Genomic DNA, 72,060 nt, shown 5'->3' with positions numbered 1-72,060 from the left:
CGTTATTAAATGATTGCGGCTATGGGTATGTTTGGCGTAATCAATGTGTACCAAACAATCCAGATTCATTTTTAGTATCTTTACGCCAAAGACTTAAGGATATTTACTTGCAAAAATGGGCATCGCATGTTTTAAGTTCAGAAAAATGCAATTATTACAAGCTTTTCAAGACAACAATTTCCCCAGAATACTATTTGTTTGACATCAACTTTAAAAGGTTTAGAATAAGTTTAGCACAATTTAGATGCAGCTCTCATAGACTTAGGATCGAAGTAGGCAGGCATAGAAACATAGACAGAGAATTGAGAATATGTGAGCAATGTGATTTAAATGTGATTGAAGATGAGTTTCATTTTCTGTTAGTTTGTCCAAAATACGACCACCTTAGAAGAAAATATATTGATCTGCCTGGTTATGTACATACCACTATACAAAGATTTACAACGATCATGTCAACAACTGATAAAGATACTCTAAAAAATCTATCAATGTTCATTTATCATGCTATGTTAATTAGAATATGACCTGTTAAACGGATCTGTAACCACTCCCGAAAACAGAATTGTACTATGGGCCTGAGGCCTTTCAGTATGGAATAAAACCTCATCCTATCCTAGTGGTGGAAATCTGATGGTGCCAAATCTTGTGAATACGGAGGACGTTCAATGAGTTCAAAGCCACAGTCGTGTGCACAGGTGCATTGTCCTGGAGGAATAACTAACCTTTAGTGAGTTTCCACGACGTTTTGTCTTGATACTCTCACGCAGTGGCCCAAGCAGATAAGCACAATCTTGCCATTAGTGGTCTGACTTATTGGGTAATAATCTACCAGTAGGATTCCTTTGGAACCCCAGAAAATCAAAGCCATCACCTTGCCTGCTGATGGAACAGACTTCTCATGAGGAGACGTCTCTGGCTGATCTAGTGAACACGAGATTCATCCATGGTTAGAAATCCCTCAACAAAATCAGCTGGGTCTGCTTCAAAACGGCGTAAATTGTCACGAGAATAATGAACCTGGCACGTTTCTGTGTCGGTAGTCGGAATACAGCGTGCTGAAACCTTTGTCGTGCCCTGTTCGATCTTAAGAATGTTCTCAAATATCTCATGAGAGATGCCTACTGAATTGGCTAGTTTCGTGACGTTTGGTGAGTCGAAATTTCAAGATACTAAGTTGAAATTTCAAGATACAGGAGTTGAAATTTCAAGATACAGAAGTTGAAATTTCAAGATATTAAGTTGAAATTTCAGGATAATAAGTCGAAATTTCATGATACTAAGTAGAAATTTCAAGAAAGTATCGAAAAAAATTTAAAAATCAAATGGCCCTAAAAGGCTTCCGTAAACATGAAACATGGAGAATAGATTATAAATAGGCCGGATCTGCGAAGATCCCGGGAAGGTCTTCGGCAACCCATGCTTGTAAAAGGCGACTATGCTTGATGGAGGCGACAAACGGGATCGGGTTCTCAGGCTCACTGACTTGTCATCGTATCCCAAGTGCGTAGATCGATGCTCATGATGTCAATCACTGGATTGTCTGGTCCAGACTCGATTATTTACAGACCGCCGTCATATAGCTGGAATATTGCTGAGTGCGGCGTTAAACAACAAACAAACAAACAAACAAACAAACATTTGTAATCCAGGATGTTTGGGATCCGTGAAGATCCGGTTAAGAATTAGTCTTCAGCAACCCATCCTTGTCGTTAGATCGACTAATGGTATATCTGTTTGTCCAAAAACTGTAAATATATGGAAGATTAATACATGTGATTCTTATATGTGAACGATATTCCGCTATAAGAAGAAAGTATCTCTCGCCATATTATATCTCATATAAAATTCACACAGCTGATGAAAACAGATGATAATCTTGTCCTTCATAATATGGGTTATGTTTAGCAAAAACTTAAAATTAAGACATACCTAATACCTTTTTTGTCATAAATGAAATTGTCATATATAAGTATTTTACTCTAGCATACGTGATGTATCATTATGTATCATTATGTATTATTATGTGCCGGTGGCCTGTCACTGAAATAAATTGTCTGTCTGTCTGTCTGTCTAATGGGATCGGGTATCTCAGTTGCGTAGATCCATGTTCATGTCTTGCCCAACAAAAAAAAAAGAAAAAAAAAAAAGGAGGACAGACAGACAGACAGACACAATATTTGGGCGAGATATTGACTTTTATGTCTCTCTCGCTTGTGTTTCTGGTAATGTTTGAACTAATTGCTAAATCACACTGCGTGTTTACTTATTTGAACATAAGTAACAATGTACAGACGCTGAATACTTCAATGCAGCTAGGCACAACAATATAAACTCATCTGGGCCGACGCTCATTGTGGGGTGTCCGTCAGATCGTCCGTTCTTCCGGCGTTTGTGAGTGAGTGAGTGAGTGAGAGAGATGGGTCATGTCGGTCTTTGAACCATACTCTAGTTTCATCACGGCGAGTCAGATGGGCGTGGGTAAAAAGCCCGAAGTAATGCAGGTCTTCAAAGTTTACCACTTGCTTAAATCCACTAGTATTGGTGCTGACAAACCTAGAAACATAATCAGGGTGAACCTGGATTCGAACCCATGATCCTAGGTTTCTGGTTCACAGAGATAGCCAAGATCTTGTTTCACTGGAATCGCTACGTTAAATGTATACAGCTGCATGTGACTTATTCAATAAAGTGCGCTCGAGATAAATACAAATATTTTTGAAATTATGTTTTTTAATGTCGCATCGTCAGTATTGCTTTTATTCGTAGCAGTTCACTGAAAGTGCAAACTTTAATGTAAGGCAAATGATGCTTCTATTTGAATACATGAAACTGTTTATGGACAATCATCTTCAAGAGAAGTTAACTGACCATAAAGGTCCAGTTTTCACCCTTGCCGAACTAGGCTGGAATTATGGAGTTACATTTTGGCTTGACTGACGAGTTTATGCATAGTCCAATTAAAATCACATGACGAACTAGACATCCGGTTCGTAAACAACATGGATTTCAACGTGCAGATTTCGGTCAACTACAGGATTTGCAAAGCATGTGTACCGCCAACTGGGTGTCGACATATATTTTCTATATCTTTTCATGTTTTTAATGAAGCCGCTAAAGTGATTTGGTACCATTCGCGGGGTGAGACACTTTTTATTACAATATAGATCTTGATTATCAATCAGATCGTCTTGGTTGGGTGCCGCCATTTTGTTTTATTTCAAAAATACACAACAAAATCAAACCTCACAAAGCATGGAAAGTCGCTAAGCATTGGCCCTTACTAAAAGACTCCTGCAAATTTGTTGTGGATATGTGCGCACTCTGGCGGCCAGGCAAAGTACATGGTCACTGCGAACGTTGTGACAAAGGTTATAGTGAGTGAGTGAGTTTTGTTTAACGCCGCTTTTAACAGTATTCCAGTTATATCACGGCGTGTCAGCTTAATGTGGGAGGAAAGCCCGAAGTGATGCAGGTCTCAGACGTTTACCACTTCGGTGAAACCCACGAGAACGGGTATGGTGCTGACAAACCTAGAAACATAATCGGGGCGAACCTGGATTCGAACCCACAATCATAGGTTTCTGGCGTGCCCAAGGGACGCAACTCTGCACAGCGAATCGCGTCGCCTTAGACGACTGGGCCACCCGTGCCCCCTGACAAAGGTTATAATGATCTTCTGGTCCATATGATATGCCACTGCAGAGCATCAGAATTCATCAGGGATCGTATGTGGTGTGAAATTGTTAACTGTTGTCCAGTAGAATTGAGTGTTACCTTACACTCCATGTGTGACGTTGACCTAGTGTGCAGTCTGTTGTCATGCACACCTCCTGTACAAGCGAGTGAAGAAGACAATGAGCTGTTTGCAAGAACTGTGATCCAGAACATACACCAACTGTGTTTGACAGTATATCCTGACCCTTAACCTAATCTTGTTATTTCTCTTGTTAATATCTTTATAACCGTAATGAATTGCATGTAACTCTCCTATGGAGGCATAAAGATGATAATTGCCTCGGGAAGATGATTATTTCTTTATACTCTCCAAACTAAATGCCGATCACTGATCTGCTTCTATTTGTAGCGACAAATATTCTACTCAGGAGAAGTTAAGGAACACCCGATTCTGTCAGATTAATATAGTTCCTCTGTCATGTAGCATTTAAAGTTCACTGCTAAATGTAACCGCAGTCACCTGCCTGACGAAGCTTTCCTCGGATTGTTACCACGTGATCAAAAGTGAATGAGTGAGTGAGTATGGTTTTACGCCGCTTTTAGCAATATTCCAGCAATATCACGGCGGGGGACACCAGAAATGGACTTCACACATTGTACCCATGTCGGGATACAACCCGGGTCTTCGGCGTGACGAGCGAACGCTTTAACCACTAGGCTACCCGACCGCCCCTCAAAAGTGAATGATGATGTTTATCGCACGCAAAATGGACATTTCTTGAAAAGCTCACTTTCCCGGTTTTGTCATTAAGTAATATTCTGTATTGACGGACTGGCTTGTTATCAGGTTATAAGTACACACAAGTATCTTTGTTAATCAATCATCGCGATATTTCATTCTATTTGAAATGGCGAAGACTATAAGTGAAGCCTGGTGCATAATGACTCAGAAGCGTCACTGACTAACATGATGTACATCAACGCTCGTGCAACTGGTCGTGTGTAACCTGACAAGACTGCTGAAGATGGGACAGTGTTCCACTGGCACGACGTTTTGCTTCATAAATCTGTAAAAACCTACATAGTGAAACTGTCTGTCAAGGGGGATTAAAGTTCGTTAAAGCACGGACCTATATATAGGTCCGTGGTTAAAGGCAACGATTGTTTTTCATCTTTAAGCTTTTAAACCTCCATAGTAGAGCTGTCTGTCAAAGTGGATTAAAGTACGTCACAGCCAACAGCTGTCAATCAAGGCAGCTGGTATTACATCACCACGAACCCGTGAAGATCCGGGTCAGTAGAGGTCTTGGTTGATGACGATAGCAGCATCTGTACCGAAACATGCCGTTTATAACCACCACCATCATCATCATTCAAAAAATAAAAGAATAAGCTGACATCCATATGTCTATCCTGTTTCAATAACAGTAAATTAACTGATTAGTATGTGACGGCAGGTCATTCAATACAGGGGGCCCAGTTGTCTAAGGCGCCGCGATTCGCTGTGCAGAGTGGCCTCCCTTGGGCACGCCGGAAACCTATGATTGTAGGTTCGAATCCCGGTTCGCCCCAATTATGCTTCTGGGTTTGTCAGCACCATACCCGTGGTCGTGGGTTTCACCGGAGTGGTAAACGTCTGTGACCTGCATCACTACTGGCTTTCCTCCCACATTAAGCTGACACGCCGCGATATAACTTGAATACTGTTAAAAGCGGCGTTAAACCCAACTCACTCACTCACTCATTAAGTACACCTTATCAGTGAATGCGTTTGGTAGCAGTGCGGGTACAACGTTTTTGTTGAGGATGCATTTTGTTAGGTGAGTTTACATAGAGATGGAAGAAGGCAAATCCGCGAAGCATTTTTTTGGGTACCCGGGTGCACGGCCGTGTTATTTTTGTTGAAATCATTTAAAAAAAGTGGTTAGTTGTGGCCTTGTAATACGTTAATTCCTTCATACGTAAATTGTCGGGCAAAAGAAAGCCTACACTTGAAAAGTGGATTTGGCAAACGATTTACCAGTGTTTTAAAAAACTTACTAGGCTCCGAAACATATCATCCAAAACACAACTATGATACCCGTATCAAATGCATCACTACGAATAACCATTTCCTGTTTGTTTCATTTTGGCCACCATAAAACTTTGATGTGTGCTTTCTTTTGCAGTTGAGTATACCCGGACACCTGTAACACTATCATATAAAAATGTCAAGCATACTTAAGGACACACACACCCACACGTTCATACGTACACGCACACACACACACACACACACACACACACACACACACACACGTTCATACGTACACACATACAGACACACACACACACACACGTTCATACGTACACACATACAGACACAAACACACACACACATACAGACACACACACACACGTTCATACGTACACACATACAGACACAAACACACACACAAACACACACACACATACAGACACACCCACACGTTCATACGCACACACATACAGACACAAACACACACACACATACAGACACACACACACACCCACACGTTCATACGTACACACATACAGACACAAACACACACACACACATACAGACACCCCCCCCCCCCCCCCACACACACACACACACACACCCACCCACACGTTCATACGCACACACATACATACACACACACACACACACACACATGTTCATACGTACACACATACAGACACACACACACACACACACACACACGTTCATACGTACACACATACAGACACAAACACACACACACACATACAGACACACACACACACACGTTCATACGCACACACATACAGACACAAACAAACACACACACATACACATGCAGACACACACACACACACACACACATACGTTCATACGCACACACATACAGACACAAACAAAAACACACACACACACACACACACACACACACACACACACACACACACACACGTTCATACGCACACACATACAGACACAAACACTCTCTGGCTATATGCCTGAGCTGTATGACGACGGTCTGTAAATAATCGATTGACATGATGAACATGATGAACATCGCACTACGCAATGGGGATACGACATACATCAACCAAGTAAGCGAGCCTAATAATAATATATGCATTTGTATAGCGCAGCATTCACTGTGCATAAGTGCTGTGTGCGCTTGTGAAGAAAAGTGAACGAGATTAAAAACAGCCGAATCCAATATGTTTCTACTAACCTAATATGACACTGTATGGGGCAACTAAAAACACCATAACGAATGTATTATGTCGAAAAGTTTACATTATCCGTTATCTTTATCGCATATGTCATATCAAAATGAAAACTTGACGCTTACAACCAGTATAAATGACAGGACCAGTATATGTGTTTACGATACAACGCTTTAAGTAACCACAAACGTTAACAATAGCATATATAATGCACAAAATGTGAACGTTTAAACAAGTATTATATCTAATATGGATAGAATTATCAGAAATATGCGGCCTACTGTAACTTGATATCAGCCCGCTTTTCCCTAACGACGGGCTGATATCTGTTATATTTTTATGTGACGTTATTGGCGTCACGTTTCTTGTTTGTGACGTCATCCTATATTATGTTCTATGACGTTAATATATTTGCTGTTTGTAAATCGGTGACCTTACTTTGAGGCAACATAAATAGAGGATCGTGTATCGGGTGAAATATAGATGATATTTCGAGTGTCGAGTGAAATATCATGTTTCTCTCATCGAGTGAATCTCTCCTTTTTCCCCGTCACGAGATGAGAGAAACACGATATTTCACGAGACACGTGGAATATCCTATTTATTATATACTCTTTGTGTAGTTAAAATTATTTTATTACAAATGTAAAACCTTGAAACGTACATTCCCCTACCTTAGACACTCACGATAAAGGGAGACAATTTGAGGGAAGGTGGCTCTTGTATGACAATAGTTCCGTTAAAGTGTTATGTTCACTGCAATGAACTTTTCCCAACTTTGTAGATGATTTTGTAGATAATAATATCCAAATGTATGATAAATAGATGATATTTCACGAGGCACATGCAATATACTATTTACTTGCATCAATCAAGTCAGCGACCTCGACCACCCGATCCCGTGAGTCACCTCTTAGGACAAGCAGAGTCGCCTTTTAAGACCTATTCTATCCCGGATCTTCACGGGTCCTATTTGCTCCCAAACCTAATTACAGGCTAATGGAGGCCATCCTATTGCGCTGTGTGATTGTCGAACAAAACGTATGACCTCCAGTTATGTCGGAAGCCTTCTCCCTGAGGACATATGTTCTCCACAGAACGAGTGAATATAGCTTTACGCCGTTTTGCAAAAAAAACAACCCGCATCAACATAACGTCAGGAAACACCGGAAATATATTTCATTAATATATTTGAAGTGAATCCGTGGTATTTGATTGCCCCATATACTGCTTCCATATACTGCAAAGAAACTACGCCACGTCTGCTAAAAGAATGTTTCCTCATTGGCTGATAATAGAATGGGCGGGGCTTGTGTTGGATTATTGCGCTAAACGATGTCACTGATTTCGTATTGTTGTCTACAGTAATTTGTGTGTTAGTCGTTTAACAAGCAGTCTCTGCAGTCGGCTTTGTTAACTTATTTTATAAGAATTTACTTCAATGTGTTTCTGTTTATGGAGTTATGAACGTAAAAATCGGTATGCACACATTGCGCAAAATTTGTTCTGGCCTGACCCCGACCTTTGGCGGCACAAGCGTCTGCTTGTACAACTCGGCTACCCTAATGTTGCATCACTTTTAGAAGCACAACTGACCTACATCTATATGAACTCACGTCACGTCAACACATTAATCATTTGAATTTAGACGTGTGCACTGGTTCATGTCAAATCTAGGATTAAAGTGCCTTTCAAACGAACAGACGGCTTTTAGGAAACTTAAAAGTGGGTGTCCAGGGTTCAACGTTGTTCGACTGAACTTACTTTGTAACCATTCATACATTCATCTAACAGATAATACTTTGTTAAACTGAAAGATATATCACCTTGATAGCATATTTTGTATATTCCGACATGTTTGGTCTACATATTCAGTTTGGAAATGTAATTTAAGACCGCAAAATATTTATTCTAAGAAGATATCCATCCAACCACAATTTAACGTGTACATGTATTTCCTCAAACTGTTCATAGGGGCGGTCGGGTAGCCTAGTGGTTAAAGCGTTCGCTCGTCACGCCGAAGACCCGGGTTCGATTCACGACATTGGTACTTATGATTTTCAGTCGATAGCTGCCTGGAGAACTTGACTCTGTGTTAGGTAAGTGAATAAGATACTAGTTTATACAGAATATACAAAAAACAGCGATTACTCAAAATTAGCTCTTCTGGAGCGTGAACAAATAAACCTATTGCCAGATCATTCTGATATTTCAACCTGTCTTCACTTAATGGTAGCATCTCTTCAAAACCTGCTTTACCCTTAAACGATGCTAAGACTATCGTGAGTAAGCGTCACCTGGTTTTTCAACATATAAAATCTAAATGGTGTGGAGAAAGGGAATTCCTTTGTGACGTATCAAATCACGAGTTACTTTAGATCTTCAACTCTTTGGACATCATTCGATGGCTGCCTTCAGTGATCAGTTTTGTCATAACTGAAAACTCGTGTCACTCGGCCAGGCTACGGAATAGGACGAGTGCTGACGTCTGTGCAGTGGAATGAGGTGCGCCTATCGTAAAACAGTGAGCTGTACATATAGCGCCCTGTTCGCCCTGACAGGGGACATGCTAGCAGCTACACGTCAGTGCTAACAACGCTTGTAGGAAATGCGGTACACTGCCACCACGGGGATGTGGCTAGACATGGCGGCAGCTAGTGTCATGCATGACGGAATGTCCCACCATACATCGGGTGCATTTGTCACCACTCGCATCTTTCCGTAACCTACAAGTCTCCATTCGGCTTTCCCCCGAATGGCACGAGTTGGTCACGAATGTATCGGGTGTTCTCTAGCTAATATACTTCAGGTCAGGCCCTATAATATTTAAATTTAGGTTGTTGTTCTTTTATTAAAAAAAACAATACGCTTGAACAGTGTTATGTTGCAACATGGTTGCATTAAGAACAGTGCGCATGTGCAGACAGTGTTTTAAAAAGACCTTTTCGTCGCCCGTCTGGTAATCTTCGGAAATGAAATAAACAAATCTCAAAAACGTGTGCAATCTCATTAAAATCAGATCTTAGTTCTGGCTATCGCTAAACAAACATTTGAGGATATCCAATTACGGGTCACGTCAGAAGGAACTTTCATCCGACCAATCAAAGCGTCGCTTACCAGATCATGAAAGTGACAGTCGAATGTGTTTTCTAATCATGCAACCTCTAAAATGTTAACACGGGGTATTCCGAACGACAGTAGTCTGTCTTACAGACCCTGATACAAATATATATCAAATACAGCCCATGCAAGTCTATAATGTTTGGCAAGTCTAGATCACTGCAGTATAAAATGAAGAGAGTCACTGGGCTCCTTTTTATTATATTTTATTAAGATAACTGAACAACTGTTTTTTTATGTACGATATGTTCATTTCAGAGACTAGAGGTTAGTCTACGAACGACAGTTACGGCCCGTACGACTGTTTCCGTCTATCTCTCGCTTCCGTGGGATAAACATTTAAACGGAGGAGGCGTTGCACAGTACGTGGGAAGCATTGCCAGGCAATCTCATCCATACATTAGACATTCCGGAATGTTCGTTTGTTCAATTTCCAAAATTTTAATCGAGAACTGTGTCAACATATCTTTTAAGAGTAGTCTGAAATGGAAGTCGCCAGGTTGAAACGAGTGTCGTAAAGCTCGAGAAAGCTGCTTCTAATTGGCTGATGTCGTGTTCTTCTTAGTCATTTCAGCGGTCGGTCAAAGTTCGCGAAAGGTCGTTCTGACGTGACCCGTAATGGGATGTCTTGTTTAGCGGCAGCGAGAAATTAGATCTGATTTTAATGAGATTGCAAACGTGTGCAAAAAATGTAGATTTAGTGTTCTTCGACATACGGATTGTTGATATGAATGTGATCAATGTTGTTATAGTATGTATGTTTTCTTGAGAATGTTCTGTTTGTTTCTGACCATTGTTCTCAGTGTGTATTTGAAAGAAGACATCTTTTGTAATTGACGGACATGACGGACGAGAACAGTAGCTTGAACTCATCGCCTGGTGGAAAAGAGTTGATATACGATATAATATTAACTTGCCGGGCAAATAATTCACACTTCACTCTGCTCATTACTGTGTACTGTGAAATTATGTTCCCACGTCCTTTGAGACGTCATATGCACGTCATCTGTTGTGAGATATTCATTGATATGAGTGAGTGAGTGAAATTTAACGTCACATCGGCAATACTCATTGACATTATGCGTGTTATATCACCTAAGATACCCGTTTCAAAATTCCTGGAACTTTCCATGAAGATTTTAGATTTCAAGAAATATCCCAGAGGGGAATACCAGAAATATTCTTTGTACTCATGATGGAATCCAAACCGTGCATTTGACGTGACAAACGAACGCTTCTTGAACCTTTAGGCTCGGGATTCGTTGGCTCTACTTCCGGTGTCAACAGATTCTCATTACATAACCCACTATCAGCGCAATAAGCCTACATGCTCCATTGTCCCTTTGAACATACTGTCTTCCCGGTGTAAAACCTGATAATGAGGTATATGTACAAGGCGGCACGACGCCATAATGGCTTACGCAACTGACGTTACGAACACAACACGAGTCACGTGACACAGACATACACCACATTGCAAGTGACAAATGACCTGTTTTTCTACAGCGAGTCTTCGCCTAATACTAACCGACTCTGGGACTGCTCCATACAGATATCCTAGGGTTATGACTACCTATAGTTACCTATGTTAGAATATGAGTGGGGTGAGGCGAAATGTTTAACGTCGCATTCAAAATTATTGCACTTGTATAGCGACGCTCAATGTCTTTGTGTTCGACAAAGCTATCTTAGCGTCTTGATAGCCTCATTCTATTGAGGGGTATGGGAGAGGTGAGGTGAAATGGGGTTTAACGTTTCGGTCAAGGTTATTGCACATATATAGCAACGTTAATGCGTGTGTGCGTGCGTGCGTTCGTGTGTGTGACTGTTTGTACTAGTCCGGACTAATGCCACAGTTTTAACATGGATACCCCACTTAGACACAGTAAACTGACTGAGCCGACCATTCCTAGTTTAATCCTCTAATGCCGAGTGTCAGGCAAGATAACAACAAGTACCATCTTTCAACTTGTTTAGTATGAAGCGACCTTCCGCTCACCTGGGTGACTTTCTACCCGCCTGACCACGGAGTCGGTCCAAAATATAGAAGTTAGGATAGTCGTAGTGTTAAGATCGCTTCAACAAGACCTCACGTCGTGTACGTTATGTTCTGCGAGGACATATAATAATTGTTTAATTACTAGTACTCGATTTATCTGTGATTAAATTTCAGTAACAATTCATATGGTCTAAAAATTATTTTTGTGTTTCTGCTTTGTCTATACATTTGTATCCTGCATGAAATACATCACCAAACTGTGAACATAGTGTTTAAATAAGACTGGTTATGTTCTGCTATTTGTTTAGTGATTATTGAAAACTTGAAAACGGAACAACAGAAAATTCTGGAATGTTTTATAGCTGACTGAGATTCTATGGCAGTACTTTCGACTGGCTATGAAAAGTCTCTTCCGTTTCAAATCTTTACCTCATTAAAGCGAGAGATAAACGATGGTTTTGACGGAATCAGTCGTATAGACCTAACTTTCGAGATCTGATTTTAACGAGATTGAGTAGTAGTGTGCGGTCGCTTTTGAACCGACGATACTGCAGAAGCATGGAATTCATTTTTGTAGTCGTATGTTTGTTTTAACAGATATTTATTTTTTAACAAAACACTACAATAAACGCGATGTATCAATAGCAGAATATATACGTGGTAAACAGTGTCAATACAAACAGACTTGAAGCTAGGTTGTCGAAGAATATTCACAATAGTATAACAAAAACACAAATGTGGAATTAAAGTCGAAGGAAACACATGGAGAGAAGATCACAAAGAGGTAAATAAATTACAGAATCCCAGATGAATTGCTGCAATGGAAGCCATTTTATCAGACGTGTTTTTGAGCTATTGTGACATTCAGACTGCAATTGATTGTCGAGACTAAGAGGATCCCATATAACGGAACATCTTTACATTGTTTCATCGAGATCAGTCAACCGGGGATGACGAGGACACCATTATGGAACATGATCCCAGCTCAACACTTCCTATCCTCAGTTCAGAGATGGGACTCTACAACATCCACAACCAAAAGGTCGAACACCTGCTGCAACGTTTCACGTTTCTGATATAGTTATTCTACATAAGAACCTGGGAACGACCACTTTAGTCACCCGTTGCGTAGTGTTTGATCTCAAGGTCAAGGGCAAGGTCATCAATGTATCAAGGGGAGAGAACCCGCACCGCCGTCAGTAGTCCTTGTTTGTGTTCTAGTCTAGTGCTTGCATCCATGTTCTTGTTTTGGGTGGCTTCGTCGGCGTCTCTTCTTCAGTTCCCCAAGAGCCCCAAAGTCTAACCCCCCGAAGCCACCAGGGGAATGGGAGTACCGCGATGGTGAAGGGCTGTTGCGGTTGAAATAGAAGTTGTAGAAGTAAGGTTTCTGAACGCGCACAGGTTTTGGGGCTGAGTTGAGGAACACTGTTGGAGGAGGCCGTTGAATCGGTATTGGGTAGCGGTAGTGGAATGATGATGGCGGGCGTTGGTAGACGACCCGAGAGTTTGAAGGTCGATGCATTGGCCTCACGTATCCGCGATTACGCGGAGTCCAGCGGTTCCGAGTCGGGGGCCGGGTTGTGGTGGGGAACAACCATACCACTCCTGGAACTGGCCCGTTGTACTTGGAGCCTACAGACTGGTTAGGGTTGTACGGAGGCTTCTGGAGAGCTCCTGACGTCATGATGGTTCTGTTTACCGCCTGGACATACGGTGTTCTCGCCCCCACTCCTTGTCTGAAAGGGCCGGATCCGGACTGTAGCATACTCTCCCCGGGGAGTAGAGGAGGAAGGAACTTCCCACTGACGAGGGTTACAAAAGGTGCCGCAGGTCTAGTTGTTGTCATCTGTACCGGGGTATTACCCACAAGCCCGATGATTCCGGCCGACGGAAGTTTAACGTCTGTGTTCTGCTCGCTCAGTGTCTGCTGAGTTTGCCGAGCTGCTCCTTTGGCGTCGACGTTTTGAGATGAGCTTGGGAATCTGGAATTGGCTTCTGAGATGACAACTGGTTGTTTCTGGGCATTCTGCACCTCTGCCAAAATGGTGCCTTGGTTCTTAATGATTTCAGCCAAGGTCGGACCACCCGAACCAATAGGCCTGGCGATACCTGTCATGCCTGTCGTCCCCGGCGTCTTGGCACCAGCCTGACTCTGACCCCCCTGGACGATCCCACTTGTCCCCAGCTGACTTGCCAGAGGGGAAGGGGACGGATTTGGGGAGCGCAGACTCTGTTGTGCGGACGTGCCTGGGAAGCTCTTGTAAATCCGTCTTCTATTGAGCGCCTGAAGAGGCCTAAAGTTGTCTGCCATCTTTTTCGGGGCTTTCATCGCCAACCCGTGACCGCTGATAGGGGAGTGGCTTTCGTGGTCATGTTCGTATAGTGAGCGCAGAGCATCAAGCTGCAACAGACAAACACAGAGTTTATATATTTGTCATGCAAAGTGAGTGAGTGAGTGAGTTGGGCTGAGCGAAATAAAATCGGGACGAACTGGGATTTTAACCCACAATCGTAGGTTCCAAACGTGCCCAAGGGACGTAACGGCAGCGTAACAACAAGTACTATCTTTTAACGTATTTTTGTATGAAGCAGCCTGGATTCGAAACCCCGAATTTCCGTTCACAGGGCAGACGCTCTATCCATTAAACCACGGAGGTGGTCTCTCACGGTGGGGATACGAGGAAAAAACCACCTACATTTGACCCATAGATACTTGTTGGCGCGACAAGAAAACGTTTTAACCAGATTTCCTCATGCCTATCAATTTACAGTTACTTTCGGTTCGCAGAGTTGCGTCCCTTGGGCACACCAGGAACCTTCGATTGTAAACATAAACTTCCGGTTCTCCCCGATTATGTTTCTAGGTTTGTCAGCACCATAACTGTGCTCGTGGGTTTCACCGAGGTGGTATACGTCTGAGACCTGTATCACTTCGGGCCTTCCTTCCAAATCAAGATGAAACTCCGTGATATAACTGGAATGCACGTCAGAGGGGAGTTAAACCCAGTCCACTCTCTAACTACTTTACTTAACAATTAACATGACAAACTGCAGGGAATATCAGAAGAGCGGCTGTTACACCAGTTTGACCTGCTTGATAATGGCAATTGTAAGAATGCATCACACACACTGTATGAAGAAGGCGTGCGTGCTCGACTGAACAGTCACGTGGGCGATACCGAGACATGACGTCACATAGGGGCCATTGATGTGGCAGGTGATCTACATCAGCCCGGCCTTCTGTGGGTCACCCGACACTCGCGGTTGATGATCCCAGGTCACGTGACACAACACTCACGTGACCAGGCACACCAGGGAAAGTCCCATATCTTACGTGAACTGGAACGTTATTTGATCTGAAGTGAGTTATACAAGTCTATTTCAGGCGATGAGCCTTGAAGGATTGTGTTTTCCATCGTTTGAGGCAGGTTGTGTGAGTGCGTGTGTGCTTGCAAGCGTGTGCGTTTGTGCGTGGGTACGTGCGTGCGTTAGGTGTGTATATTTTATCAAGATGGGAGGATTGGGTGGGGATGACTGTGACGGGTTGGGTGAGTGAGTGAGATTGGTTTTACGCCGCTTTTAGCAATATTCCAGCAATATCACGGCGGGGGACACCAGAAATGGGCTTCACGCATTGTACCCATGTCGGGATTCGAACCCGGGTCTTCGGCGTGACGAGCGAACGCCTTAACCACTGGGCTACCCGACCGCCCCGTGACGGGTTGGGAGTGATAGTAGTGTTTGTAATGGGTGGGGATGGATGGGTGGGGATGGATGGTGGTGTCTGTCATGGATGGGGAGGGACGGTCGTGTCCAAGGTGGGCCTGGGGGGGGGGGGGGGGGGGGGGGGGTAACACCTCAGCTGTGTCTCCTACCTGTCTCTCGGACACATCCTGGACCTCCGTGAACACTGTCCACAGCACGCTCTCGTAGCAGGGTGGAGTTGTCAAGCTGCCCTCATAGCGGTAATAGGAGCTCAGGTCATTAGGTAGCAAGGCCCGAACTGAGCAGTTGTTGATCACCTCGTAGCTACCTACAAAACGGTACGAAATATGAGACGTATATAAGGCTTGCCATTCAAAATCACTCGTGTCATTCCGGGAAAATACGGAAGTGTGCGAATAGTGACGGGAGGTGACAATGTGATAAATAATCTATCCGTGCACATTATTGTTTTGTCATTCAGGGAAAGATAGTTTGATGACCTTTCACGATCTCTCGTGTTTATTTGTTTATTTGTTGATTAACGTAGCACTCAGGCAATGTTCCAGCTATATGACGGCGGTCTGTAAATAATCGACCTGTGAAGATCCGGGTTCGAATAGGTCTAGGGCAAACTATGCTTCTCGAGTGGCGACTCGATTATTTATAGACCGCCGTCATGTAGCTGGAACATTGTTGAGTGCGGCGTTAACAAAAAAACAAACAAACTGTAAATAATCGAGTCTGGACCAGACAATCCAGTGGTTGACATGAGCATCACTCCACGCAATTGGGATACGATGACATGCATCAACCAAGTCAGCGAGCCTGACCACCCGATCCCGTTAGTCGCCTCTTACGACAAGCATCGTCACCTTTTACGGCAAGCATGGTTTCCCGAAGACCTATTCTTCCCCGGATCTTCACGGGTCTCTCGTGTCATTCGTGGACAAGGGGAATAACTACTTCGGGTTCTATGAGTAAGTGAGTTTAAGTGGCGTCGTGAACGTTATTTCAGTTATATCACGAGCGTCGACTGCATATGGGAAGAAACCAAGATTAACGCGTTCTTGTCTGAGTTCACCAGTATGGGATTCGAACCCATAATTTGAACCTGGTACAGCAAAATGAGGAGCTTGAACCAACTTGGCCACCTTCTAACATCTTAGATGAAGTACAAGAAGAACCGTTGTTATGGTAACGGGCATACATATGTAGTCACAATCACTGTTGCCATACCGTAGTGGACGATGTTTCGCAGTGCAGACATAATCGGCTGTAGACTAGGATTATCCTTTTCCGAGACCTACAAGTAAAACGACTGTATGTCATATACGTAGATATATTTGTAGCTCAAACTCGAAACTTAACGTTTGGGGATATATACCATCTATTTTACACTACCTGGTCCTATTCCACGAAGCGATCTTAGCACTAAGACGGTCGTAGCTCCCATACTTTAAAACAGACTTGCGACAGTCGTAGCGCTGAGATCGCTTTGTGGCACGGGACCCTGGTATAAACATGTATGTTTATGTCTGTATTTATTTATTATAGTTCTGGTCGTTTTGCGGTGGAACCAGATTACCTTGAAGAAGACCCCAAGCACTGCTAGTCCGTCTGGATGTTTCATGGCCTCGGACAGGTTCCCGTACTTTTCAGCGTAGTTGACGATGTGCATCTGTAACGACACCAACAGCATATTTACATTCATATCATGCACAATACAAGGGCGGATCCAAAACTTTTAAAGAGGGAGGGGTCCAAAATATTCTCTCTCAGACAATTTTACTGCCTACAACATACTACATTTGAGTGGGGTGGGGTGGGATGGGGTGGGTGTAGGGTTTGGGGGTTGGGATGGGGATGGGTTTGGGGGTTGGGATGGCGGTTGGAGTAGGGTACGGCCCCCTGGGCCCCCATCTGCATCCGCCAGTACATTCTTTGAACACATACGCAGATCCCGAGAGTGTATGGTGTGTGTGCGTGTGCGTCTGCGTGTGCGTGTCCTGAAGTATGCTTGACATTTTTATGTGATAGTGTTACAGGTGTTCGGGTATACTAATCTGCAAAAGAAAGTACACATCCATGTTTTGTGTCCTACTGGGGCGGTCGGGTAGCGTAGTGGTTAAGGCGTTCGCTCGTCACGCCGAAGACCCGGGTTCGATTCCCGACATGGGTACAATTTGGGAAGCCCATTTCTGGTGTCCCCCGCCGTGATATTGCTGGAATATTGCTAAAAGCGGCGTAAAACCATACTCACTCACTTACTCACTTGTGTCCTACCACTGGACCACGGAGGCGGTATTAAACCTCAAGGGCTTCTTTGTAGAATTATTTATATTTAATATCATATATATCTATATTCGGGGACTGTAGGCTAATCAATATCTACAAAATCTAATGCACATACTTCTAGGGGATACTTCATCCCGTTCAAGGCGTGTTCCGACCCCCTGAAGTTGTCTCCGCCCCAGTGGAAGTGGAACTCAGCAGTTCGGTAGTGACCAGCCAGGCCGCCGCCATCAACGTAGTAGTCTCCCTTGAGTGCACAACTCGCTGTACCGGAAGTAGAATTAAGGTGAAGGTCATACGTGAACATTTGATAAGAAACGTAAAAGAGATTACTTAAACTGGGCTTATTTGTGTCTACATATTATACAGACATGATAGAAGTGAAAAATTAACGAAACAAGAACAGTCTAAACATTTCCAATTTAAAAGAGTTTGATGAATTTCTACCTGCGTGTCCATTGTTCGTTATGTTCAAGACTGTGTTGCCTGTCAGCTGACTGTACACGTCAAAATTGTAGAGTTGAAACTTTGGTAGATTTGTATTGTACTCTATAATGTTGTCATCAAAGCTGACAGGCGACTGACGGCGACCCCCGCAGATATCGTAATGCAGAGGCCAAAAGTCAGGACCTGCAGAAAAAAACACCATAGTGACAGTTCTATTTACAGATACATAAAAAGTTATGTTTCAGTGAGTGAGTGAGTTGGGAACCCCAGAAGACCAGGCTGATGTAGAACAGCTGCCACCTCAATGATCCGTGTGTGGCATTATTTGTCTGTGTCGTCCACGTGCCTGATCAATCGAGGATGTACGCCCACTGGATAGAGTGTGGCGTGTGTGATTCATTGTTTAAATTGTGATTAATCAAGCAGGTGAAACTGGCAGTGCCGTAGATTATTTGAATCATGAAAATACAAGTTGGGGACAAGTGATACTTGTACAAATAATTGCCCCCGCCCCCTCTTCAATAAAAGTTGATTACGGCCTTGATTGGGGTTATATTTGTACTTCTGATTTTACCTGTAGTTTGTGATTAAGTCTGGTTTAGCGTCTCCTATGATACAATTCAAATACTGTGTTTATAATTTTGGGGGTCAAATCCAAATGTCAAATGGATACATTCTTTTGCCCATCAGTGTATACGGATCGTAAAAAAATGTAGTCTTTTTGTAAAATATGATTCGGTTGTTCCAATCGGTTGTGCATAACAGTATTTGCGTTTGATTTCAAAACCTTGGTTGATGAATGTCAGCATGTGTTAACATGCCGAGCAATGAGAACCTCTCGTTTGCTTGTGTGATAGCAAAACCAATGGCCGTCGTGTTTCTCCTTTAAGCAACCATTTAATTCTATATATAAGGTTGCATTTTTTGCGTTTTATTTCGGGTACTGCCCAAAGTTATTCTCAATTAACACTGGTTTATTCAGGCTGAATCCTAGTTGACAAAAATGTGGTAATCTTGGTCGTTCAGTTTTTAATAATGAAACGCGCGTAGTGTTATCCCAACAACACACTCACCGTCCTCTCCGGTGTACGCCCAGTGGTGTTTCAGAACAGGCTTTGGGCTTGGATCTGAAAAACAAAAAAACAACAACATATACCCAGCGTCATTATTGGGGGATCACACAGACAATATTAAAGAGATAAAATGCCGCAGTTTCAGCTTCCAAGAGTGTAGTTGAGTTACATCTATAATGAACCATTTTATACCCACACTGCCTGTTACTTGTATTTCCCCCGCATTGGCTGAGCCACTGGTTGCGTTCAGGAGCGTGTTGTGTGTTTTGGGTAGTCACCTTCAATCTTGCACTGTTCATGGTTTTTGATAGTCATTGTCCATTTTTCCAGTTTTATAAAAACATCCAATCTGTGTGACATGGGCATAAACAACATGTTCTTCAACTGATAATCGACCCGTGAAGATCCGGGGTAGAATAGGTCTTCAACAACCCATGCTTTGTCGTGAGAGGCGATTAACGGGATCGGGTGGTCAGTCTTGCTGACCTGGTTGATGCATGTCATCGTATCCCAAGTGTGTGGAAGGATGCTCATGATGTCAATCACTGGAATGTCTAGTCCAGACTCGATTATTTACAGACCGCCGTCATATAGCTGATATATTGCTGAGTGCGGCGTTAAACAACAAACAAACAAGCAAACAAACAAACAAACAACTCATAATCACATTGTCAACATACTCAGACCTATTTCCGCTTTTTGGCATATGTTCATGTTTGACGCATTACGTAATTAGGGGTGAGGTGAAATAAGGTTTAAAGTCGGGTTCAAAATTATTGCACTTATATAGCGACGTGCATGCACGTGTGTGTGGCTCGTTATTCTAGCCAGGACTGATGCTGATTTTATAATGCTAGGCCGCTGAGATACCATGCCGCAGTTTAACATGAATACCTCACTCAGACATTGTATACTGACTCCGAGCCGAACAGTCCTTGTTTTTAGCCCCTTAATGCCGAGCGTCAGGCTGGGTAACAAGTACCATCGTTTAACGTCTTTTGTCATGACACGGTCGGGGATCGAACTCCCGACCTTCCGCTCCCCGACCAGACGCTCTATCCATTAAGCCACGGACACCATACATACCTAATGAAGCTGAGTATATTTAAGTTACCCTTGTTTGAAAACTAATGTTATCATTTTTTTTATAATAAAAAAATGACAATAAGAAACCCGACATGCTCCTAAAACACTATGTGTTTCATAAAGTATATTTACTGTATAAATGTAATTCCATATATATATCCTTTCAAAAATATGGATACATGATGAAATTCGCCCAAATATTAACTCTTTTAAATTCCAAAGCGCAACTTCTCTTCAATTTCCATAAATCTTTGGGCGCGTTTCAGTTGTCTGCCATGCGCCGTGACCTGAGGTCACAGATACAGTTAGGGGTCAAGTATTACAGCAACCTTGTATGCTGTAACCACACAACTGTCTACACCAATATAACAAGCGTCCAAACGCCATGGAGGAAACGTAGCACAGGGTTTTCGAAATGAGACAAAAAAAGACATTTTGCCCGACAAAAATAAATCCAAGGTTGGGCTGAACATGTCTCAGTGTCTTAAGACAGATTATATATGAGCGAGCGCAGGATTACTCTTGTCATACACTATAACCCACTTGTGTGGTCCCTACTGCTCACAACAGCTTAAAGGCCTACGTCCCCTATAAATACTGGACCTCTCCCAAATGATGGCAATAACAATCTAGACTCCAAGCCTTTGAAACACTTGGATTGCTTTTTTGAATTTTATTAATAGTTCAAAGGCATATCTATGCTCAATTTTCACTCCATTTAATCCAGGGAGTTCCGAAAGTAAATCGGCCATAAGTTCAGTTTTCAAATAACAATCGTGAAGAGATATTTTGGAAAGAAAGCTGAAATTTCTCAAGAAATTAAGAGCTTCTGACGTTTGACGAGTCCATTTGTGAAGGTCGTAAGGGGATAAGGGTGCAGCCGAGGACTGTAAACACAGTCGGGTGGAGGAAGGGTGTGTAGATGGTTATCTGGGGTCATTACCGCTGTTACCAAAGGTTTTTCGGTATAAGTGAGTGAGTATGGTTTTACGCCGCTTTTAGCAATATTCCAGCAATATCACGGCGGGGGACACCAGAGATGAGCTTCACACATTGTACCAATGTCGGGAATCGAACCCGGGTCTTCGGCGTGACGAGCGAATGCTTTAACCACTAGACTACCCGACCGCCGCTCGGTATAAGCGTATTACCCTAAATGAAAGAAATGTTGGTAAAGAGACAACACGTTTATTCTTACAAAATACTTTAAAACAGTAAGAATATATATACATATATTGCACTTATACAGCAACGTTGTTGCAAGTGTGTGTGTGGCAGCTTGTACTAGTCCGGACTAGTCGGTTTTATACTGCTAGTCTGCTGAGATATCCTGTTACAGTTTAAACATGGATATCCCACTCACACGCAGCCTACTGAGCTAACCAGTCCTTGTTTTATCCCTTAATGCCGAGCACCAGGCAGGGTAACAATAAGTACCATAATTATAGACGATAATATAGACCTACCTAAGGATTTCTAAGTATTGAAATTCTGTAACAGATTCAACGAGAAAATAGTATAAAGAATTGTGTTTTATTTATTTGTTTATTTTGTTTTGATCTTGGGATCCTGTCACCAGTATAGGCCTACGTAACCCTATGGCAACACTATAAGCATATAGCTAAAGTTCCCATATATAGGGCAATAGAGTGACACCTCCTAATTGATGGACTTACTAAACCTTCTTGTGCTATATCGCGGCCTTATGACCAGCTAATGTGACATGTAACGACGGTTCAGGCCGTTAAGAGGACATAGGCAGGACAGGTGATTCCTTAGTGCTGTTGTCTATGTGTATATCCTCGAGGAAACAGTTAGTTGGCTGAGAATAGACCGACTGAAGTGGGTAAAGTTTAACCTCAGAACAAGATGAAAGAAGCAGACTTTCTCGACATGCATACTAATGAAGGCAGTATTAGCCTTGTCTGTTATTCTCATCACATGGATGGAGAAACTTACAAATATGTCTACATGGCGAGGATCGGCCCGATGTGTGCTTAGAATACAGATATATCCTGCAAAACTGGAAATATAGAGCTATTCAAGATATTTATATATCCTACAAAACTAGAAATATTGAAGTCGGCATGTTTAAGAATATATCGCGCAAAACTGGAAATATAGAGCTATGCAAGATCATAAATATATCCTACTAAATTGGAAATATTGAAGTAAGCAAGTTTAAGAATATATCCCGCAAAGCTGGAAATATAGAGCTATGCAAGATCATAAATATATCCTACTAAATTGGAAATATTGAAGTAAGCAAGTTTAAGAATATATCCCGCAAAGCTGGAAATATAGAGCTATGCAAGATCATAAATATATCCTACTAAACGGGAAATATTGAAGTAAGCAAGTTTAAGAATATATCCCGCAAAACTGGAAATATAGAGCTATGCAAGATCATAAATATATCCTACAAAACTAGAAATATTGATGTATGCAAGTTTAAGAATATATCCCGCAAAACTGGAAGTATGGAGCTGTGCAAGATCATTAATATATCCCGCAAAACTGGCAATATAGAACTATGCAAGATTACGAATATATTCCGCAAAGTTGAACAAAAGTGAACATTGAAAGATTACGAATATATCCTGTTGAGTTCGACAAAATATTACTACCCACGTTTACTAATGACAGGTGTACATGTCTTCATATATTCACGTATCTGCTTAGTTGATGACACACCACGCGTCCACTATCGAGTTGCTCGCCACGAATGACTGCAAAACTGTTGATACGGTTTAAGTACAGTAAACTAGGGTTATAACGAACTCAAAGAGACCACTAATTTTAGTTCGTAATAACCGTAGTTCGTTATATGCATATACATGTATACAGTATATATTCATTAAATGGCCGGGACTAAAAATAAGTTCGTTATATCGGTCAGTTCGTTATAAGCGTGTCCGTTATAAACGTAGTTTACTATATAACTCACTACGAATTGAACTCTCGTAACCTGTGTTTATGGTCTGTTTGTGTGCATCTTCCCGAGGCAAGGGAGTTAACTGACCAGTCCAGTTTCCACCCTTGCCGAACTAGGCTGGTATTATTGAGTTACATTTTGGCTGGACTAACGAGTCCAATCAAGACCAAGCAACGAAATCGAAATCCGGTTCGTAAACTGTCATGCATATTTCGGTCGATTGCAGTATTTACAAAGCATGTGCACCGCCAACTCGGTGTCAACAGACATTTTCCAAATTTTTCCATGCTTTTAATCAATCAGCTCACATGATTTGATGCACTTCGCGATGTAAGACCCGTTTTATCACAATATAGATCTTGATTATCGATCAGATCGTCTTGACTGGGCGCCGCTATTTTGCTTGAAGCAAATGCAAGTGATAAGAGAGGTGGAATCTGATTGGTCCATAGGAGAGGCATAGAAGGGACATAACGTTTAATAGCCACTGGTGGCGCTACGGTCGAGCCCAGGAATTACAGCTTAGTTCAGCAAGGGTGGAAACTGGACTTTTAAAGTCAGTTAACTCTCTTGCCTCGGGAAGATGGAGTGTGTGAGTGAATGAGTATGGTTAAGCGTCTGTATCAGTATCATAGACATATTACGGGGACACCTGAAATGTGTGTCACTTTGTACCCATGTTGAGATTCGAACCTGGTTTTCGGCATGACGAGCCAACGCTGTAACCACTAGGCTACCCTACGGCTCCTCGATGCATATATGTTCAACAACGATCAGCGTCTGGAGTTGGGATTTGTTTTTGTTACCATCTGAATCCCATCCTATTGCCAACGGGCAAAATAACACTTCGCTCAGTAGGCGACCCTGCCACATACTTGTAATTGACAGCAATGGCTTAGACCGCGTAGAACACGCCATCTACAGGCACATCAAACGTTGCAGTGACGGTGACAAATGATGGAGATGCTGTTCTGATGTTGCCCACTTTAAGATACTGCTAAAACTGTGTTACAACTGCAAGTTCAACGCTTCCTAAATTTAGAGGAGGCATCGTTCTCGTTTTGTTGTTTGGCACAATGTTTCAGCGTCAATGCACAGAGGACGGGGATATCCTGTGGACCTTGATGCCATGACCAATCATGACCAATCATGACCAATCATGGCGCCGCTGTACTGCCCATCAGATGGACAGTTTCTATCTCTGTGGCTCAGTGTTTGTTTGTTTGTTTGTTGTTTAACGCCGCTCTCAGCAACATTCCAGCTATAATGACAGCGGTGCAAATAATCTAGTGTGGACCTCATAGTCCAATGATTGATATTACGAGCATCGATCTACGTAATTGGGATACGATGACATGCATCAACCACGTCAGCGAGCCTGACCACCTCATCCCGTTAGTCGCCTCTTACGACAAGCATAGTTGCCTTTTACGACGTGCATGGATTGCAAAAGTCCTATTCTAACCCGTGTCGTGGCTCAGTGGCAACAAATGCTTTCGAATCATACTGAAAAGGACCTTTGGTTACACATCTTTTCATCGTTTGAACATTTGATGTTGATAACAGAACCAGTATTTAAAACTTAAAAGCCTCTTTAGATAATTTTTCTCCCAGTTAAAATAGAAGAGTCATTGTATCTACTAGAAGAATCGGGTAGCTTAGTGGTTAAAGCGTTCGCTCGTCACGCCGAAGGCCTGGGTTCGATTCCCTACATGGGTACAGTGTGTGAAGCCCATTTCTGGTGTCCACCGCCGTGATATTGCTGGAACATTGCTAAAAGAGGTGTAAAACCAAACTCAATCAATCAATTAATGAAGCGTCTGCCGGAGAGCAAAAGCTAGGTGGTTCGATCCCTGGCTGCCTCATACTTGTTGTTACCTTGCCTGACGCTCGGTATTAAGGGATAAAACAAAGACTGGCCAGCTTGGAGTCAGTATACCGTGTGTGCGGCATGGTATTTCAGTGGGCTAGCGCAAGTTAACAACCAAGTGCAATAATCGTTAACGAGGCCCAATGTCGCTTCACCCCAGCTTCTGATGTCGCCCTGACATGGCCATATTTTGTTGTGACTAACGTAAATTGTGGCTTGAAGAGAACTCAACTCACAGCACCAAGAATATCAATATAGAGTCACTGAAGGCACCTGCCTTTCACCACTTAACTAATCAAGAATACCTAAACATATTACAAAAAAAATATAAAGATTATATTGCAAAGATCATATTCATCGTTACTTACTTTTCCATTTGCATTTTACAATAAAACCTGCTTTGGTACCCAAACCGCGTGAGTATGTGAGGCATTAATGTCAAATCGAGGCTAGATACCAGAATAACCATATATGAGGAACCTCCAGAACATCGATAGGCGCCATGAAACTCAATATTCACTGCTCAAGAAAGGTCGGTGCACTTTTTTTACTTCAAACAATCAATCAACCAACCCATACTTAGAAGACCGCTGTTTCCACTGCTACCGATATTGTCAGCGATCTATTTGTAAGTGAAAATAAGTTTCAAACCTGTTGCTTTTGGGTCGAAATAGTATCCATACATAAGTGACATAAACTTGAATATTCCGGACACCAACATCGTAGGCGATTGACCAACGACGGTTGGACCTCCTGTATGACTGACCAGTTCTACTGCAGCTATACTGTCCGCCGAAGGTATTAACACGGTGCTCCAACAGAATTCTTAGATATACCTGTCATTGCAATTTGACACGCCCCCTTCCCCTTGAGATTTAACATTCTACATGCCCAACACATTTAACCCTTTACCAGCGCCTTTAAGTGATCGGTTTGGAACATCCACATGGGTTCTTTATGTAAACTGCAAAAAGGGTTAATGTCATGGCACCAAACTGACATGTCCTTGGTGGTAGTATTAATCTTCGCTAAAAAATGCCAGGAATTAACTTTGGAAAGGCGGCTTTGAGAATGTTGTATTCTTATAATCCTGTGTTTTTGTCATTGATGCCCAATGCTGAACGTGGTGCGCCCTTTAATTGACGAGGTCATCTTGGATGACCTAAAATACTAATCTAACACACGTATCTAAAAATAGAAAATTACGACATTATAACCATGAACAATAACGCCTCATTAAGTTTTTAGACATTGAGAAGGACCCTATGAACCTAATTACATTCCCTGGGGCAATATGTTGAAGTTGTACGTACACCTTACCCTTACACGACATTAGGGATGCGATCTATGATGGCAGGGCAAATAAACTTTACGCCTCAGTTGATTTATCTCCTGTTTGATTTTTAATTGAAAGTATCTTATGTAAGCAATGTTATATCCAAAATGAACTGTACTGGCCCTTAGTCAGCACTCAAAGAATATTTAAAACCTGGTTTTAGTTTTTATGATATGATTTGATTTAAAACTTTAAAAAATTAAAAATAATTAGCATGATACACAACTGCTGAGGGTTTTTTAAGGCATTCGTGACCTACCATGAGATAAGGGACCTTGTGTCTGGAAAATCACATTTTGACTTCTTATGTTTTAAAACTTTAGAATTTTAAGACCACCAAAACATTCATAAGCTTTATTAATATCTATTAGAGAGATAAATAACATCAAACATTTGGACTCACTTTTCAGATTTATAACTGTCTATGTTATGATTGGAGATTTTAGAAATAATGTCACATTTCATGAAAGTAGACATGTATGCTGAAATGGTTTGAAATTAGGTTTTCTATTACATTACAAACTAAGGAGTGAATATATGATATTTTGTACAGTTCGAACACATGGCAATTTACGGAAGTAAGTTGACGTCAAACGTCTATCTTTATGACGTCAATATGACGTCACAATTGTATCCTAGCACCCATGAAGTCCCTTTTCTCCTAGTGGGTCACATTTACCTTTGAAAATCAGTAAATGTGCTTTATTTCGGCACATATTTATAACATTTCAAACATAGGAGGGGTCATACAAATTCATTTCTTACCCGGGTCTTTATTGAACCAATATATTTTTATACAACATTACCCAGCCACAGATTCCTTTTTTCAAACTGTTGCAGAAATAAACGACAGGTTAATAGACATAATCAGATGTAACAACAATTCTTTCAATTTTCAATTACATAACAAACAAACTAGGTATATTTCCTTTTGACACTGAGTTTACACACGGAAAGATGCACCTATAGAGTTGTGACAGTTTCTGGTTCAAGACATTCAGACTTGTGTCTTGGAGACGTCATTGCCGTCTTCGCTCAGAGGTGAGGGCAACTGCTGGTTCTTACATGGCCATTGTATAATAATTGCTTTTAAGACATTTGCTATGTCAAAATGTAACAGACAAAACATGACACTCTTGTTCACCACACGCAACTATGAACCTCCCTTAACCTAATTTGCATATTTCTTTAACTCCCCTAAAACTGATATCTCACTGATACTAATGCAAATGTTTGGCGTTTAGTAGATGGTAGTATTCTAGTAATGCTACATTTTTATGTCAGGGAACATTTTTGTGAGTAATACAAAGACATTCTAAGGGATTCTAACGTGCAATACCTCAATTTGTATTTTAAATTTACAATTTCTTGTAAAGGTGTTGATTAATTTGAGTGATTTATTTTGACTTTTACATGATTTATTTGACATATTCAGAACAATGTTCTTTTAAGATGACATCATAACATTTTAAAACCTGCATCTTGAGCTTGTTTAACTTATTATTTATGTGTTTTAAAATATGAATATCTAATTCGGGATAATTAATTCCGTTCACAGAAGCCTGCCTAAAGGTCACTGACTAGGATAGAAGAAGGTCTTAAATAAAGCTTTTGACACACATCCCTCGTTATGGAGCGGTATGTCGTTTTCCAGTCACAAAGCTTGATATAAATTCAAGACACTTTTATTAAACTGATGACACTACCTGGTGTGACTGCTGGTTCATCTTTATGTGGCGGATTCGTTTTAACTATCGGTGTTGTAATTTAATGTGACTTAATCCTGTGTTTTATCCTTTGGTGTAGGGTTACATATCATACAAAACTCCCATTTAAAACTTTGAAGGATAAGAAAATATTCGTAATGTTCAAGAACCTTCTTATAACTTGAAAATATTAACGGGAAGGAGTAAGTAATCAGTGTGCCATGTGTGTGTGGTATAACACTACAACATTACACCTCCTTACTAGAGGACCGCCTCCGTGGTCTAGTGGTAGAGCGTCCGCCCGGAGAGCGGAAGGTCCGGGGTTCGATCCCCGTCCACGTCATACCAAAAGACGTTCAAAGATGGTACTTGTTGTTACCCTGTCTGGCGCTCGGCATTAAGGGGCTAAAACAAGGACTGGTCGGCTCGGAGTCAGTATACTGTGTCTGAGTGGGGTATTCATGTTAAACTGCGGCATGGTATCTCAGTGTGCTAGCACTATAAATCGGCATCAGTCCGGACTAGTACAAGCAGCCACACACACACATACACGTGCATGCACGTCGCTATATAAGTGCAATAATCTTGGACGCAACGTTAAACCCCATATCACCTCACCTCACCTTACTAGATGAGGTGTGGTGAAGTGAAATAGGGCATAGCGTCGCGTAAAACAACAACAACAACAACAACAACAACAAAAACTTACTCAGGACGTGCATACGTGTGTGTATGTGTGGCGCGTGCATGTGTGTGTGTGGCGTGTATGTTTGTGTGTGTGTGGCGTGTATGTTTGTGTGTGTGTGGCGTGTATGTTTGTGTGTGTGTGGCGTGTATGTTTGTGTGTGTGTGGCCTTGTTTGATCCCCTTCATTCGGAGCACCAGGCAAGGAAACAACAAGTATCACCTTTAAACATCTTTTGTTATGAAGGGGCTCTCTCACAGGCTTCCGATCTCTCACAAACATCTTGTGTATTCTTCCCCGGGAGCTGAGAATGAATTTGCACACTGATTCCTTATACTGTTAAGCGCCTTGCGCGTATGCAATTGGTGATTGGATATTTATCAGCAAAATATGATCACGATAGATATATGGAATATCTTCTGTTGTCTTGGTTTGTGATGTACATACTTTTCCTCTTGCTTTAAAATATGCTCTTATGTACTACCATAATACAAAGAGGTGAGCGTATCCTGCCCCACCAGTGGCACCCGTCACAAACACATGCAAAGGCAAGTCAAGTATTCACCTACAAAAACAGGAAGATATGATACGAGTCAAAATAGGAAATTTCATCCAACATAATTTTTTTCACTGATGGGTCAAACGTGGAAATGTCCCCCACGCGTCTGCCATAAAACGTTTTGAAAGCAAATTTAACACTTTATGCAGTTCAGAAGCTTATTAAAAGAGTCTACACCTTATTGTGAATAAATCTGAAAGCGAAATGACAAAGACTGCTTTAATTCATAATACGTTATTGTGCGAAATTACAACACAAGCCTGAACAAATAAACATTATATAAACTCCTTTGACTTTATTTGAAAATTTAAATCCCTTTATAGAATTCATAGCTGTTGGGTCACGTTTGTGCAACACCAAATGTAGTCATTATACGTTTAAACAGATATGCGTGTCACTCAATGGAATAACTGTTCGGGGACCCCCCTTGCATTAATTAGTTTCATTTTCGTTCATGAAACATGACACCGTGTAATTAAGTAGTCTAGTTTTGCTCCGAAAACGTCCAGCATAGATTAGAATGCCACATATACTGGATGCCATACTGGCTGACTGAGCGAGAGATGCAGCCATCCCGACTGTGTCAACTTGACCATCTGGTTTGACCTTTAACTCCCGTATGATTACCACCGGAATCCACGCGTTTATTGTTAATAATAACCTTCAATGTAACGTGAAATAATTTAGACATTGTTTGGGTTGGGGTAGGCGTGGGATGTGCTGTGGCTTGTAGGGGAAAATGATTGTTTTTGGCTTTCAAAAGCTTTTATAGTAGATCAGTGGAGGAAATTAATTTGACGCATCAGTGACACAAAATGCTGTCCGATGCAATTTCCTATTTTGACTTGTACAATACGTTCCCGTGTTTTGCCAGGTGAACAATTGACTTGCCATTGCATGTGTGTGTGACATTTGATTTCCTGGGGGTTCTGGTGGGGATGGGAGAGCATATAAACTGAGGAGCAAAAGAAAGTATACCGATTTTTTTTTTTTTTATGTCATTGACAATTGAAAGGACTCTTGTTTATTTTATTATGTCTATTTAAATATCACTCACTGCTGCAACAGTTTGTAAAAAACAATCTGTGGCTTGGTAATTTTACGGAAAAATATAATGGTTCAATGAACACTGGGATAAGATATTAATTTGCAACCACATGTTTGAAATATTGTAAATCCGTGCCGAAAAAAACAAATTTATGGATAAGATGTCTAACATACACATCAGCAGTTTAAATTTGTATTTAATTTAAAAAAACAGTTCCAAATCAAATAATATGTTTTAAAATAAAACCGCCTAGAAGTATACTTTAAGTGCTGACTAAGCGCCAATACAGTTAATTTCTTAGAGTGAGTTGGGTTTAACGCCGCTTTTAACATTATTCCAGTAATATCACGGCGTATCAGCTTTTTGTGGGAGGAAAGACCGAAGTGATGCCGGTCTCGGACGTTCACCACTTTGGTGAAACCAACGAGCACGAGTATGGTGCTGTCAAACCTAGAAACATAATCGGGGCGAATCGGGATTCGAACCCACAATAATAGGGTTCTTGTGTGCCCAAGGGACGCAACTCTGCACAGCGAATCGCGGCGCCTTAGGCCCCCAAATTTCTTTGATATAATATCGCTAACCTAACATGTTTTCAATTGAAAATCACACAAATGATGAAATCAGCTGCAAGGTATTATTTCTTGTTTTCCTCAATTAAGATATTAGTCGAAAAATGCTTATCTCAAACATGAAAGCAAATGATGCTTAAACAAAGACATTTATCTTGAGATGTGTAGTATTTCTGTAGGAGGTTATTTTCGTAACGTGTTTTTTCAAGGCAAGACGTTTTTTCGCAATGTGTTTTTTTGCAGACAAGATGTTTCTCATGTATTGTGTAACACTTTCAAACAGTCGACTTTCTGTGAGCCTTTGTGCTTTATGCAGGGTGCACACTACTGCATTATTATTCTGTTGCCCCTCTTTAAATTCAATTAAATTACAGAGTCGCTTCTGGACATCTTTACATCATCCCGCTTCAATACCCTACCATCACATTCAGCTACAATGACAGAGTGTCATTGCGGGGACATGAGTGTGGATGTGAAATTCACAAAATATTCCAAGGGACTGGCAATTTATTATAAGTGGGACGGTGGTGTGTGTGTGTGTGTGTGTGTGTGTGTGTGTGTGTGTGTGTGTGTGTCGCCGTTAGTCGCCTCCTACGTTAAGCATTGTCGCCTTTTACGGCAAGCATGGGTTCTACCCCGGAATTAATGTCCATGTTCGTATATATAACCGGATACATTTTTAATGAATAATAGCAAGCTCATAACACAACCTTGTCTGATACAGTTGCATAAATAGCACTCACTGGCGCTAGATGGCAATAAACAGGGGGTCGGCTGTACCGCCTGACCTGCTTGACCACTGTCCAGGGTTAGGGCGACCCAGGTGTACAAGGTCATACGTCATATGGTCACGTGCTACTGACCGCTTGACATATTCACACTACGACCTTGAGTATGTGACAGTGCACCGGTTGATAGGCAAACATTGGAAATAAGAAAACGAACGAAATTTCAAGAAGAGAAAAACATGGTTCAAACGGTACAATGCGAAATGATCTAAATTAGTGAATACCATTTTGGCTAATAACAAAAATTATGATTGGATTAAATAACAAAACGAATGAACTTTCAAGAAGAGAAAAATGGAACAAAAAGTAAAATGCGAAATTGTCTACAATAGTGAATATCACTTTTGCTGGTGACAATGAGTATGGTAATTATTAATGATACATTCCAATTTTCAGATAAAATTAGATATTATGAGTTATTCAAGTTTTTTGTGTATATTTATTAAGCTGTTTTCTTATTTTCTTCACATAGAATGTGAGTAACGCCACAGTATGAGACACTACTGACAAAACAGATGACAGTTTGTAGTGATAAACCCTCAAAGATTTGCATGTGGAGGTATTAGACGTCGGAAACACATCCTTAAAATGCCTCAAGTAGGCTTCTGACTGACTCATCTCACAATAGGATGTAACATTAATAGCAGTACAATCCGGAACAGCCCTGACAGCTTGGAAACCCTATGCATGTCACAACAGAAGTATTTCTGTGTCGTCACTGTAGACAGACAGCCACGCGTTCCGCAGTTCCTAGGGCGGGTAGCCTAGTGGTTAAAGCGTTCGCTCGTCACGCCGAAGGTCTGGGTTCGATTCCCGACATGGGTAGAATGTGCGAACCCATTTCTGGCGCCACCACAATGATATTGCTGGAGTATTGCTAAAGAGCGGAGTAAAATCCAACTCACTCACTCTACAGTTCCATTATGGATGGCAGTTCAAAAGGGGTATCTATATTTGTATCTTTGTCACAAGAATAGAAATGACAGAGCGAAATATAACAACATTCACTCACATTGTCATAACATAAGCGTGAAATAGAAAAGATGTAAGAATTGTTACATTGTATTCTAATCCAACAACTATGAGAATCTTACAATGACTGAATATTATTTTATGCCGCTGTTATCAATATTTCAGCAATATGAAGGCGGTCGGGAGTGTTTGGGGTGTTGTAGTGGTGGTGGTGGTGAGGGGTGTCACACAGTGTACCCATATGGGGAATCGATTCGAACACCGGTCTTCGGCATGACAAGCGAACGCTTTAACCACTACCCCACCCGTATTCACAACTTACGATACTAACACTATCATGTTGTGTTCAAATGTGTCGTCACATTCTGATTTGCTTTTTGTTTGTTGTTTAACGCCGCACTCAGCAATATTTCAGCTGAATGGACCAGACAATCTAGTGATTGACCACAGGATTACCATCCCACGCAACTGGGATACGATGACACGCAGTAAACCGAGTCAGCATGCCGGACCACACGATCCTTGTTGACGCCTCTCGCGACAAGCATGGGTTGCTGGTGACCAATTCGAACCCGGAATGCCAACGGTTGGTCAGTCTGATGTTCGAAAGCAGTCACAAATTGAAACAAACGAACGCGTTATCCGTTAGACTACCAAACCGTCCCCATAATGTTAGCACATTCTACAGGTTGAAATAACGCAGGGATCTCGTATAAATACCAGTAAAACTCCAAAACCAGCTCCGGCCGTAAGATCATCCCACCTAGCCACTTTGGAAACTACTACAAACAAACACGAATGCTGATTGTGAACCTGAGCATCGTTTGTCTTACGATGTAACGAACTATGAAAGGAAATAAACACATAAACTGGAAGCTTAAAAAAACATCTCTGACTTGTTTTCGAAATAACATCAATAAAAATAATTTCCTTTTAAATTATATTGAAATAAAATTCTAAAAACATATAAATTTGAAGTAAATAGGTAAAACAAATTATTCCCAGAACGATTATCTTTTTTATCTGGGAAGAAGATGCTGAGCAAGCATATGCGCCTTGTGCAACTGACATAGGTGCAACCAATAGAATGAGTGAGTGAGTATGGTTTTACGCCGCTTTTAGCAATATTCCAGCAATATCACGGCGGGGGACACCAGAAATGGGCTTCACACAGTGTACCCATGTCGGGAATCGAACCCGGGTCTTCGCGGTAACGAGCGAACGCTTTAACCACAAGGCTACCCGACCGCCCCCAATAGAATGAACACATCTAGAGCTATTTTGTTGAATGCTGCAAGTTTCAAAAATATATGTAACTAAACGTTTTTAATTACTTTTGCAAGGATATTGGTATTTATCCGATGCCCTTTCCATAAATTTAATAACATGTTTCAAAGAGATATTAGATAATTAATATATAATATATTATTGCGATTGTTGTTTAAGGATGTTTTTTATGCTTGGGTTTTTGTCATGATAAATATACAAAAAATATTAAAAAGAGATTTTTTGAAAAGTGTATATGAAGGAAAAAATAAACTCACCTTTCAACCTAAACTTCTCGTTCAAAAGTGAGACGAGAAATAGAAGGGATACTTTAACCATGGTTATCCTTCCAATGGACCACTCAGCATACCCAGGACCGCGTCCGTTCTCCTGTACCCCTTTCCTCGGTGTGTGATCCCTCCTCTGCAGCAAGCCCCTTATGACGGATGTCGGTACCCCCGATCAAAGTTGCCATACATTCGCGTCTCCATGCCGCTCCATCAACACACGTCAACGTAGATTCAAGCACCTGTCACTCAGAGCGCAGTCCATTCTCAGACAGGTAAATAAATATAGCGAACAGGAGGTGTTGGCGAATGGAATGCTCCAAGACGAAAGTGGTGTTGTTTTTATGTTATTTCCGTATTATAGCTGCGATTAAACTTCTCATTTTGTCACATTTCTTTTTTTAAAAAATAAATAAAAATTGTTGAGTGATATGTTTGGAGGCAGAATTTGCCTTTATGACGATGTCCTCGTAAAGAGTTAGGAGTATTGCTGGGCGCGGTGATGGGAAAATAATACGTATTTTTAATGCAACTTCTTAGTGGCGGATGGACAGGTCGGGCAGCCGGACATACTTAGCCTTGGTGCCATCAAGTATTTAAAGTGATCCATTCATGTAATTATTTACCTCTATTTCGCCCTTTAAGCTCAAAGGAATCTGTTTCGGCAGAAATCGAGAGTGATTGTTCTCTTGCGTTGACGTTTTGGATCATATTACTGTTCTACTCCTTGCTTCTGTATTGTCGAAGTAGCTGCAGAGGGCATGCAAAGTTTAACAAATAGTTCATAAGTGTTGATGTTGACAGAGACCGCCTCCGTGGTCCAGTGGATAGAGCGTCCGCCTGGAGTGCGGAGGGTCGGGGGTTCGATCCTCGGCCGCTTCATACCATTAGACGTTAAAAGATGGCACTTGTTGTTACTCTGCCTGCCACAGGGCATTAGTCCGGACTAGTACACACACACACACACACACACACACACACACACACGTGCCTGCAAGAATCTTGAACGCGACCTTAAACCCCTTTTCATCACAATCGTCACTTTTCAATGCACTTAGAGAAGTTCTCACTGTTGTGATTGGTTATGAAAGAAAAATGTAATGTGTGAAAATGCGTGTGTGATAGTTAATGCGTGATAATGCATGTCATAGTTCATGCGACATATTGTGTGTGTGATAGTTAATGCGTGATAATGCACTTGTGATAGTTCATGCGTGATATTGTGTGTGTGATAGTTCATGTGTGATCATGTCAGTGTGAAAGTTGATGCGAGATATTGTGTGTGTGATAGTTAATGCGTGTGTGATGGTTAATGTGTGATAATGTTTGTGTGATAGTTAATGCGTGATAATGCGCTTGTGATAGTTCATGCGTGATACTGTGTGTGTGTTAGTTCATGTGTGATCATGTCAGTGTGATAGTTAATGCGTGATATTGTGTGTGTGTGTGTGTGTGTGATAGTTAATGTGTGATAATGTGTGTTATTTACAGTGAATGCTAATGATAAATTGTCGTGTGATTGCGTGTGTGAAAGGTCATGAATGATATGATGTGTGAGAGGTGTGTAATACACACATATATACACTGCCATTTCCACAGTCACAACACGTGCATCAGCAGATCTTATAAGGGTAATACCTATTCATCTATGTGATGATCTATTTCAAATCGTTCTTTATTCCAGAACGTTTCCCTCCCATCCGTATTACCAGTTCCCAAAGCCTAATTGCTCCTTAAATACATTAGAAATCCCGTATGACTGTTTTTATGTCATCAATCATGCAAGTTATGGATGCACATTTTTTTAATATCGAAATAAAAATAAATAAGCGTCAACGGCAGAGGCGGAAGGTGCCAATGCCTACGTCATCATGCCAGTAGCGGGTATTGCACCTTTGGCATTACATTTGAGCGATAAGCTTGTTGTGGGGCTTATTTACGAACTTGGGGCAGTTTTAATCTACATATTTGCGGCGTGAGTCATACTTGTCGTTATTCTGTCACCTAAAGCATAAAAAACATTACATAAACAACTTCAATGATAAGTTTATTTTGACAGGTATCACAGTGCATGACAGCCCTTGTCAGATATAGGCATTCCATAAGTGTCGTCATGACATATTTCCTTTAAAATAAGGAATAATAGACGACTTGTCGTCTCCTGAAATGCTTGCTTAAGCGTACGGAATCGGACACATTGATATATTATCCTCTTTTGATGAAAGTCATATTGCATACGGAATCGTAGACATATTGTTCCCTCTTGATGAATGTCATATGGCATACGGAATCGTAGATATATTGTTCCCTCTTGATGAATGTCATCTGGCATACGGAATCGTAGATATATTGTTCCCTCTTGATGAATGTCATCTGGCATACGGAATCGTGGATATATTGTTCCCTCTTGATGAATGTCATCTGGCATACGGAATCGTAGATATATTGTTCCCTCTTGATGAATGTCATCTGGCATACGGAATCGTAGATATATTGTTCCCTCTTGATGAATGTCATCTGGCATACGGAATCGTAGATATATTGTTCCCTCTTGATGAATGTCATCTGGCATACGGAATCGTAGATATATTGTTCCCTCTTGATGAATGTCATCTGGCATACGGAATCGTGGATATATTGTTCCCTCTTGATGAATGTCATATTGCATACGGAATCGTAGATATATTGTCCACGTTTGACGTATATTCTATCCAATCTTAAACATATTGTAGTCAGCATGACGTACAACATATATAATCTCAAGATTACGTCCACAGTAATATCACTTTTATACTACATTGTATTACGTGTGTAGTCTTTGTGTACAGGACCGCCTCCGTGGTCTAGAGGTAGAGCGTCCGCCCGGAGAGCGGAAGGTCCTGTGTTCGATCCCCGATCGCGTCATACCAAAAGACGTTAAAAGATGGTACTTGTTCTTACCCTGTCTGGCGCTCGGTATTAAGGGGCTTAAACAAGGACTGGTCGGCTCGGAGTCAGTAAACTGTGTCTGAGTGGGGTATTCATGTTAAACTGCAGCATGGTATCTCAGTGAGCTAGCACTATAAACCGGCATCAGTCCGGACTAGTACAAGCAGCCACACACACCCACCCACACCCACCCACCCACCCACCCACACACACACACACACACACACACACAAACACACGTGCATGCACGTTGCTATATAAGTGCCATAATCTTGGACGCGAAGTCCAACCCCATTTTACCCCATTTCACCTCACCTGGTATCTCATATTGATATTACTGCTAGAACGGCGTAAAACCATACTCACTCACTCAAAGATGTTTAATTGTAAAATATTAGAATTCTAGAAAATCTCAACCACAATGCTGAAGATAATCTGCGGTCAGTATATCCAAATGATACGTTTATTGGTCTGTTTCTCAAAGAAATTCTGTATTGTGCCTCTGCCAAATAAAGTTGGACCTTGTTTGGTTTAACATGAAGTTATTACTATTCCCCGACAGACAAAAATAAATTTCTCGTCTTGGTTACCATGTGTCAACCACATACCTGGCAGTAGATACAAGCTATTTTGTTTACAACATCGGATAATTTTTCATCTTTGTGTACATCGGATATTTTTTTACTTTTCAATCAAAACTATTTTTTAAACGAAGAGCCATGTTTTACGTCATGCAAATGAATACAGGAACATAGATAGAGGCGTGTTTACAGGCATTCAGGCGACGAAGTTTCTGCTGTAGGCGACACAATACGACATGTGTCTCGTCCTGCAATATTACACTTACAACAATGTGCAATGTGTCATCATAGACACAGAGACTGTTTTTTTGCAAACACAGCTTTAATTCTAAAACCCAGCTTTTTTAAGAGTTAGTAAATAAAACAAACAAGTCGATTGTTCAACTGAAAAAAATAGGGAACGTATGGTACAAGTCAGAATGGGGAATTGCATCTGACATTATTTTGTCATTGTCGCGTCAAGTTTGGAAATGTCCTCACCAAGTCTACCCCAAAACATATTGAACGCTTCAGTGAGGCCTTGAATGCTGCAACTTTGATCAAACAACTCCTTGAAATCTTGGTAGAAATAGCACACTCGATTCTATCTCCAAAGTTGTGAAATGAAGACACCAAGACCTTTACAGGTTCTACTACACCAAATCAGAACTGGTTGTGACAGTGCGGTTTTCGTAGGGAGCCTTCAGTGCAGATCAAGAGACATCTGCAGGCTGTGATTGGATGATATTGTGTAAGAATTTTATGTCTTTTAAATGTACATCCATCCAGCAATTAAAACTGCCCATATTTTTCAATATTTGGTGCTGACTTTTTTAACAAGATGACTTGTGCTTTATGTGAGCACAGATATTTTCAAGTAGGCGACATTTGGTGCGGAACTGGGGTTGGTGTGTTCAGCTTCCTGTACTCGGAAAAGGAGCTGACTAACCTAGCCAAAATTTGTGTTTTTATTGCAGCTTTAAGGCCAGACTGTGCATATATGTAAATGTAATGGCTGTTGAATGCCTAGTTATTTTCAAAAAAGATATAACGTTACTATAGAAGTCTATGGGAAAACATTTGGTTGTGTGTAACCTTGAGCTGCTGGAATATTGCTCGACTTGAAGGGAAAGTTGACTATTGGAAAGTTGAAGTTATCCCTCTTGTCATACAGTCTTGTTTTGTCACTCTGAATCGTAATGCGAAGATGTAACTATGAAACAGATGAGGCGTTCCCATTGGTCTCCTTTATAGTTAGGTTTAATGTTACATTGACGTCCATTCCACGTATATCAGAATGTAACAGCTTGATGTGACCTCCCACAGCCCGAGATGACGCACGTTTTTCTTTTCAGCGGATTTATTTTAAACAATTAAACAAAATCTGCAGTTGACGTCACGCAATGTCGCCAAAGTGATTCCAAAGCGACGCATTCCAAAGTAACGTCAACGCACTTTGTGACATCGCATGTTTACTGGTCATAATAACATGAATATTAACATTGGTCGTGGCTGCTGCCACGGCGTGTATAGGCACCGTGTTGCAAAGATGTTTCTGAAGTAGCCAAGACAACAATCACATGTCTCCTTCTGTTCTTCAATGTCTGGCATAAGGTTATTCCCTGCGTCGTCCATGGGCTACATTTAGGGATACAATGTCATCAGCTAAAAGTGTATTACTGTAACAATTTCGGCAGGAGTGAATGGACCTGAAATAGAATACGTTGTGTGACGTCGCCGAACAGCGGAACGTGTTCCTTAAACTGAACAATGTTTTCATCAATTTGCTTTTAGGCTTGTTATGCTAATGAACACTGTTGTGATGATATTTTTTATGGAGGCTAGATAATATATTTGCTACAAATGCGAAACCAGATACCTTTTAATTAAAACTATGAACCTAAATATATTGTTTATTAATAACGCCTTACCGCAATGCTATTTTCCTTTCATTTATGGCAGACAGTTTCATATTTTTCAACTGTCTGAAGTATAATGTTTCAGGCATTTTCTGGGACAATTTATTTAAGAGGTTAAATCCCAGCATCAGTATATCAAATGGTCGTCCCCAACGTGTTCCTGTATAATCACTACCTTTCGCTTAAAAAAAGAATCCTTCTTTGTATTTTCGCATCGTTTTATTTTAATCAGTTCATGAGTCATAACCGCATTTCCCCAGCCACTCGTGTCGCGCTTCCTGGTTCGTGTTCTTGGGTGGCGAGCAGAATCCCAGAACCAACCCGTGTGGGAGGCTACCACAGCCAGGCCACAATGACCCAAGTGTCCTTGCAACTCAACCGCAATCTGCGTAATATGTCTACAGTCTCTCTCTTGACCTTTTGCCGTTGGACTTCATAAATGGCAGTGTGTGAAATATGTTTGTTCGTCTTATGGAAGACCCTGTCCGAGAAGACGAATGTTTGTAAGTGCGCATGAGGAGATGATAAACCACCACGATAAATTTGTGTACATGTGATACGATGAAAGCATATTAATTTTAGGATGCAATACTGGAATGTTGACATAATGGGCTTTACGAAGGAAGTATGTCGGGTTATGAATTTCAAAAGAAATTATTTATATTAATGTTGTTTACAACATATGGTTTATAGAAGATGAGAAAGCGGAACAGCCTTGTTGTTCTTTACATAACCTGAAGCTATCACTTGAACAGGAAGGCAGTATTTCGTTTGTGTTCATTTCAAATAATGTCTTTTTTATAACATTTTAGCATTAACTTTTGTTTGGTCCAAAATAGAGCAGAAATATGTGCGCTGTCTTGTCTTGAGGGCATATTTTTTAAAGCCCCATCCACTCGAAGGGTTTATGATATTTCCTGGTTATTTTATAAAATTTCATGTGACATGGTATGATGTTGTACACTGCCGGGCAAAAGAAAGTATACACTCCATGTTAGATTATGTCTAAAATTAAAAACAAACAAGAAATGGTTATTCAAAGGTTGACGTATTTGGTACGGGTATCATAGTTGTGTTTTGGACCTTGCAGTATTTCGGCGACTGGTTTCAGACAAGTACCGTTTTTATGGCGTCTTAAATTGTTTGGTCAAATCCAATTTTCAATGGATACTTTCTTTTACCTGACAGTTATTAAGTATGAAGAGTACTATCTAGCTTTTGGACTCGGTCTGTTTATTAAGAAAGATGAATTATTAGATGCTGATTGCATGTTGTTTCCTTCCTTTTTATATATTATGACACAATTTTGTTTGTTTGTTGTTTAAAGCCGCACTCAGCAATATTCCAGCTATATGGCGGCGCTCTGTAAATAATCGAGTCTGACAAGACAGTTCGGTGGTTGATATGGGACACGATGGGACAATTGGGACACGATGACATGCATGAACCATATATGATTTGTTTGTTTGTTTGTTGGTTGTTTAACGCCGCATTTAGCAATATTCCAGCTATATGACAGCGGTCATAAATAATCGAGTCTGGACCAGACAATCCAGTGATTGATATCATGAGCATCGATCAATTGGGATACGACGACATGCATCAACCAAATCGGCGAACCTGACCACCTGATCCTGTTAGTCGCCTCTTACTGCAAGCATGGGTCGTGAAGACCTACCCTACCCCGGATCTTCACGGGTCAAGCCCCATATAAAGAATGATAGGACATGCACAACGTTACTGCAAACTTTCACAAACAAATTCTCATCATGTATCTATAGTATGTTTTTAAAGATTGTGCTTACATTTACTCCATCAAGGCTCAGATACATGTGGCTGCCGGCTATATACGTGTAGGTGGCTACGTCAGCCCAGCAGAGTTCACACTAGGCTCTTAAGATGTGTACAATGCTGGAGGCAGATCCTGCTCAGTGTAAATTTTAAAAAAAACAGAAAAGGAAAAAAATGTCTTTGTCAATTATATATTACAAAACAAGTTATTGTTTCTTCTTTTCTTCCAAAATGTAGGTTAATGGAATATATAAGAACGCCAGAGAAAAACCAGTCTCGGTTCGGCTGAACCTGTTTTAGCCGAAACGGATTCTACGGGGTGTAAAAGGCAAAATAACGGTGAAAATATAATGGATCACTGAAAAAACACCGATGGCACAAGGTGTTCGCGAAAAAGAATCAAGGTTAATAAAAAAAAGTGGCTATTTTCAAAAACAATGATAAGTAGGTGCTGATATTACTTTGTTGCATTGTCAGGGTTATTCGATTGATTAATATATTGGTTCAACCGCACATACGAGTATGTTTATAAGTCTTAGTATATTGTCTCTGTATTGATTCATCATGTTAAACATTAACTCAATAAATATAATTAACACAAATTCAGAGTGTGGCGTTCTTACCCTGAGATGGGTGTACGTGTAGCAGCAGGGTTTAGAACCATTCAATGTTATAAGTAGCAGGGATATGTACAGTAAGCTACGGTTATAACGAACACGCTTATAACGAACTGATGGATATAACGAACTTACTTTTTTGGTCCCGACTATTTGCTGTAGTTATGATGTATATATGCTTATAACGAACTACGGTTATAACGACCTAAAATTAGTAGTCCCTTTGAGTTCGTTATAACCGTAGTTTACTTTATACATTTTGTCATTTTGGTCAATACACTTTTCATCACTGCTAAGATATGTTTTTTCTGATGAACTAAAAGATGTGATGTTGCAATGTTGTTGTTTTTACTGTTTGCTTTTAATAATTTTTTTAACAATACACTGTTAATTCATGGCGCCGAAGTCCACAATACTCGACATTGAATGAACCCGGTCAAAAACAGAAATCGTCTAATCGACTTTTGTCGGCTCTTACAACAAGCTTGGGGTATTTTGAACTTATTCTGACACAATTGTCATGAAATGTAACCACTGTTTTGTTAGTTTTTGTTTTGTTTGATGTTCAACGCCGAACTCCATCATATTCCATCTCTATGACGGCGATCTGTAAATAATCGAGTCAGGGCCACACAATCCAGTGATTGACATCATGAGCATCGATCCACGCAATTGGGATGCGATGACATGCATCAACCAAGTCAGCAAGCCCGAACCCGATCCCGTTAGTCGCCTCTTACGACAAGCAAAGTCGTTTTTAATGCAAGCATGGGTTGCTGACGACCTATGTGATGTTCAGATGATACTCGTGTACTTATATGCAAACTAAAATCAATGAAATAGCCGCAAAGCAAAAAACAAGTTTGTGGATGGAATGAACACCACAAGGATATGGAATATGATAAAAACATAGCGTTTCCGCATTGTCGCGCTTTGGTTATTTTGGACACTTTTTGCTTGTTTTTGTTAGGGCGGCAATGCAGCAATACGACAATGTCCCTTCTAGGGTTTCATACAAGAACGTGTTTGTTTCGGTAAATGAATATATTTATGCCATAACTGACATTTTATGCCCCGAAGATACTTATCTTTACATATAACAAAGTACACCGTATAAACATAACCATAACTCACTCTCAAGGTCACATCGTTACGTGCGCATCAAAGGAAGGCATCAGTTGGACCAATAAGCTCAGCACAAATATACCTCTCCATGTCCTTAATGTCCACATATATGTCCATCCAATGTATGTCCCTCTTGTAGTATAGATTAACGAAGGGTGGTTTCACGTGGCTTAAAACTCTGCGTGTTCAAGATGCAGAAAAGGACAGAATGAGACATGTCGCTCTAAAATCATTGCTTTTGTTTTGACAAGGAAACTATTTTGACCTTTTTCTGCCAGAAACTCTCCCCTTTGGATCAATGTAGGGAAATCGAATGTGATTCAGTGAGTTGGGTTGGGTCTCTTTGAACAGTATTCCAGTTATATCGCGGGGTGTCAGCTTGATGGGAGGTGAGGTGAGGTGAGGTGGGGTGAAATTGGGTTTAACATCGCGTCCAAGATTATTGCACTTATATGGCGACGTGCATGCACGTGTGTGTGTGTGTGTGTGTGTGTGTGTGTGGCTGCTTGTACTAGTCCGGACTGATGCCGATTAAAAGTGCCAGCACACTGACATACCATGCCGCAGTTTAACATGAATACCACACTCAGACACAGTATACCGACTCCGAGCCGACCAGTCCTTGTTTTAGCCCCTTAATGTACGTGCGTGCGTGCTTGCGTGCGTGCGTGTGTGTGCTTCTACTGGTCCTGACCGATTTTTATAGTGCTAGCCCACTGAGAAACCCTGCCGCAGTTCAACATGAATACCCCACTCAGACACACTATACCGACTCCGAGCCCACCGTTCCTTCTTTTAGTCCCTTAATGCCGAGAGCCAGACAGGGTAACAACAAGTATAATCTTTTAACGTCTTTTGATATGACGCGGCCGGGGATCGAACCCCGGACCTTCCGCTCTCCGGGCGGACGCTCTACCAGTAGACCATGGAGGCGGTCCGTTGCAAGTTGGAAACACAAATAATGAGCACGGAACTATAAAAGAAAACATTTATTGATAACATACTACAGCACCTATCACGGACTTTATATTTAATTTTATATCGGGTATCGAGCCCACGGCCTTCCACACTCCGGGCAGACGTTCTACCACTTGACCACGGAAACAATATTGGTTATATGTGTAATATCCCGCTCGCAAGCTGGGATTATTGATATCTGTCCCTCGGAAAGACTCGGAAAGGGCGAAATAAATTGACTCGGGACAGATAATTGCCGCTAATACCCCGTAGCCCACTCATCTTTCACATAAGGGACGTCACTGTAGACATCACCAGATGCATAGTTGAATGTCAGGTTCATTTAACATGGGCTAAAAGTTTTACAGAAACTAATGTCAGATGGTCCATATTACTCCGTTACAGCTGTGGTTATGTAATCTGACCGATGTGACGACAATCCAACTGTCGCAGATTTAAAGCTGCATGCTAGTCCTTGTTAGCGGTCCAGTCAGCTGTTCAGATCGGATCGTTTTATTTAACGTCCTTTTGACCAGTATTTCAGATAGTTTGTATCACATGCCGTGCGGGGGAGGCGGGCATGGATGTAAGCAATGCGCATACCGGCACATAAATCCACAGAATTTATGATGTGACCTCTTGACCCCTTTTGAACACATACAGGTTAGGAAGGAATTCTTGAAGTAGACTAATTGTTATCTGGCTAAATATCAAACACGGAGATTTATTCGACCATTAAAGGTGTTCAACATGAGGATAGAAGAGGGATAATGGACAACCAAATTACTATGGTTGATAGTATGACGCTCCCCAGCGCATCCATTACAACAGCGTCTTTCAGTAACTTGTAAGGGGAGGTCGGGTAGCCTAGTTGTTAAAGCGTTAAAGATCCGGGTTCGATTCCCGACATTAGTACAATGTGTGAAGCCCATTTCTGGTGTCCCCCGTCGTAATATTGCTGTAATATTGGTAAAAACGGCGTAAATCCATACTCACTCACTCAGTAACCTGTAGGAAGACACGTCTCCCTATGGATCAGTGTTAGGTGTTAAAAACACAACAAACCATTGTTTATGGGAATCATTGGTCTTAACTCGCCCCTTTCAGTAACCCGCCAGAACAAGATAATTCGTCCCCCCAATCGAACCAGAATCAGAATGCGAGTAAGACTTGAATACACTGCACTTTTTTTATGGATAGCAAAGCATCAAGAATAAAAGCAGTTTCTATCCATGAAACAGTGTTATATATTCAAGTTCTCCCAACTTCTAAATGCCTATCAAAAACTTCAGAATTGTAGTACTTTTATAAACATATTAAGGAGTACTTAAATAATAAATCAATTATGGAAATATGTGATCGTTTAAAATTTTTGTTGTATGAATTGTAGCTGTTGCATGGATTGTAGTTGTTGTATGAAGTGTGTAGTTGTATGAATTGTACTTGTACGAATTGTAGCTGTTGTATGAAGTGTAGTTGTATGAATTGTAGTTGTTAATACAGATAGGGCCATGCACGGTCAGAAATTGAAATCCACGTTTGTTTACATTCTATTAAACCTCATAATAGCGACATGTTTTTCCATTGAGGTTCATCTCTGACGATCTATTTGACTTTCCAAATCTAATTCAGTTTAATAACCAGTTTGGTCATTACTAAGAGGTGATAAATATTTTTAAGTAAATGAAATAGGCACCAGTTTCAAAACACTATATATTCATATTTAACTTACCAGCTTCAATGTTACATACTGTGCTTACGTTTCAGTTCATAGGCAAAGTGTTAAGCGCTGTTCAGATAATATAGGCTTAATTAAAGACAATGAGGGAGTGAGTGAGTATGGTTTAACGCCGCTTTTAGCAATATTCCAGCAATATCACGGCGGGGGACACCAGAAATGGGCTTCACACATTGTACCCATGTCGGGAATCGAACCCGGGTCTTCGGCGTGACGAGCGAACGCTTTAACCACTAGGCTACCCGACCGCCCCTTAAAAACAATGAGGAAACACAGCCTGATGTTTCTCAGGCCATTCATATTTTATTCACCCTATTGATATTAAAATTTCACAAGAGGTTATGTCAGCTAGGTATCGTTTAGACAACTGGATTAACATCTCGTACACTGAATAAGTTTGTTTGTTTGTTTATTTGTTGTTTAACGCCGCACTCAGCAATATTCCAGCTATATGACGACAGTCTGTAAATAATCCAGTCTGGACCAGACAATCCAGTGATTGACATCATGAGCATCGATCCACGCAATTGGGATACGATGACATGCATCAACCAGGTACATCAAATGACCTAGGTCAACTAGGTTTTCTTTTATTGATACTGTTTTCAAAAACTACTTCGTTTTAATTTATATTTACAGTGTGGGTACAAATTTGAGTGCAGTCAGCGAGCCTGACCACCCGAACCGTTAGTCGGTCGCCTCTTACGACAAGCATAGTCGTCTGTTACGGCAAGCATGGGTTGCTGAAGACCTACTCTACCCATGAATTCTTCAGTTTAAGATTCTTTAAACGTCGTTATGTGAAAGTCTGCTCCACAATGTTGATTTCACGTCGGGAATACAACCTATCGACACTTATCACCCCCCCCCCCCCCCCCACACACACACACACACCCACACACACACACACACCTTTTTCAAAAAAGCTGTATCCGCCCATGTAACCATTAAAGATTTCGCGACACCGAAAATCTTAGACGTCCTCAGACCACAACCAGTTTCTTTTTCAGTTATCTAAAGTGACATGACGATATAGAATAGGCTGCTCTCCTGTTGCATGCTGACCAACCTGTCACTTGTCACTTTCACAGCAAAATATCAGCCACCATCACTGTCAACAATGGTCACCGGAAGTATCAAGCCAAAACACACATACATCGGCCTCTCGCCTTGTGGGTCAAATAATGAGAAGCTGGAGTCAATATCATATGCAGAATGCAGATAAAAAAGATACTATTTTTACACACCGTCATGGCGCCGTTATCGCAGCGGCGACTAAGGGACGTAACTCTGCGCAGCGAATTCCGCCGCCTTACAGGTAACACACAACCAAATGTTTTCCCATAGACTTCTATAGTAACGTTATATTTTAAAACAAATAAATAACCAAGCATTCAACAGCTATTACCTGTTCGTGTGTGAGCAGTTTGACATTAGAGAAGCAATAAAAAAGACCCTCCTTTTCCAAGTACAGGAAGCTAAACACACAATCCCCAGTTCCGCGCCAAATGTCACCTACTTGAAAATATCTGTGGTCACATTCAGCGTAAGTCATCATGTAGAAAAAGACAGCACTAAATATAGAAAAACATGGTCAGTTTGAATTACTGGATGGGTGTACATTTCAAAAACATAAAATTTTACACAAAATCACCCAATCACAGCTGCCAGAGGTTGAAAGCTGACTGTTGAACGACTGATTCTGGTTGGTGTAGTAGCACCTAGACGACCTCAGATCACAATTATTTTCTTTCTTTGCTCTCTATGTGCATTGATATGAAAGCCCATAACAATGGTATATGTCATTGGCTGCTCTTCGGTTGCTTTCTGACCTTCCTGTCATTCAAACAGCAAAATGTGAGCCAGACATTACGATAACACGACCCGGCATGGCGATATGACCATCAAGCGAAAAGGTGATATTGCGATAACACGACCCGGCATGGCGATATGACCATCAAGCGAAAAGGTGATATTACGATAACACGACCCGGCATGGCGATATGACCATCAAGCGAAAAGGTGATATTGCGATAACACGACCCGGCATGGCGATATGACCATCAAGCGAAAAGGTGATATTGCGATAACACGACCCGGCATGGCGATATGACCATCAAGCGAAAAGGTGATATTGCAATAACACGACCCGGCATGGCGATATGACCATCAAGCGAAAAGGTGATATTGCGATATAGCAACGAGATATGGCGATATTGCTCAGCCGTCATTTGTGAAATAAAGGGAAGCGGGTAGGTAGGTTCATACTAAACATCTCATAATAAGAGTGCAGGAAGTAAGTGAGATAAACGCACTCATAAGTCATTATACTGAATTAGCTAGCACGAACGCAGCCTGGACCTTACCGTAGCTAAATCGCTGAAATCCATAACAAGTCACTCTATTTTAGCCGCAAGATGTGTTTTTGTTATTCACTAGCAAGGCGACTAATCCCTTGAACTAATTAGAACGTGTCTTGGCTATTATACGAAGGATAATAGAATGAGCTGTTATGTTCTTGAAGCATTTCACATTCGTGATGTAAAATCATACATCAGATAACAACAGTTCAGTACAATGTACAGTGTCAAATCCATATATTCTGCTGAAAAAGAAGTTTTTGTGTGTGTGTGTGTGTGTGTTACGTAAAACATTTATTGAACACCCAAACGGTCGATGAGTGATGACTAACTGCAACGGTCACACAGGACAACGGTGGACGTGTGTTCAATATGGAGACATTACAGTGTAAATAACAATATCAAGAACATGAGAACTCTGTAGGCCGTTGGATTTCAGCAGAATAGGTTTTGGTGCCAAGATCTTTCTACCGGTTTGGAAGAAAACCTCCCACATTATTACGCTGCCACCGTCCTCCCTGACGACTCTCCCATCATCTCAATACAGCATAGTGAGTGAGTATGGTTTTACGCCGCTTTTAGCAATATTCCAGCAATATCACGGCGGGGGACACCAGAAATGGGCTTCACACCAATACAGCATAAATGACTGCACTCAAATTTGTACTCACACTGTAAATATAAATTAAAACGAAGTTGTAGTTTTTGAAAACATTGTCAATAAAAGAAAACCTAGTTGACCTAGGTCATTTGATGTACCTGGTTGATGCATGTCATCGACTCCCAAATTGCGTGGATCGATGCTCATGATGTCAATCACTGGATTGTGTGGTCCAGACTGGATTATTTTGGGTTGTATGCTCCCCAGGGAGCTGATAATGAAACTCGACTGCTCACTCATCCATTATCCGAGGTTATAATAGTGTAGCGCCACGAGCAACCACTTGGTGAATGGAATCTGGCGCATTATAATGCACTTATACCAATGTGGGCTTCATGCTATCATTGATGTTGCGATGGTTACACAGTCTTTCATATGAAACAAAGTTTGCTTTAATTGGATCAACGATTACAGAGGTATGGGAAATCAACTTATTCTGAGTTAAATTTGTCTTGCCTATCTAAACCATTGATGCTTTAATTGGATCAACGATTACAGAGGTATGGGATATCAACTTATTCTGAGTTAGATTTGTCTTGCCTGTCTAAACCATTGATGCTTTAATTGGATCAAAGATTACAGAGGTATGGGAAATCAACTTATTCTGAGTTAAATTTGTCTTGCCTATCTAAACCATTGATGCTTTAATTGGATCAACGATTACAGAGGTATGGGATATCAACTTATTCTGAGTTAGATTTGTCTTACCTATCTAAACCATTGATGCTTTAATTGGATCAACGATTACAGAGGTATGGGATATCAACTTATTCTGAGTTAGATTTGTCTTGCCTGTCTAAACCATTGATGCTTTAATTGGATCAACGATTACAGAGGTATGGGATATCAACTTATTCTGAGTTAGATTTGTCTTACCTATATGAACTATCTACAGTTGTTTAATATAGAATATCTTCCTTTCCAAACATTGGGCAAACTAGTTATGCTGACTTCTTTGAGAGGCTTTAAAAGTTGGAGTACTAAGTAAGGACAAGATTTATGGATGAACAAATACTTGTCAAACATACCCTGTACATCACTTGCATGATAACGGTGTTTAGAACCTACCCCGAAACGTCGCTACTAATTGTAATAAAGAAGTTGTTCATCCATAAATCATATCTTTACTTGTTATATTGAGATATTCACAACTGAATAAGCTTTCATTGGAGCCTAGGTATGTTGAAATCTGCCAAGTTGTTAGAGAATAACGTCATTTTTGACGAAAAGTTGTCAACCTTTGTTACCAATTAAGAATCGAGCTGAAAAGTTTGTTCGCAATTCATTGTTGATCACTACTGCCAGTTTGGTTGAATCGTCTTGGATCCTTGTTGTATGTACATACCTGAATTTTGTTTTCAAATTTCATAGCAAATATTTTCTGCACAGAGTGACAAGGTAAAGAAAAAGATAAATCCTCCCTCTTCTGATTTTTGAAAGATACGGATTCTAGCATGGTAATAAATTCATTGTAACTTAATGAATATGAAAATATACTTCATGTCAGGTCCTTGAAAGGCATACGGAAGAGAATATATGGATGTCAGCTTCTTTATTATGAGGAACACACCGTTTGGGCGTATATGCTTACTCCTTCATCAGGTGAATGATATAGTCTTTTCCTTATGCTTCATGTTGACTGACCTTATCCTGTTCTGCTTGTAAGTTAAAGCTTGAGGTTCAAACATGGCTGAAAAAGTCGAAAGGCGCGGTAACCAGTTTACTAATCTCACGATAGTTTGCAATCCGTGGCACTGTATAAAATATGAGTTACGCGATGATAAAGCTGAGATGATTGGGGTGATGGAGGTCATGATTTTGATTTTGTGCTCTCAGTGTTCTAAATTCACAGTTGAAAAGGGACATTTTCATGGGAAAATATGATGTGCTGACAAACCTAGACACATATTTGGGGCGAACCGGGATTCGAACCCGCAATCATTGTTTTTTACATGTACTTATATCAGATGCAAACATGCCTAATGAGTGGTTACCCTTAAAGGGCAAGTTCACATGGAAATGAACCTATTTTTCTTGTACTTTTTCCACATTAAAAGTGTTAACCTAGTAGTGTCATAGACAAAAATATAAAAATATCACAATTAATTAACATATGTTTTGCATTAAAACGATTTATATTTTTCACATTTACCAAGTGTTCTATTTTCATAACAAAAACACCATGGCTTATGCCCCTTGCAATATGACGTCAATGGTGCCAATTGATAAACATTATGACGTCATCATGCTATGTTAGAGCCGCTTCACGTGGTGTAGGTACAGCTGTGAGATTCTAGCGTCTCGGATGCCAGCCAGCATAGTGTTATGCTGAGTCACCACTGCGCCGGAGTGTGTCGTAGGCCATGTTGTTTTACCGAAAACTGGTACTTGATATCTTTTGCGTTGAGAATAGACAGGGATCCAGTTGAATTGGCACCAATTACGTCATAATCTAAGGGGGATAACTCAGGCCTGTTTAGCTCGAAAAACGAAGGCCTCATATCGGCATATCATTTTCACACTATTGTGAGCTTCCTACTTTCACTGTGAAAAAAATGAGTTTACATTTTCAACACAGATATTAACTAATTCTAAAATTGCGTTTTGTTTAGAAAAAGAAAGAAAGTGATTTTTGCGTGTACACTTCCCCTTTAAAGAAAATAACACCACCATGACGACGTCACCCCGCTTATTGTGACGCAAAAGATGACGTCACAGACTTTGTTGTTCCCTGAAGTTAAAATCTGTGACGTCACGTTTCTTATCAAAATACATAGTTTGAATATTATTGTGACCTCGGTTCTGCATTTTGTAACCTATAAATGAACGTAAGACTATTTCAAAATGTTTACAAACTAGTCTAGAAAATGAGAAAGAAGTACTATTCTGTCAACATAAGCTTCTGCAGTGATCAGCTGTTTCACCGTCTCATCAGCTGTTTCAAACGTAGGTAGTTGTGTTTTGAATCTAATGTCTTCTGAAATAATGAAAGTTGTTATTTTAACAATATACAAGTCGTCTTCAGATTTCTCTCTTAACCACACTTAAGAATATTCCATGGCCTAAGCACGCCATTTAACCTGTGATTATTTTGTCAACTTCACTTAGCGAGGACCCCGTAAATATGGGCCCCCAGTAGCACATGCCTGCCGTAGTACCAGTTCGGAATGATGCTGATTTATAGTGCCAGCCCACTGAGTTTAACATGAATAACCAACTCAGACACAGTATACTGTCTCCGAGCCTACCAGTCCTTGTTTTAAGACCTTGGTATGACGCGGCCGGGGATCGAACCCCAGACCTTCCGCTCTCCGGGTGGACGCTCTACTACTAGACCACGGTGGCGATCCGTTTTAAGTTGGAAACAACAATAATGAGCATGGAATTATAAAAGAAAACATATATTGATAACACATTGCAGCATCTATCACGAACTTTGGAACCTGAATTTAATTTTATATCAAATCTATAATATCAAAATCAGTTTGCCTGGAGTGACAATATCGTTTTCCGTGAGCACATACCGACCTCAACACGTTGAAAAATTGCCTTGTTTACTATAAAAAACAACCCTCGACCGCCGCAGGCTGATATATAGTTATTATTATTATTATGTTACATGTTGATATAGTCACACATATAATAAAAACCACACAAAGCCTCGACTCCCACAAACCCTGAAGCACAACATTTGGAGCTTCCGGTCGTGTGTGTACTTCCTTATAAGGTCATACACAGCTCGCTTAGAAATCATATCATGCAAGAATGCTATTAGTTATGCATACTAGGTTTAAAATAGTAAATGACGTTGTGCCGTGTGTATGGCTTTGTGTTAAGGCCATAATTTTTCGCTGACTTGTGTCGTACGTAATATATCGTAAGTTGACACCTAACTGTCAAGCGGGCAGGAAACCGCTGAACAGTGTCGGATTGATATATTTCATGCTGTTTTTTTCCCTTTCGTTTTCAAAACAGTTTAATAAAGGTTATATCCATTTATTTCTACTTTAATTGAATATTTGCTAAATCAAAAATACCCCTAAAAGTGAGTGAGTGAGTGAGTATGGTTTAACACGCCTTGAACGGGATGAAGTACCCCCTAGAAGTATGTGCATTAGATTTTGTAGATTAGCCTACAGTCCCCGAATATAGATATATATGATGTTAAATATAAATAATTCTACAAAGAAGCTCTTGAGGTTTAATACCGCCTCTGTGGTCAAGTGGTAGGACACAAGTGAGTAAGTGAGTGAGTGAGGTTTTACGTCGCTTTTAGCAATATTCCAGCAATATCACGGCGGGGACTCCAGAAATGGGCTTCACACATTGTACCCATGTCGGGAATCGAACCCGGGTCTTCGGCGTGACGAGCGAACGCTTTAACCACTAGGCTACCCGACCGCCCCCCCCCCCCCCAACAAAAAGTTGATTATTGTACATGACGTGTTTTGAAATAAAACTTGCTCTAAAAAAGCATCCCCACAGGAACGCGTCATTTCAACATACATACAAATGTGAATTTTCAAGTTGGTTATTGTAAATGGTTGGCCTCGATTTGACTGTTTGTTGAACTCCCTGGAATGTCGTTACACAGTGGAGAGCACTGAGGTGACCATCAGCTGACGGACGCCCGGGTCGTGTCATTGCACTGAAATCATTTAGACCAAGATGGTGAGATTTGTAAATGGATGTTACAAATGGCATGGGCATATGTTAGCTACATGTCTTCATTCTATTTAATTGCCTCCTTCAAAGGAAAGTCCGTTCCAGGGTGCTAGTGACATGCTCTGTCAGCAGGCTAAATTAACGTTTAGTCTATGAAATCTTATATTACACAATACACTCATTGACTCTAAAAGAAGAAATTGTTCCGATGCTATAGAGCGAGCTAGAGCTGGCTAGATTTGCTTTTGTATACGTTTCTAGATTGTGTTTCTTTTCTCATAAAATATATGTATTCCACAGTCATGGTGCTGGACTAACAGCAGGTCAATGGGTGTGTGTGTGGGGGGGGGGGGGGGGGGGGGGGGGGGGGTGTGTGGGGTGGTGTGTGTGTGTGTGTGTGTGTGTGTGTGTGTGATGGGGGGTGGGGGGGGGGGGGGGGGTGGTTGGGGTTGGGTTTGGCTGAAGATGAAAACGTCTCTATCTCTCATAAATACCTTGAAAAAATAATATCCGAAAACTTCCAAACACGCCTTATTTATTTATTGTAGTCTGAAAACGAAGAGATTGTTTTGGCTTCTGTCACACAGTTTTTTTTATTTTATTATCCTTCTCCTCCTTCTCCTCTTCCTTCTCCTCTTCCTCCTCCTCCTCCTCCTCCTCATCATCATAGGTATAAATTGCACTGTACATTTACAGCGATATTAGATGTGTGTGGAAGGGAAGGTACTGGATGTATTTTCGCTTCGCAGAACTGTTAATGTGGCAAATGCCAACTTCGAGATAAAGGTACAAAGTTTTATAGTAAAGTCGAAGGTTAGATATTTGTATCTCGAACTCGAGAGAAGCCGGCAAATATAAATGTATTTTTATACTGAGGCGGTCGGGATCGGAGAATATATTCGAGACATCGTTACATTCGAAATAACGAAGTTCGACTATACAACATTTATGCAGCATTAGACATAACGTCATAGACATGCGCAGTGCACAATACATCTTCGGTTCAACAGATCAGCGGGCATCAACATTGCGTTCAGATCCGTTTTGTTATGCTACCACACTAACACAGCACAACAGGAATGTGTCGTGAGGCCGTGTCTTGAGAGGGGCCAGACTACGTACATACAGGAAGCTTGCGGGTACTCTTCCACGAAATTGAGGCCCTGTGGCACAACCGGAAAACAGTTACACAATGTAAGGTTGCCAAAAAAATGCATTCTCTGAAATGCTGGAAAAGATTAATTTGGCTTGTTCCCACGTCTTACAAAAAAACGTTCACTGGACAAGTTGGGTGTTCTGAGCAAGACGTTGTGTGTATGTGTGTGTGTGTGTGTGTGTGTGTGTGTGTGTGTGTGTGTGTGTGTGTGTGTGTGGGGTCGGGGGTGGGGGGGGGGTGGGGGGGGGGGGGGGGTGGGGGGTGGGGGGGGGGGGGTGGGGGGCGTTGATGGCAGCGGAGATGAGCTCTATAAAGAACACCTTATTATTTCTGATGGATCGTTGTTGGGCGCAAGTTCAAAAATACTTTCTAAGGTTATTGTTGATAGCCATTTGTTCAGCTTTCAATCATGTTGACACATTTTATTAGCGCGAGAGGTCCCCGCGTCCTCATTTATCTCATTCCGTCTCAAACAGGGGCAACCAAGGTCCATACATGTCCTTGTTGTCATAACGTACCTGCAAATGAAATGGCGTCACCACCAACTGAGGTGCTAGTGTGATGTCCGAACATGTCCTTGTTGTCATAACGTACCTGCAAATGAAATGGCGTCACCACCAACTGAGGTGCTAGTGTGATGTCCGAACATGTCCTTGTTGTCATAACGTACCTGCAAATGAAATGGCGTCACCACCAACTGAAGTGCTAGTGTGATGTCCAAACATGTCCTTGTTGTCATAACGTACCTGTAAATGAAATGGCGTCACCACCAACTGAAGTGCTAGTGTGATGTCCGAACATGTCCTTGTTGTCATAACGTACCTGCAAATGAAATGGCGTTACCACCAACTGAAGTGCTAGTGTGATGTCCGAACATGTCCTTGTTGTCATAACGTACCTGCAAATGAAATGGCGTTACCACCAACTGAAGTGCTAGTGTGATGTCCGAACATGTCCTTGTTGTCATAACGTACCTGCAAATGAAATGGCGTCACCACCAACTGAAGTACTAGTGTGATGTCCGAACATGTCCTTGTTGTCATAACGTACCTGCAAATGAAATGGCGTCACCACCAACTGAGGTGCTAGTGTGATGTCCGAACATGTCAAGGAGGCGACTATTTCTGAATCTGATGGGTGCATGCATGTTTCCTTGCTGATCGTTCGACGTCGTGACCCTCCCTTACACACCCATCCAATCCTCCATCGTGGTCTTTGTGATTCCGGGTTACACTGGTGGTCAAAACAGCGTGTCTTTGTAATCAGGGTCATCCATGCTATCAACCATGGCTGGTAAAGATTCAAATATAGGCGGCCGTGACATAGTTGTAATATTATATTTATTCGTTAAAGCCGTCAGTCTTCCTTTTACCACTGTGGATATCCAGATCAATAATATTGTTATGTGGTGGTATATGGTGTAAGCGTGTATCTGATGGTTTTTGGTTGAAGCAGATTGAGGCACTCGTAATATTTCAAGCTTAAATAGTGGTCTGCGACAACTAGAGTACCGGGTTATCCGCTTTAGTGAGTACCTGACTTGTTGTTGACACTGGGACAGACTGCATTGCCGGAGACGTTTCCTGAGGTTACAGTTTCTAGATGTAGAAGTAGTGTGTTATACAGACCCTGAAACAAATTTATCCAATAAAGCCCATGCAAGTCTATATTACTTGGCAATGAAGAGGGTCTCTGGGCTCCTTTTCATTATGTTTTTATAACGATAATTTAACAACAGTTAAAATATGTTCATTTCAGAGAATGTATGTTAGTCTACAGGCGAGGCAGCTGAGATAGCAGATGATTAGAAAGTATATTGGGGATGTTGTTCCAAATGTTAACCAAAGATTGGCAAAAGAATGCTAGTGTTACGGGCTAGGCGTCGCGCTGTCTTATCCTAGATGTGTGCCTATAGGGAGGTCTGGAGAAACAGTACAGCAGTGTTATGCTACAAAAATCTGTTCCAGCATGTGCAACACGTGGGCGGGCATTATCATGACTTTACGTCCCTGCATTTGCACAAAGGGTAGAACATGATCTCGAACGATGTCGTCACGGAAGCCTATGGCATTCAAATTGCCATTAACCAATGAGTTGTGTTTTCCCATGAGCTGTGATGCCATCCCATACCATTACACTTCCACCTCCAAACTGTCGACATTGTGTAACGCAAGCGTCGCTGAAGCATTCTCCTTGGTGCCTGTATACCCTTGCACGACTATCAGAGCTATCCAGAAAAAAAACCCATCGACTTCTCTCTGAACATTATACTGTCTCAGTCTTGTCTTCTGAACCTCAGATGCTCCCTACATTAAGCTAGGCGTACCTGGCGGTGACGTGGAAGCAAAATTAGGCGTATCGCTGGGCGTCGGAGCCGGGTTTTGTGCTCCCTCAACCGGTTGCGAACGGTTCTGTCATTAATTGATCACAACCCAGAAATTGTACGAGCTGGCAATTTAGTATCGATTCCGTAGATGAACCAACCGAATATGGTTGTCATGTTGACGTTACGTCACACGTGGACGATCGGCCCCTGACAATCCATGAGTGTTTCCCTGATGTAGATAACGTCTCGTAAAGAGATCATATTTTGTTTCGATGACCATTAAAACGTCTGGCAAATTCGTTTAACGACATTCCTGTTTGCTGCATACCCACGGCGGTTATACGTTGATTTTCAGTAAGCTGTGGCTTTTCGAAAGCGGTTTTTACTTTTAAACAAAGGTGTTTTCTGGAACAAATAATACCTAAATATTGTCTGCTGTTCACAATAAAACACAACCTGAGTGTCATGCCCTTAACATGCACGCAAACATCCAAACTGTGCCCAGCGCATGAACTTGCACGTAAATCGCGACCTTTAAGTCGAGATGTCTTCATGAATATGTATTGAAAGATGCTTTATTTAAGTGCAGAATAAATTTATTTTGGATGACCTATATATATAAAATACAGTTACTTTTTCCCGTAAGTATACTCTTTAAAAAAGGAAACGCTATACGGAAATTTTTGGCGATAAAAGCAAAATTAGCGAACATAGAGGTGCAAAATGAAGAGGTTTAATGTGTTATGGTGTCAGTGACAAATTTTCTAGATCAAAATGATCACAACAAGGACATGCAAATCCTTAGTAGGGAAAGACGTACGATTCGGAAAAACGCACCCAGTGCATTAACAAAAGGGCCATGGAGCTGCTCGCACTGCTCAAGTTCAACAACATGCCAAGATTAACAGAAGTGCAAAGAAACAACGTCATAGGCCGCTTGCAGGCAGGGGAATCCTGATCAGCTTTAGCCAGGGTTTTCAATGTAGCGCTCAGCACACCACAAGGCTATGGGATCGGTTTCAACAGTCAACACGTGATCGGCAAAGGTCGGGACGACCAAGAGTAACCACCCCCGCCCGAGATCGCTACATCCGACTGCGCACCTACGTGAAAGGAAGACCAGAGCCACCACAACCGCATCCCATATACCTAGGCTGCGCAGAATCTCCGACCAGACGAAACGAAGCCGTTTAAGAGCAGCAGATTTACGAGCAAGACGTCGTATTCGACGCGTCATATTGAGTCGACAACATCGTCAACAACGACTGCATTGGTGTCGTCAACACAGGGTATGGCCTCAACTCATACGCGTCATTGATAGTAGTTGACCTCCACCTTGATCACTTTGTTGAACGGGGCCCTGGAGAGTAACAATCTCCAAACAGAGCATCCAACTATTTATCAAGTTGGATGTGAAGAAAAAAGTGAGTGAGTGAGTATGATTTTACGCCGCTTTTAGCAATATTCCAGCAATATCACGGCGGGGGACACCAGAATGGGCTTCACACATTGTACCTATGTCGGGAATCGCACCAGGGTCTCGGGCGTGACGAGCGAACGCTTTTAACCACTTGGCTACCCTAAAGAAAAAAGTGACAGTGTTCAGATATAAGGGCTGTTATATTAATGACAACTGAATAGTTTAATAGCTGAGATTTCATGACAGCAACATACAGTGATAAACTCACACATGGGGGTCTAAAAGTGTTTGGATGTTTATACACACCATGCTTAGATTTTAGCAACGCCCATCAAGTTCGCATAGGAATCCGTGCATTCTGTGACAGAAATCTAAAATTCTGTCTTCTCAGACCTTGATACACAGCGATGTATTGCCTTCTCCCAGCTGGTTTACTTCTGTGTCCGATAACTTCAGCCATCTCCTGTCACTGCTTGACTGTCTTATCGTTACCATGGTACCAAAGTCATTGATGCTGGGATGGCATGCCGTCAGGGAGTTCGTTTGAAGGCGCCACGCTATAACTGATTCTCAAACTAAATTAAAACAATACTCCTATACCTATACTCCTTAAACATACTTAAACCGATCCCTACTTAATCCAGCTGTGGCAGGGTCGCCAATCACCACTCATTCGTAATTAATTAATTTAATATCGCGCGCACAACTAAGGTGTAAAGGAAAAATGTTGGTCATTTGTGTTAAAAAAAAATTAAAATGGTAAAATATAATTTTTGGTGTATAAAGTTGTATTTTTGTATTGGAGAAGATGTAGATTGTAAAAGAAAAAACTATTTTAATATATGCAAAGCTGTTTGTACAATGAGACACCAATCACAAGCTATTCACTGTCGTCTTACACCCCTAACACTATACATAAGGAGACCCGAAGAGGTTACTATGTCTGGCCAGCTGCACCGATTCAACCCACAGGGATGGAATGCACACAAACGTTTTTCGAACGTGACACTTTTTTTTATGGATAACAACTTCTTTCATTCCCTGTTAACGACGTGTCAGAACGTCTTCTTGAAGGGCAAAAAGGTAGCTCTCAAACGCTGTTACCAAAAAAATAAAAGTGTCAAGTATTCATGTTCTTTCAACTATTAATGATTATTAAAGACTTAGTTTTTTACTGATCAGATCAACTCCATTTGGGCACGGGTGGTAATTGAACAGGACAATTATATCTACTCCGTTTCATCATCTGCTATAATGTCAGTTGTACTCACAAACTTCGAGTTAACCTATATTTGGTATAAGGAGATATAGGACATATTCATTGTTTGACGTACAGTAAAGTACGGTTATAACGAACTCAAAGGGACTACTAATTTTAGTTCGTTTTAACCGTAGTTCGTTATAAGCATATATACAGCATAACTACAACAAATAGTCGGGACCAAAAAAGTAGTTCGTTATATCCGTCAGTTCGTTATAAGCGTGTTCGTTATAACCGTAGTTTACTGTATTTAAAAGGGCCGGGATATCGATATCGATGACTTTACCTTCTTGTTCAGTCTACAGCCGACAGACGGTAAAATACAATAACCATGCAATGACGGCCTCAAATAATTCAAATGTTTATTGTTGATAGTAAAGGTCTGTTGAAATGACATCATTATATGGCTTGATTAAATATCAGAAATGGGATTCAAATCAATCTCTATCATCGAAATCCATTCCATTCGAAATCTGAACAAGCTTTCACTGCGGGAAATCTAAACGTGCAGAAAACATGATTTCATACAACCACAGAGTCATCGTGTAGTTTATGTATGAAATGTATCCGCTATGAAATAGAAAATGAATACCATTTTTTGTTAATTTGTCCTTTTTTTATAAAAGTAGTAGAGAAAATTTAATTCCAAAATGTTACCTTGTGCAACCATCTACAAATGTAAAAAAGGATGAACGTTTTTTGTAAGAAAATTGTGCATGTGCACAGTATATATACACATGCACAAAAGTTTAGCGCCACCATATTCATAGTCTCTTGATTTCACGTGTTGGAATCAGAAATACGAAATATGATGATGTATGACTGAATTAGGCTTCCATAGTTTCATGAACCCAAATTTGTCCAGATACCACAAGGAAAGCGTGCTTTACGTGTTGCTGCAGTTCCCCTACCCTATAAATAGTGAAATTCAAGTTTCAGACACGTGGTTGCATTTTGCTCCTGTGTGAGATTCCCCTTCCAATAGAGGTTGAAAATCAGCAATGGTGAGGAGAACGCTGAAAGATGGCAAGTGATAGGCATGACAAATGCTTGCATGTCATGCAGGGCCACTGCAAGACAAATGCGTCGTCATCACAGTGTTGTCACTCGTTTGATTGTCAAACATGGTCAAACCAAAGATGTCAATAACAGGCATAGGTCTGGTAGGCCAAGAAAGACCTCTAACAGAGAGGATAGACGTCTTTTCAGGATAGTCAGACGAAATCCATTTGCCACTTCAACAGATTTAAGACTGCAGTGGATTACCCATCAGACACTCTCGACGATGACCGTAGGGCGTCGCCCCAGAGCGGCCGGTTATAACGCCAGAAGACCAGTAAAACGTCCTCAACTGACTGAGAGGCACATGCGGAATCGTCTGATATGGTGTCGTTCCCGTAATCGATGGAACTTGGCCAACTGGAGAAGGATCTGACGAGTGTCGAGTGCTGCTACGAACTGTTGATGGTCGAATACGTGTTTGGAGGCAACGTAACACTCGTTTTGCACCAAGGAACATCCAGAAGACCTTAGCATGTGGCGGGGGTCTGTCATAATATGGGGTGGTGTTTCCTTCGGCTGCAAACTTCCGCTGGTGACAATTCGTGGAAACCTGAATGGCCAACAATACCAAGATGCCGTTCTTCGTCCAGTGGTAGTCCCTCATTTTGACAACAATCCTCTTCAGACAAGGCCTGTTTACATGGACGACAATGCTAGACCACCCAGATCTCGGGCAGTTTTGGCTTATTTGCGTCAAGAAGCTATTGCCACTCTTCTTTGGCCGGCCTGTAGTCCGGATCCTAATCTGATCGAGCATCTCTGGGACATTCTTGGCCCGAAAATCAGACATCGTGATCCCCCAGTTAAAAAACTCGCTGGACTTGAAGCCGCACTTCATGAAGAATGGATCCGTTTGCCTTAGAGAAGCATTTAACGACTTGTAATGAGTATGAGGCGTAGGATTGAAGCTGTGGTCAATGTCCGTGGATCATGCACACGTAACTGACGTTTCTGACTCTGCACTCCCTAGGGTGTCTATGTGACACCTGATATGGTCTGTTGATATCATGACAGTTACATGACAAAAAAAGTTTTTCAATGTTTTCTAATCCTTCAATTTCTGGTCTTAGGTAAAATTCCTTTCTGCTCATATTCTTTTGGAACACAAGATAAACTTGCTTTGGGACAGCTTTTGCATCACATGAGGTTTACATATACGGCTTATAACAATCGTACATCTCGTTATAATAGTCATCATTAAGTGCCAAAAGTAACAGCTTACAAATATGGTGGGTGGCGCTTAACTTTTGTGCATGTGTATATATTATTTCTGTAAATGAACTCTGGGCCATGTGACCTTCATTTATGAATAAACTTCTTCTTCTTCTCCTTCTTTTCTTCTCCTTCTCCCCTTTTCTTCTCCTTCTTCTCCCCTCCTCCTCCTTTTTTCTTCTTCTTCTCCTCCTTTTTCATCTTCTCCTCCTCCTCTTTCTTCTTCTTCTTCCTTTTCCTCTTCTTCTCCTCTCCTTCTTTTTCTTCTTCTCCTTCTTCCAAAATGTAATCATCAGGGGTATTTCGATAACGGCATCCATTGAGCTCCAACAGTTCTTTTTGTTTGTTTAGGTTGACGAAATTACCCTTTGTTTTATCGAACTATCCGATGATCACGGAAAAACGACCAGTGTTCGGAAATACGTATACAGTACACTACGTTTATAACGAACACTCTTACAATGAACTGACCGATATAACGAACTTATTTTTTAGTCCCGGCCATTTGTTGTATATATTCTGTAAATTTGCTTATAACGAACTACGGTTATCACGAACCACAATTAGTGGTCCCTTTGAGTTCATTATAACCGAAGTTTACTGTGTAAGAATACTAGAAATATATAAAGCAAACAATCTGATTAGAGGGGGACAATGATTCAACAGTAATTACAACAAGAGGAAACGTTTATTTCGCGTCAAGGTCATATCTATGACATTTTGAAGGTAAAGCAATGACATGTTATGTGACACAAGTAACAACACATTGGCCTGTGGACTTTGTTTTGTACAATTCCGAAGAAAAGAACCAGCCACCTTTCTGGTATTAAACAATCACCATACAGGGCCTTATTGGGCACTGAAGCCAAAGTTGGACTTCGTTCCATACAACAGAACTTCTCGAGAGAATGGTGTCTGACGATCCTATTGCATCATACTCTTTCACAAACACGACAAGTGAAATCGCCACATCGTTGAAACAGACATGTGAAAACGCCATAAAACCAGAATCTGAAGAGACCGAAGATGTTCCCGAGTCTGAGCTTTGAACTGAACTGAACGGGACCAACTGAACATACAATTCTAGCAAAAAAGGGCAGCAGATGGTCAACTTTTACAGGCTAAACTCATGGTAAACCGTAGTCGTCTTCAGCATGCTCTTGGCAACACCGGTGACAATGTAACAGTTCCCGTCTCGCTTGCCGTTCGTGGACAGAAGGGATCCTCGTAATATCATGGGCGTCATTGTGGACAGAGGCGACTCTCGTAACATCATGGGCGTCATTGTAGACAGAGGCGACTCTCGTAATATCATGGGCTTCATTGTAGAGAGAGGCGACTCTCGTAATATCATGTGCGTCATTGGAGAGAGAGGCGACTCTCGTAATATCATGGGCGTCATTGTAGACAGAGGCGACTCTCGTAATATCATGGGCGTCATTGTAGACAGAGGGGACCCTCGTAATATCATTGGCGTCATTGTAGACAGAGGCGACTCTCGTAATATCATGGGCGTCATTGTAGACAGAGGCGACTCTCGTAATATCATGGGCGTCATTGTAGACAGAGGCGACTCTCGTAATATCATGGGCTTCATTGTAGAGAGAGGCGACTCTCGTAATATCATGTGCGTCATTGTAGACAGAGGCGACTCTCGTAATATCATGTGCGTCATTGTAGAGAGAGGCGACTCTCGTAATATCATGGGCGTCATTGTAGACAGAGGCGACTCTCGTAATATCATGGGCGTCATTGTGGACAGAGGGGACTCTCGTAATATCATGGGCGTCATTGTAGACAGAGGCGACTCTCGTAATATCATGTGCGTCATTGTAGAGAGAGGCGACTCTCGTAATATCATGGGTGTCATTGTGGATAGAGGCGACTCTCGTAATATCATGGGCGTCATTGTGGACAGAAGGGACTCTCGTAATATCATGGGCGTCATTGTGGACAGAGCGGACTCTCGTAATATGATGGGTGTCATTGTGGACAGAGGGGACCCTCGTAATATCATGGGCGTCATTGTGGACAGAGCGGACTCTCGTAATATCATGGGCGTCATTGTGGACAGAGCGGACTCTCGTAATATCATGGGCGTCATTGTGGACAGAGGGGACCCTCGTAATATCAAGGGCGTCATTGTAGACAGAGGCGACTCTCGTAATATCACGGGCGTCATTGTGGACCTCAGCCTGCATGGTACCTCAGACTGCATGGTAGCTCAACCTGCATGGTAGCTCAGCCTGCATGGTACCTCAGCTTGTATGGTACCTCAACCTGCATGGTACCTCAGCCTGCATGGTACCTCAGTATGCATGGTAGCTAAACCTGCATGGTACCTCAGCCTGCATGGTACCTCAACCTGCATGATACCTCAGCCTGCATGGTACCTCAGTCTGCAGGGTACCTCAACCTGCATGGTACCTCAATCTGCATGGTACCTCAGCCTGCATGGTAGCTAAACCTGCATGGTACCTCAACCTGCATGGTACCTCAGCCTGCATGGTAGCTCAACCTGCATGGTACCTCAGTCTGCAGGGTACCTCAACCTGCATGATACCTCAGTCTGCAGGGTACCTCAACCTGCATGGTACCTCAGTCTGCAGGGTACCTCAGCCTGCATGGTACCTCAACCTGCATGGTACCTCAGCCTGCATGGTACCTCAGACTGCAGGGTACCTCAACCTACATGGTACCTCAACCTGTATGGTACCTCAGCCTGCATGGTACCTCAATCTGCATGGTATCTCAGTCTGCAGGGTACCTCAACCTGCATGGTACCTCAGTCTGCAGGGTACCTCAGCCTGCATGGTACCTGAACCTGCATGGTACCTGAACCTGCATGGTACCTCAGCCTGCATTGTACCTCATTCTGCAGGGTACCTCAGTCTGCAGGGTACCTCAACCTACATGGTACCTCAACCTGTATGGTACCTCAGCCTGCATGGTACCCCAACATGCATGGTACCCCAACATGCATGGTATCTCAACCTGCATGGTATCTCAGTCTGCATGGTACCTCAACCTGCATGGTACCTACAATGCTTAATCTACAGGTCTAAAGGTAAGAAGACATTAACATTTTAAACAGGATCAAGTTTCTAGATGTTGGCTGGATTGTCAGTCGGTTGTGCGACACCAATCTGTCTCATATGAACATGTCACCATTATTAACTCCCCTCACGCCTTCAAGCACTTAATACACGACCCGCATCCACAGTAACACGCAATGGGCTCGTTGCAAGCCACGAAACTTTTTGAGAAAGCAAATTAATCGCTCATACAGGGGTCGGAAGCGCTTGCCCAATCTTCCAAAATGGCGGCGCAACTACCGCTTGGTTGCCTTGACGTAATGAAGAACGTATTTGAAGAGGCTCGATGACGAGCTGATGAAATTTATGACTATTTTGAAGATGTGGACGGACTGAGAAAGATGGGGTGTTAGCTGCCTTTGCTCATTTCCACGTTAATCTAGTCAAGAATTTTTTGTTCCGCTGTCAAAGTCAGCCGCCATTTTGATTTGAGAACGAAGCGACCTCAGCCAGCGACTGATTCTCTTGCAAGCGGCTGAAAGATAGCGCACTGTTGTCAGGCGGGTCGCTGTACATCGCCTGCAAGCGATTCGCGCTTTGCAACGCACTCAATGTCTTTATGGAATCAAACTTCAATCTTTAATTGTTAGATGAGTAGACACATTCGGTGCCTGGAGGATCACTCAGACTAATTTGCATATAAACCCAGGTCCACTCTACGCGTTAATCAACGTGACGTTGGCACACACAGCTTTGTCCGTATTATTATGCTGCTTAACACAATTAACGCGGGTCCCCATCCGTAGGATCTGTGATGTACAGCCATCAGTGTCAGAATGATGCATGACAGGCGCTGAAACCGACACAACCACAGCCCAAAGACATATATTCTGTGTAGCGCTTATATACTCCCTCCTTAATTTAAGACAAATTACGCATGAAAAAATAAACAGCATCGGAAAATCTTGTACTGTTGTTTTGTAAGGAAAGTAAGGTTTTGTCATGAGATGTATTTAAGTATGCGTCATGACGTAAACTACGGCGCCGCATTTCGCTGTGTAGAGTAGCGTCCCTTAGCCATGCCAGGACTAGCAGATCGTGGGTTCGATTCCAACACTCGCCCGATGGTCTGCTCGCACCATAGCACTACTCATAGTCTTGAGATGCTACAGCTGACATCGTGTCAAAAGCGGCGTGCAATTCACTGTGCAGAGTTGCGTCCCTTGGGCACGCGAGAATGAGTGTAGGTCGATTACCTGTTCGTCCGTATTATGTTTGTATAGGTTTGTCAGCACCATACCTCTGCTCGTGGGTTTAACCAAAGTGGCAAACGCCTGAGTCCTTATATAACTGGAAGACTGTTAAAAGCGGCGTTAAACGCTTCAGCAGCCCGTGATTGCCGTAGAAGGCGACTATGTTTGTCATTATAGGCGATTAGTGAGTGAGTGAGTATGGTTTTACGCCGCTTTTAGCAATATTCCAGCAATATCACGGCGAGGGTCACCAGAAATGGGCTTCACACATTGTACCCATGTCGGGAATCGAACCCGGGTCTTCGGCGTGACGAGCGAACGCTTTAACCACTAGGCTACCCGACCGCCCTTATAGGCGATTAACGGGATCGGGTGGTCCATGCATGTCATTGTATCCAAATTGCGTGGATCGATGCTCATGATGTTAAACACTATGTTGGCTGGTCCAGACTCGATTATTTACAGACTATGTAGCTGGAATATTGCTGAGTGCGGCGTAAAACAAGAAACATATCAAAGCGGCGTAAACACACACTCACTCACTCGCAAATTCGCTGTTCCTGGAAGACTGTACCAAAGGGTATTTTTAGGGAGTGTACCCTAACCAAGCTACTCTCGAATCCTAAAACAAATTTCATATTGCTATTGAAACAAACTGTGATTTCTACCAAACGAAATCGGCATTGCTGTTCTGATTTGTTTTGTAAAACGCATTATCCTTATATGGGACTGTTATATGGCAGTGTATTTTGTTGTTGAACAGTGATTGTAACTGTGTTATAGTATTTCTGTTCAGATTCAGTTTGGGCAGTGATCAGTTGTCAGGAAGTTACTTTATTTAGATGCTTGTATGGTGTGTAAACTTCCGGTTCGGACCATATAATGAGACAAGAGCGTGTTTACGTATCTCTCTCGCATTTCATCGCTTTGGAACCAGCTTTCAAGTGAGGATCGCTCATCATCTCTGATCCCTGTCTAGCCCATCTCGGAAGCTTGACCACTGTCTCCACTGGGTAAATATATCACCACTGTATTTTTGTATTTGATACTGACCACTGCCATCACTATTTATTGCCATTTAATAGTGTACTACCACTCTATTGTGTACTGGCATCACTATTTATTGCCATTTAATAGTGTACTACCACTCTATTGTGTACTGTCATCACTATTTATTGCCATTTAATAGTGTACTACCACTCTATTGTGTACTGGCATCACTATTTATTGCCATTTAATAGTGTACTACCACTCTATTGTGTACTGGCATCACTATTTATTGCCATTTAATATTGTACTACCACTCTATTGTGTACTGGCATCACTATTTATTGCCATTGAATATTGTACTACCACTCTATTGTGTACTGGCATCACTATTTATTGCCATTGAATATTGTACTACCACTCTATTGTGTACTGGCATTGTAAGTGCTGTGCAGTACTTTGTATTGATTTGTAAACCTAGTTAATTTTGTAATACATTTGTTGATTGTATACCACTTGTTGGTTTCACACTTGGTTCTTTTACGTACAGATTTATGGGTTAACATATTGTTTCAATTTAGGAATCGACACGTAAAAGTTCAGTTTCAGATATAGTATAATGTGTCAAATTAGTCGTATGAGCAGATTCGCCTTCAACCATGACTAAGGGTGTCAAACGTTTGTAGGGTAAGCTCTGTCATAAATCATGGATTATCTGCAGTAACAGATTGATGCGCTGTGTCAAGCATTGCGGAAATCGGTTGCTTTTGATATGATGTGTGTCAATTTCAGCTACAAACTGTGACCTAAACCCAAAAGTCAAATAAGTTTATTCATGTTTTTTTGTAGATCTATAAATAGTTCAATAAAATGTCCGTAGAGGGTACTTCATCTTTACTGGGGTACAGTAAATATTTTTCAAAAGATATCTCTATCATAATTTGAGTAGTCTTAATGTACAAGAAGATTTCTTTATCACGGTATATTATCCTTATTGAAATACAAATCCATCAAATATTCGAACCTTTAGGAGAACATCATAAAGTAATTAATTATGTGTCATATGAACAATCAATTGTTCCTACAAAACCTGTCACAATGTTCTTTTTTACATCAATCACGCACGGGATTTGTCGAGCAAGGTCCCCTTTTATGAAATAAAACTTTCAAAATGGGATAAATGTTTTTAATTTACTGCTTTTGTTGAAGAAAACGTGGATTACGTAGATAGTGTTAACGTCACATCATTTGTCTGGCTTGGTGACTTGTGATTGGCAGGATTGAACATAACCATCTCGTCGCGTTGGATGCGAGTTGCTGTGAAATGCAGTATATCACTTGTAGAGTCACTGTCACTGGGGGCGATTTAAAGAAGGTGTGGGGAGGGGGCATTGAATTTCGTATGGAAACTAGATATTTTTTCAGCTATACCCGCAGAACCAGATCTGTTTTTACTTTTAACCTAATCTTGCAACAATATGGCTGACAAATTCTTTTTGTTAAACCTGATCTTCACATAATCATTTGTTTATATGTTTCAAACATTTTCTGTGACAATTTATATTTTTGGATAAAATGCCAGACTTGATATATTTTCCGCTATACAAGCAAAACCAGATGTTTTTTCATAACTGAAACTTGTAACAGTGTATTATTGTCCCTAAGTGTCATTTGAGCAAGTATTTTGTTGATCCAATTTTCTTGTGTTGCACACCCAGTAGGACCACGGGGAACTGGGAGCAGGGCTTGTTCTCACTCTGTCGGCAGGTATTGTTCGGAACTATATTTCACCAGACCGAGAACAATAGGTATCAAACTCCAGGCAATGGGTATTAAGACTATAGTGGATCAGGACTAGACTCACACCAGTCCCCCGGAAGAGTGAACACGTTTGCCTTGACATAAATCACATGCAAATATATAAATGAATAAGGTATAAAATGAAAACATTATGAGCACAATTTTATTAATTTTATTAATTTCACAAAATGAATAATGCACAATACTTTCAGTGTTCGGACTTCACATTACAACCCGACAAGGTGGGAAACAGCATCATTATTTTGAATCCTTTGTGGGAGGCGAGACAATCCAGTGATTGACATCATGACCATCGATCCACGCAATTGGGATAGATGACATGCATAAAGCAAGAGAGCGAGACTGACCACCCGATCCCGGTAGTCGCCTTTTTCGATAAGCATAGTCGCCTTTTACGACAAGCATGGGTTGCTGAAGACCTATTCTACCCTGGATCTTCAGGGGTCGTTTGGGTAAGTAATGGTGTGTAGCAATACAGTCTTTACTGCAACCTCAGAACCTCACTGGATGAAGGATGGCATTGCAGGGCTCCTCTGTGTCACCAGTCCTCTGTGTCACCAGTCCTCTGTGTCGCCAGTCCTCTGTGTCACCAGTCCTCTATGTCACCAGTCCTCTATGTCACCAGTCCTCTGTGTCACCAGTCCTCTATGTCACCAGTCCTCTATGTCACCAGTCCTCTGTGTCACCAGTCCTCTGTGTCACCAGTCCTCTATGTCACCAGTCCTCTCTGTCACCAGTCCTCTGTGTCACCAGTCCTCTATGTCACCAGTCCTCTATGTCACCAGTCCTCTGTGTCACCAGTCCTCTGTGTCACCAGTCCTCTATGTCACCAGTCCTCTGTGTCACCAGTCCTCTCTGGCACCAGTCCTCTATGTCACCAGTCCTCTGTGTCACCAGTCCTCTGTGTCACCAGTCCTCTATGTCACCAGTCCTCTGTGTCACCAGTCCTCTCTGGCACCAGTCCTCTATGTCACCAGTCCTCTGTGTCACCAGTCTTCTGTGTCACCAGTCCTCTATATCACCAGTCCTCTGTGTCACCAGTCCTCTGTGTCACCAGTCCTCTATGTCACCAGTCCTCTGTGTCACCAGTCCTCTGTGTCACCAGTCCTCTGTGTCACCAGTCCTCTATGTCACCAGTCCTCTATGTCACCAGTCCTCTGTGTCACCAGTCCTCTATGTCACCAGTCCTCTATGTCACCAGTCCTCTGTGTCACCAGTCCTCTATGTCACCAGTCCTCTATGTCACCAGTCCTCTGTGTCACCAGTCCTCTGTGTCACCAGTCCTCTATGTCACCAGTCCTCTGTGTCACCAGTCCTCTCTGGCACCAGTCCTCTATGTCACCAGTCCTCTGTGTCACCAGTCCTCTGTGTCACCAGTCTTCTGTGTCACCAGTCCTCTATATCACCAGTCCTCTGTGTCACCAGTCCTCTATGTCACCAGTCCTCTGTGTCACCAGTCCTCTATGTCACCAGTCCTCTGTGTCACCAGTCCTCTGTGTCACCAGTCCTCTATGTCACCAGTCCTCTGTGTCACCAGTCCTCTATGTCACCAGTCCTCTGTGTCACCAGTTCTCTGTGTCACCAGTCCTCTGTGTCACCAGTCCTCTGTGTCACCAGTCTTCTGTGTCACCAGTCCTCTATATCACCAGTCCTCTGTGTCACCAGTCCTCTGTGTCACCAGTCCTCTATGTCACCAGTCCTCTGTGTCACCAGTCCTCTATGTCACCAGTCCTCTGTGTCACCAGTCCTCTATGTCTGCCCACGGGGCGGTCGGGTAGCCTAGTGGTTAAAGCGTTCGCTCGTCACGCCGAAGATCCGGGTTCGATTCCCGACATGGGTACAATGTGTGAAGCCCATTTCTGGTGTCCCCCGCCGTGATATTGCTGGAATATTGCTAAAAGCGGCGCAAAACCATACTCACTCACTCACTCACTCACTTACTCACTCACTCACTCTGCCCACACGATCCTGTTACTGGGCCATATATTTAGGCATATTCACCTGTTATGTGGGACTTCGTTGGCGAAGAGGTAACCCTCAGATGACCCCTTCATTCGGCGATCAAACCCTAAACAATTACTTATATGATTTAGTATCGGAAATAAAAACATACTACTCAAAAGAAGTTAGGGATAGCCCTATTCTTTCATATTGCAATGGTTGACATGTCATGGCGTGCCATGTCATGTCCGATTCTTTCATATTACTATAATTAATCTGTCGTGGCGTGACAGACTAACTATAGTGATATGAAAGAATCCGCTGTTCTTGAACTGTTTTGAGTAGTATGTTATGTTGTCTTATACAAAGGACCTGAGAAAATATTTTCATTTTCATAAATTGGAGGAATCTAGACTTACCTTTGAAATCCCACTGACCCTCAAGCTAAAATAATGTTGTGAATGTTGAATGATTATGTTGCGAATGGGACTTCTCCCAGGAAGCGCTGCCTAGTCAACCATCAACAAAATCAACATTGACATTGAGATTGTGTCCCACATCTTTGGCTCGTTAAAGGACACAGTGGAATGCCTTGTTTTCAACTTGAGTCTTGCCATGCTTCTCA

The 72,060-nt window shown here is 41.6% G+C and overlaps 2 protein-coding genes across 3 annotated transcripts; one reads left to right on the top strand and one right to left on the bottom strand.

Moving 5' to 3' along the window:
• Window positions 1-12,603: 12,603 nt before the first annotated feature.
• On the bottom strand, window positions 12,604-34,843 carry LOC124138732. Of its 2 annotated transcripts, none has more exons than XM_046505578.2 (8): window positions 34,632-34,843; window positions 19,531-19,584; window positions 18,458-18,640; window positions 18,129-18,274; window positions 17,304-17,396; window positions 16,955-17,021; window positions 15,889-16,046; window positions 12,604-14,414 (listed from the first exon to the last, which is right to left on the bottom strand). In XM_046505578.2, the coding sequence occupies exons 1-8, from the start codon at window positions 34,690-34,692 to the stop codon at window positions 13,236-13,238; spliced, it is 1,941 nt and encodes a 646-aa protein (XP_046361534.2). In that variant the 5' UTR covers window positions 34,693-34,843; the 3' UTR covers window positions 12,604-13,235. The 2 variants fall into 2 exon arrangements, with proteins under 2 accessions (XP_046361534.2, XP_048252139.1); XM_048396182.1 differs by lacking the exon at window positions 34,632-34,843 and adding an exon at window positions 26,073-26,172.
• Window positions 34,844-70,093: 35,250 nt separating this feature from the next.
• On the top strand, window positions 70,094-71,272 carry LOC125380025 (keratin-associated protein 10-10-like). The gene has a single exon (XM_048395996.1). The coding sequence runs from the start codon at window positions 70,094-70,096 to the stop codon at window positions 71,270-71,272; it is 1,179 nt and encodes a 392-aa protein (XP_048251953.1).
• The last annotated feature ends 788 nt before the right edge of the window (window positions 71,273-72,060 follow it).

Source organism: Haliotis rufescens, unplaced genomic scaffold (genome assembly GCF_023055435.1).
Source record: "Haliotis rufescens isolate VD_foot unplaced genomic scaffold, xgHalRufe1.0.p SCAF_15, whole genome shotgun sequence".
In the NCBI taxonomy this organism is placed as follows: Eukaryota; Metazoa; Mollusca; class Gastropoda; order Lepetellida; family Haliotidae; genus Haliotis; species Haliotis rufescens.
This window is presented reverse-complemented; position numbering and strand designations above follow the sequence as displayed.

Bases quoted from the DNA above. Each gene is read 5' to 3' on its own strand.
- LOC124138732 (XM_048396182.1), bottom strand. From the start codon at position 26,142: ATGTTGGTGTCCGGAATATTCAAGTTTATGTCACTTATGTATGGATAC. The intron at 19,585-26,072 runs GTTTGAAACTTA...TTTGTTTTTCAG, and splicing joins TTTCGACCCAAAAGCAACAG to ATCCAAGCCCAAAGCCTGTT. The intron at 14,415-15,888 runs GTAGGAGACACA...TGTCTGTTGCAG, and splicing joins AGGATGTGTCCGAGAGACAG to CTTGATGCTCTGCGCTCACT.
- LOC125380025 (XM_048395996.1), top strand. From the start codon at position 70,094: ATGTCACCAGTCCTCTATGTCACCAGTCCTCTGTGTCACCAGTCCTCT.